The 64503-nt window shown below is 38.3% G+C and overlaps 14 protein-coding genes and 1 long non-coding RNA gene across 25 annotated transcripts; 6 read left to right on the forward strand and 9 right to left on the reverse strand.

The window, feature by feature from the left end:
* Positions 1-9240: 9240 nt before the first annotated feature.
* LOC124312001 (chorion peroxidase-like) lies at positions 9241-12708 on the reverse strand. The gene is made up of 12 exons (XM_046776386.1): positions 12561-12708; positions 12231-12489; positions 12026-12150; positions 11809-11960; positions 11533-11741; positions 11303-11476; positions 10815-11198; positions 10391-10736; positions 10148-10324; positions 9737-10086; positions 9571-9676; positions 9241-9511 (listed from the first exon to the last, which is right to left on the reverse strand). Exons 2-12 carry the CDS (start codon positions 12454-12456, stop codon positions 9445-9447), a joined length of 2316 nt encoding a protein of 771 aa, XP_046632342.1. The 5' UTR covers positions 12457-12489; positions 12561-12708; the 3' UTR covers positions 9241-9444.
* Positions 12709-13679: 971 nt separating this feature from the next.
* LOC124311999 lies at positions 13680-19186 on the reverse strand. The gene is made up of 10 exons (XM_046776385.1): positions 18973-19186; positions 17743-18901; positions 17543-17673; positions 17217-17468; positions 17028-17134; positions 16698-16965; positions 16333-16625; positions 15636-16265; positions 14543-15563; positions 13680-14473 (listed from the first exon to the last, which is right to left on the reverse strand). The coding sequence occupies exons 1-10, from the start codon at positions 19042-19044 to the stop codon at positions 13910-13912; spliced, it is 4497 nt and encodes a 1498-aa protein (XP_046632341.1). The 5' UTR covers positions 19045-19186; the 3' UTR covers positions 13680-13909.
* Positions 19187-19650: 464 nt separating this feature from the next.
* Positions 19651-21152, forward strand: LOC124352628 (ketimine reductase mu-crystallin-like). Of its 2 annotated transcripts, none has more exons than XM_046802178.1 (7): positions 19651-19745; positions 19815-19978; positions 20039-20189; positions 20259-20420; positions 20494-20689; positions 20757-20963; positions 21033-21152. In XM_046802178.1, the coding sequence occupies exons 1-7, from the start codon at positions 19668-19670 to the stop codon at positions 21110-21112; spliced, it is 1038 nt and encodes a 345-aa protein (XP_046658134.1). In that variant the 5' UTR covers positions 19651-19667; the 3' UTR covers positions 21113-21152. The 2 variants fall into 2 exon arrangements, with proteins under 2 accessions (XP_046658134.1, XP_046658135.1); XM_046802179.1 differs by having other exon boundaries at positions 19660-19745; positions 19805-19978.
* Positions 21153-21154: 2 nt separating this feature from the next.
* Positions 21155-23417, reverse strand: LOC124352633 (glycogen [starch] synthase-like). 7 transcript variants are annotated; one of them, XM_046802190.1, is made up of 3 exons: positions 23321-23417; positions 22928-23258; positions 21155-22336 (listed from the first exon to the last, which is right to left on the reverse strand). In XM_046802190.1, the coding sequence occupies exon 3, from the start codon at positions 22231-22233 to the stop codon at positions 21241-21243; it is 993 nt and encodes a 330-aa protein (XP_046658146.1). In that variant the 5' UTR covers positions 22234-22336; positions 22928-23258; positions 23321-23417; the 3' UTR covers positions 21155-21240. The 7 variants fall into 7 exon arrangements, with proteins under 7 accessions (XP_046658146.1, XP_046658145.1, XP_046658144.1 ...); XM_046802189.1 differs by having other exon boundaries at positions 21155-22742; XM_046802188.1 differs by having other exon boundaries at positions 21155-22742; positions 22814-23258.
* Positions 23418-23424: 7 nt separating this feature from the next.
* LOC124352639 lies at positions 23425-24405 on the forward strand. Of its 2 annotated transcripts, none has more exons than XM_046802200.1 (5): positions 23425-23557; positions 23627-23781; positions 23860-24002; positions 24070-24209; positions 24280-24405. In XM_046802200.1, the coding sequence occupies exons 1-5, from the start codon at positions 23450-23452 to the stop codon at positions 24280-24282; spliced, it is 549 nt and encodes a 182-aa protein (XP_046658156.1). In that variant the 5' UTR covers positions 23425-23449; the 3' UTR covers positions 24283-24405. The 2 variants fall into 2 exon arrangements, with proteins under 2 accessions (XP_046658156.1, XP_046658155.1); XM_046802199.1 differs by having other exon boundaries at positions 24283-24405.
* Positions 24406-24551: 146 nt separating this feature from the next.
* LOC124352637 lies at positions 24552-25535 on the forward strand. The gene is made up of 5 exons (XM_046802197.1): positions 24552-24757; positions 24825-24982; positions 25041-25171; positions 25243-25382; positions 25449-25535. The coding sequence occupies exons 1-5, from the start codon at positions 24605-24607 to the stop codon at positions 25533-25535; spliced, it is 669 nt and encodes a 222-aa protein (XP_046658153.1). The 5' UTR covers positions 24552-24604.
* Positions 25536-26017: 482 nt separating this feature from the next.
* Positions 26018-26916, forward strand: LOC124352641. Its single transcript, XM_046802201.1, has 5 exons — positions 26018-26152; positions 26226-26356; positions 26429-26514; positions 26585-26701; positions 26777-26916. The coding sequence occupies exons 1-5, from the start codon at positions 26033-26035 to the stop codon at positions 26875-26877; spliced, it is 555 nt and encodes a 184-aa protein (XP_046658157.1). The 5' UTR covers positions 26018-26032; the 3' UTR covers positions 26878-26916.
* Positions 26238-26648, reverse strand: LOC124352642. The gene is made up of 3 exons (XR_006921523.1): positions 26565-26648; positions 26393-26496; positions 26238-26326 (listed from the first exon to the last, which is right to left on the reverse strand). It is a non-coding gene; the product is annotated as an uncharacterized LOC124352642 (long non-coding RNA).
* Positions 26917-26931: 15 nt separating the features above from the next.
* LOC124352636 (TATA-box-binding protein 2-like) lies at positions 26932-28681 on the reverse strand. The gene is made up of 6 exons (XM_046802196.1): positions 28273-28681; positions 27886-28058; positions 27579-27822; positions 27419-27522; positions 27269-27363; positions 26932-27204 (listed from the first exon to the last, which is right to left on the reverse strand). The coding sequence occupies exons 1-6, from the start codon at positions 28516-28518 to the stop codon at positions 27128-27130; spliced, it is 939 nt and encodes a 312-aa protein (XP_046658152.1). The 5' UTR covers positions 28519-28681; the 3' UTR covers positions 26932-27127.
* LOC124352631 (F-box-like/WD repeat-containing protein ebi) lies at positions 28601-32699 on the reverse strand. Its single transcript, XM_046802181.1, has 11 exons — positions 32509-32699; positions 32335-32411; positions 31033-32249; positions 30608-30960; positions 30355-30540; positions 30096-30281; positions 29954-30028; positions 29733-29887; positions 29499-29664; positions 29328-29426; positions 28601-29230 (listed from the first exon to the last, which is right to left on the reverse strand). Exons 1-11 carry the CDS (start codon positions 32563-32565, stop codon positions 29192-29194), a joined length of 2610 nt encoding a protein of 869 aa, XP_046658137.1. The 5' UTR covers positions 32566-32699; the 3' UTR covers positions 28601-29191.
* Positions 32700-32855: 156 nt separating this feature from the next.
* Positions 32856-34384, reverse strand: LOC124352635 (DNA repair protein RAD51 homolog 2-like). Its single transcript, XM_046802195.1, has 6 exons — positions 34181-34384; positions 33992-34105; positions 33711-33931; positions 33527-33640; positions 33394-33455; positions 32856-33319 (listed from the first exon to the last, which is right to left on the reverse strand). The coding sequence occupies exons 1-6, from the start codon at positions 34265-34267 to the stop codon at positions 32964-32966; spliced, it is 954 nt and encodes a 317-aa protein (XP_046658151.1). The 5' UTR covers positions 34268-34384; the 3' UTR covers positions 32856-32963.
* Positions 34385-34586: 202 nt separating this feature from the next.
* On the forward strand, positions 34587-35833 carry LOC124352634 (ribosomal RNA processing protein 36 homolog). 2 transcript variants are annotated; one of them, XM_046802194.1, is made up of 4 exons: positions 34589-35166; positions 35251-35379; positions 35451-35568; positions 35632-35833. In XM_046802194.1, the coding sequence occupies exons 1-4, from the start codon at positions 34651-34653 to the stop codon at positions 35766-35768; spliced, it is 900 nt and encodes a 299-aa protein (XP_046658150.1). In that variant the 5' UTR covers positions 34589-34650; the 3' UTR covers positions 35769-35833. The 2 variants fall into 2 exon arrangements, with proteins under 2 accessions (XP_046658149.1, XP_046658150.1); XM_046802193.1 differs by having other exon boundaries at positions 34587-35166; positions 35451-35833.
* LOC124352638 (39S ribosomal protein L11, mitochondrial-like) lies at positions 35769-36653 on the reverse strand. The gene is made up of 3 exons (XM_046802198.1): positions 36414-36653; positions 36156-36345; positions 35769-36084 (listed from the first exon to the last, which is right to left on the reverse strand). Exons 1-3 carry the CDS (start codon positions 36552-36554, stop codon positions 35819-35821), a joined length of 597 nt encoding a protein of 198 aa, XP_046658154.1. The 5' UTR covers positions 36555-36653; the 3' UTR covers positions 35769-35818.
* LOC124352632 (serine/threonine-protein phosphatase PP1-beta catalytic subunit) lies at positions 36637-38696 on the forward strand. 2 transcript variants are annotated; one of them, XM_046802183.1, is made up of 6 exons: positions 36637-36772; positions 37190-37321; positions 37416-37646; positions 37709-37885; positions 37957-38243; positions 38305-38696. In XM_046802183.1, exons 1-6 carry the CDS (start codon positions 36652-36654, stop codon positions 38404-38406), a joined length of 1050 nt encoding a protein of 349 aa, XP_046658139.1. In that variant the 5' UTR covers positions 36637-36651; the 3' UTR covers positions 38407-38696. The 2 variants fall into 2 exon arrangements, with proteins under 2 accessions (XP_046658139.1, XP_046658140.1); XM_046802184.1 differs by lacking the exon at positions 36637-36772 and adding an exon at positions 36836-37038.
* An 86-nt stretch (positions 38697-38782) lies between these two features.
* LOC124352630 (probable ATP-dependent RNA helicase DDX10) lies at positions 38783-41901 on the reverse strand. The gene is made up of 6 exons (XM_046802180.1): positions 41003-41901; positions 40732-40933; positions 39725-40669; positions 39245-39654; positions 39080-39184; positions 38783-39022 (listed from the first exon to the last, which is right to left on the reverse strand). The coding sequence occupies exons 1-6, from the start codon at positions 41767-41769 to the stop codon at positions 38842-38844; spliced, it is 2610 nt and encodes an 869-aa protein (XP_046658136.1). The 5' UTR covers positions 41770-41901; the 3' UTR covers positions 38783-38841.
* Positions 41902-64503: the final 22602 nt, after the last annotated feature.

Raw genomic sequence — 64503 nt, forward strand, 5'->3', positions numbered from 1 at the left:
TTTTTTTCCTAGTTACATTTAAAAAATAGATTGAGTAATAACCCGTAGGTCTAGAGGTGGTTCAAACTAATAACGATTTGACATCCATTTCTTTTATACTTGATACAACGTTAGGAAAAAATTCATACGCACGTTTGCATAATGCATACTCATCTGAAATATTTAATTTCTAGAGATAAAAGATATCCAGATCTTCCAGACTGTTGATTTAATTATTGTACATGAAAGCAAGTTCTTTAAACAAAGACTGACTTGGTAGAGTTTTGTCTTTTCCTATCTTCATGGCTTTTTTCCATGAGGTAAAGCTTCTTCTTGTGCGATGCCACCATGACAGAAGCATTTCTAAATCAATCTTAATTTTAAATTAAATTTACATTACTATAATTGCTTTCTTTACATGTTTTCTGTTGTTTTTTAACATAAAGTAGTCAGTTTTATTTCGTCATTAATAATTTTTCTTTTTCCCACATGAATCGGTGCCAATGTCATAACAGTTAGCTGCATGCAGTTTACACTCTGGTGTTATCCAGAAGTGTAGAAGCAAGATCTGGAGCGTATCTGCAAGAAGACTTCTTGAAAAGGTTTCTGTCCTCCCTGAGCCAGCCTTAGGACACTTGCGTTATCGTTTGACAGATGTACCGCAGTCAAACTCCCCATCCGGCAATGTCCTCAGCTCGGATCGCTCCAGCATCGTGCGTCAGCAAGAAGTTGACACTTCAACTATCCTGCCTCTACATTCCCTCCGTGGCTGAGTTCGTCTTAAGTCCTTGTCTTGGACAACTATGGGTGTATGCTTATCTTTCTGCATCATGTGTGCTGTGGCTACGTTCTGGTTGCCATCGTTGTACGGACTCTTACCAATTCTGTGTGATGTCAATTGACAACATGGTTATTCTGGACATAGGACATTATTAGTGGTTTTCTTGGCTCAGAAGTCGGTGAACTAACTACCCATCTACATAATGAACTGAGTGCTCTACGGGTCACGTCCCTGTCAGTTCAGAGATACTCCTGTGTGGAGCTATGTGCATAACCTTCTTTCCAACCCAAGTTAAACTTTCCGGATTGCAGGTTGAGAATCTCGACATCCTCTCTTCCATTCGTAATAAACCCACACTCTGCTTGTGCGTCCCTTTGTTACCTATTCCCTGGTCCTTTCCTTTACCAGTTTTGATTCCCCTCTTCCTTAACAATCTATCTCTTCTAAAAAATCCGGACTAAAAACTCACCAGATAGTTGACATATCGGCCATCTGAAACCGTTAGTTGATAAAACCCTCGTCTAGTGCAAACACACAAGTTATTTTCTTGCACATAATGCACATAACACCGTCTCTCTTCAAGCTGCCATCAACAACATTACTGCAAATCTTCCATTTTTTTATTACTTTAACCTAAGCTAGAAGTCTCATGACGACTATGTGTCTTTAAAGTAGTTGTATTGTCTTCTCTGATAATAAATAATAAGATTTTTTCCCATAAAGGTTTGAGCTTTTCTTTTCAATTTTTCCCGCTGTATTTTTCCAATCAACCCCGCATGCTCTGTTGGCCCGATGTTGTCGACGTCTTTTGGCATATTTTTATCTCTCATACTGCTTATGAACATAGCTCTTGGAAGCATATCAACAAATTCATCAAGTCTGGTGCGACCGTCCCAGCCTGTCCCACAGATTAGAATTTCCTAGAACAAAGTAAATCTTATCAGAAGAAGCAGATACATTAGTTGTTTGGGAATTTTGACCTCAATACATAAGGGAGGAGTCTGGGGTGCGACGTTCAGTTGTTAGGACATTTGAGCTGGGAAAAGCTGGGGTGTGGGTTCTGCTTTATTTATGCTTCATGGATGTTCTTCATAAATACAGACGAATGACATCAATTTTCTATTAAAGGCATGGTATTCCATGGGATCGAAGAAAAACTTGAATAACATGTACCTTAACTTAAACAGTTGAGACATGCTGTAATCATAATTATAAGGTCTTAGAGGGATAACGGTGACACTTCAGAACTTCCAGATTTCCGCAGTAAACGTCACGATCCTCTGCAACTGATGAAAGAACTACATTATATATTTAAGAAAGTCTTTTATTTTCTTTCCATTAAATTTACTCTCAGACTTCAGTAAAACACACCACAACGAAAGAATCATAATATGAATCAATAAAAATTGAAAAGACAGTCTTGCTAACCACCGCCATGGTGCGCACTAATCGAAAAGTGACACAAGGTTTTACTGCGAATACTTTGCAACGTTAAAAAAACAAATGATAACAAATAAAACTAGTAAAAAAATGAATCGAAAAACTCCTTAACCCTTCCCCTTGGAAACACATGTTAAGCACGCAACTGGCACCGTTAAATAAACAGTGACTCGTCCTCGCGTGTTTTTCCTCAGTGTCTCTTTACGTCAGATAAACGTCTTTTTCACATCACCAACTGGTATAACCGCAGTGGCTTGCGAGAAATAAAAAAAATTCAAATTAGTATTCGCGATGGATCAAATCCAAGGAGCTATATGTGACCAAAAATGTCCAAGATTGCTCCCACAACGCGGATAGAATTTGGTTATTTCTCGGAATCTGGTTTCCTGGTTCTATTCCTTGAGGAAAAATGCTGTTTGCTCAGGAAGATTCAACGAAGGTTGAGCCCCTGCTCACCGAAACGACCATGAGTAACGTATTAACATCATTGTCGTTCACATTTTTTTATTTCTTCGTGGTACTTGCTTTTGTCTGATTTATTATACATTGTCTTACCTTTTTACAGGAAAGACTAATTGACGGACCTGTTTGGTATGGTTGGCGGGCAAGTCTTGATGCTGTTGTCATCAAGTCTAAAATGAGGCTGATGTCATCTACAACAACTATTTGTTGTTATAGCAGACGACCATCACGAGAATACGCCATCACATCATTTGCTAAGTAATTCATTTTTAATTTCGTTTTTAATTTCATTATTATTTTATATTTCATAAAGCTTCAGCTAGTTCATAACTTATATTGCTGTAAAACAAGGATAAATGAATGGAGTCTTGAAAACCAACAATTGGTTATAATTCGTTTTTGACGATGGGAAAATTTGTCTCCACGTCATGGACGCAGTGCTAGAGAATTGTGCTATGTCTAAGTACAGATTTTAAAACAAAATTTGTTTGGTCTTATGGTTATCTCTGTGATAAATTTCTAAGCCATCGGTATGTCGACGATATTTCTTAAAATTTTTGTTAAAATGGTTTTAAAAAACCAAGGAGCTGAACGCGGCAGGAGTTTTTCTCGGTTTTTAGAGTACAGTTTGCACAAAGACATCCAAAGAAGCAAAGGATGCACAAATGTGTACCTTTTCCTCTCCAATATAGGAGTGCTTTGTGTTTGTGCCTTACATTTATTCATTTATTTTTTTATCTTGTAAAATGCATTTAAATAAACAACGACGTTTTGTAATAAAATTTCTATTTCAGTAGAAAAATCAAATCGTTGTGATGGTCACCGCACAAAAACGCGTATTGTACGCCGCACAATAATTGCAAATGGAATAGAGTCAGTACGAGGCATGTGGCAACACCAGGGAAATTTCAGGATAACAACGTAGCGTAACAGACTGCACGCAAAAAATTTATGAAGTATGGCGCAAAGCAATATTCCGATTTTGGGGTGGCGAAACGGGAGGAAATTCTTTGTTCGAAAATACTGCCATTTTTCCCCCATATCCTTAAGTCATGCCGTGGGTAGGGACAGGCCATGCGACATATTTTTACTGTGTGATCCAATATTGATAATCCATGAAAAAATTGAGGGTGTCTGGTGTGGACTTAGGTCACTAATAAGAGATAATATGATATTCCTAAGCTATAACTTCCACCAAATTAAAATTAAAACATAGAGAGATATTTTGCTAAACCCACTTTCACGGATGATTGTATATTATTTAAGTCACAATTTAATTTCATTTACCAGGTCGCAAGCATACATTTATAATAGAAAACTAATGAAATATTTTTAAAATTTTATAACCGAACAATTATTGAATGTGTGTTCCAAAAACCGATTACAGTTTTAAATGCTACGATTATTACCAGGATAACTTGGATGTCACATGGGCAGTTGGAAAAAGATTGGGCATCAAAAGTGCTATTGAGATGATACTGAACAAACAATCTAGCATATTTTATTACACTTCAGTAGGAGGCCTAGCAAATATTAGTGAACGGATGTAAAAAAAAAATTAAACAAATTACAATGACAGTAGATGACGGGACGACATTCAATATAATTCATATGATAATACATGTTTTTTTAATATCTAACAAGGAACAACCAGAGCCTTTTATGGCTCCGGCAGAGCTATGGACTCCTGGTCTCTTCTCGGCTGTGTTGGCTTCTCTATCCCGGGTTTAGGGTAAAAGTAGTTTCCGTCTGTGGCTTTATGAAAAGCGAAAACATATGTTATCAGGTTACTCTGAAGCTATGTGGGAAAGACTCTCAAATTAAAACGTATTCCTTATAGATATTTTTCACGCAGGTTTTTTTGTAATCTCTAAAGAGGTGTGTAGGATGTAATAGTTTTAATTTATATATTTATTCATTAACTATTTTCTTCTTGCTTATTTTTTAGCTTGATGTTTTGGTGAAGGAGTTACGTCGTCAAAACTTTGTTCCAGATCCACTTCTTGCGTGGAGGAGGAATAATGATGTCCACATGAAATGTAAATAGCAATGATGGCGAAAATGAAGCAATGATATCAATTGCAATTGCCCATCAGCTATCTTACAGAAGGAGGAAAAATTGAATGGTTGAGCGAACAATGCTGGAAGAATAGGGAATGGGAAAAACTTTCGAGAAAATTACCTGCAGAAATGTGGCTTAAAGACTTGAAAGACTTTTGGGTGAAGTATGGTGTGGATAATGGTTTTGAGTAGGAGAGTTGTTGATTAATGTCGACGAATTTAAGATCAACGTACGTCAATGATGATGAATTAGATAGTAAACTTTAAAAGTAATTAAATTTACTGTCTTTTTAAAAATATGTTTCAGTTTGTAACTATTGTCTTGTTTTGTGATAAATGTTAACTACTTTTACCCTTTGATTCATTCAAAGTACTTGGTTTAATAGTAACAAGTTAAAAAAGAAATTCAAAATACAACACCAAGTACGGCTGGTGTTCAACAACAAAATATAAAGTACGGCTGGTGTTCGACAAAAAAATTCAAAATTCTTGGTGCAATAGTACTTTGAATTTTTTTTTGGCACCCTTTCTTGGTGCCGTGAATTTTTTAAATTTTAATTTGCACTTTCTTTTTTTCAGATGGTTGTCACAGCCGAGCAAATGGCGGCGGCCCTAACGGTGACCGTCAACACTCCCGAGAAAATAGAGGTTCGGAATATCCTCCACTACCTTCCTCGGGTTTCAAATTTCACGGTGCAGTGTTTGCACCATCAAGAGAGCTGCAAGTTTTGCTCCAAAGAATCTTTCCAGAGCTGGTGGTGGGACGGGAAAAGGAGTTAAACCACATCGTTGCCCACCACCCGTGGGTATTTCAATTGATAAGGTTTAAAAAAAAATAATATTAATTAAATTTAAAAATTGATTCTTTTTTTTAGGAAAGGATCATTGAAGTGCCCGGTTGGAATGGGCGGGAGGAGGAGTTAATGGCCATTGCAGACGCCGTAGACCGATGCCCACACAACCGTCGTCACCAACCTATATCCGACGGGATAAAGAGGCTCAAAACGAGGTTCACGCAGCCAAGAAGAGGAAGCGAGACGCGGTGAAGGAAGCCAAAATACAGCTAGTAAAAAAACTAAGGTCCAGCCGCTTTAGCGCGAAGAGTTCGAGCGTAAACGCCGACGGATTGAAGCTTCGCAGCAGGTTTTAACTCAGGGCAACATGGTAGACCTGAGTACGGGTCCGTTTGTCACACGAAGCGCGAACACGATACTAGTTTGTTGCTTCAAACACCAATTGAATCCCAAATAACTAACCCAGTCCTTAAACAGAATAAGAAGATCAAGAAGGAGAACAAGCCTTACTTAAAGGTTGATCTTGAAATGGTTAAGCATCACTTGTTTTTGTTTGTCAACTGTACAGTAAAAAATCCAACTTTCAAATTTCGTTTCAAGGATAATATGACACATGTTGGATTCTTTGATTTTTTGAAATGTAGACCGAGTGAAAGTTTTTTCAATGAGGTATGAAATAAGCATGATTTAATAAGTCATTTCTATTACTTATTTATCATTTATAACCTGGAAATGTCGTTGGAGTTCTTTACATTGTTTAATTTTCATTGGCGATACCATAATCAGGAGTTCAGGATAGTAGCCTAGTAGAGAATTTCTATAAGGAATTTCTCACGTTATCTTAAAGCCCCCCCCCCAAAGAACCCTTTCATTAATCTCATTTTCTAAAGTTATTCATCTTTAAAATTGACCCTGAGACGCAAGCCTTTTTTGTAAAAGGTTTTGACTCCTTTGAATATTTGTGTCACCTATTTTCGTTAGCACTCATCTCCAGGACACAAAGAAGTGAAAGACTGAGAACGTTCCCAACTACGACTGAGAAGATGCTCCAGGGCGATGCTCGTAACTGCCACCAGGTTCGCACTCTTTTCTCCTCTTTTCTCTACAAATCTGCGCATGCGCAGACTTGGTCGCGTGGTATTAATCGACCAATGGGAGAGTTTCTTTTGGTATGAATGGTCCCTTACTTCAGAAAACGTGACCAAGCCTTTGGGTATCTGCTCATGCGCAGATCGAACCCTCGTAACCAAGAGAAAAGGGGAGATCCCCCCCCCCACTTTAAAACGGACCCCACGCCATTTTTGGGGGGCGGTCCTTTAAATGTGATGAATATTGCTCTTTTTCCCCCGCCCACCAAATATGGGGTGGGGTCCGTTTTAAAGTGGGGGAGCTAATCTCATCTTTGAAGTGAGATTACGAGGGGGGATTTCAAAAATAAAAAATAAAATACCACGAGAATCAGCGTGAAAAACGGATTCTAATTATATTTTTTTTTTAAGGGAATCCCTTATTCATACAAGGACCCCATTATAAATTGAAAAAAACGGGCATCATGTCAAGCAGTGCCACTAGCGGTTGGTGACATAAATTTAGAGGGCTAACCGTGGGAAATTTGAAACTTGGAAATGGCTCACCTTCCCGATATGACTCGGCGATGGTCATCATGAAGAAAGCGGGGCTGCTGCGGGGCATTACAAAGATAAAAGATTGATTTCTTTTCCGTTCCATTTTGTTTTATTTTTATTTTTAAAGAGAGTTTGTAATTGATTATCAATTTCAAAAAATTAATCGATTTTCAGAAAAAAATTTCCGAAAAAGTAATCGTTTAATATCTCATAGAAATCCGTAGTGGCGGGGCTGCAATCTTTATGTGTACGTCCAAAGAGCGCTCTTGTTATTGCATGAATTTTGAATTTGAAAAAAAAAACAAAAAAAACATTACAATAGGGCCCTATTAAATAAATTTTCTTTTTCAATTCAACAAACATATTTTGCAATAGCCTGCAAATTCGACATACTTACATTTACAATTTTGTATATTTTACAGTAGGCACCAAAAGTGTCCGGACACCCGAGAGAACCTTATGAGAAACCGCTGTTTTCGCAAGGCGAAAAAGTGGTTAAATTTTCATTCGATTTGAATATGAACATTTTTTCGTAGGTTCTCTCGGAACCGGGAACAACCCTAATTTTTTTTTTTATTTTAAAATAATGGAAAGGGTAGGTTTTTTGTCCGAGGAAAAAGTGTCCGGACAGTAGAGAGGCCCATGTATAAATCGGCTATCTTTAGGTTCAAATTGTGCCTCACTGGGAAATGCTAGAGAAACGCAAACGGTCTTAAAAAAAAGATCTGCGTTTCTTCTATGGTACCCGTGAGTCACGATTTTTTTAAGCGAAATCAGTAAAAACTGCAAAAGAATGAAAAGAGTACTGAAAAGGGAATATTAGGAATGAATAAGAAGCGGTAAATAATTTATTAATTAGTTGTCTCATACATGTCTTGAAGAAGATATCTTCCATACATGACATTAAACTATTGCAAAGATATCTATAGGATAGCTATCTAATAGATGTATTCCTGTCTGAACGATATCTTAAAGATATCTTGTTCTACTAGGGAGGACAGTCGAATTCGTCGGCTAGGGAGGAGGAGGGGGGAAACGTTGACTTCTGGATCACGGTCTAACAGGAGAGGTAGACAAACGCCCTATCCCTCTGATCAGCCGGAATAATCAAGGGACTTAGAAGCTTCCTTAAAACTCCGCTTGGATCGTAGGCGTAGCTTGGTCACAACTCTTCAATGCTGCCATTGCCACCAATTGCCGCTGGCGGCTTAGGGTGGAATTCCCCGAATACATAGAAGGAGGGGGTAGAGGGAGACTGTGCAACACACAACAGCTGGTGACCAACCTACGCCCGCGATCCAAGCGGCATTTTAAGGAACCTTCTAAGTCCCTTGATTAGTCTGCTGCCATGGCGTTAGTCTACCTCTCCTGTTAGACCGTGGCTGGACTTTACTTAGAGTAACCGATCTCCTTATCTCTGGACCAGGATGTGTAACAGCTTTTTTTACGTGAAACCCGAAATCGTTTCTACTGAAAACTGATTTCACGGTGAAATAGAGCATGAATAGCTCTATTTAATTGCAGACGACTGGACTAAATGATATGGTGCAAAATACAATAGCAATCATCAGACTCAAGTGTGTAACAGAATTTTGACACCTAGTGGTAGTGTTTCGTATATGGCAAAGCTGCTTTACGGCTCGCTTTTTTCAAATTTCAATGCAAACAAATAAACAATTAACAATAACATCTTACTTTGATTAAGCATTGGGAAGTAGGCCTAACAATTTTAGTCAAAAATGAGAACTGGACTTAAAAATTATAAGACTAAACTAGCAACTGATTGGTGATCTCGTTTAAACTTTGAAAAAACCTTAAAAAAGCTGTGTTAAGGACTTACGACCGAATCCAACAGCGTGGCTATACCATCTCTTTTTAGACCATGATTAGACTGATCAGAGATTGATCACGTCCGTCTGGTGTTTACTATAATTGTTTGTCACTCTGATTTGTTCGTCGTCAAGCGTGCTCAGATGATGAAATTGCTTGAAAATTCTTTATTTTAGTTAATTAATAACAGAATCGACACTTAAGAAAAACCAAAGAAATCATGCAAGCATCTACTGCCAGATGTTGCCGAACGTAAATAATGTAATCATTTATGATTGAATAATGTATTTTATAAATTTGTTAGTAATTAAGTGTACCGTTCATATCATAGATACAGCCACTAGTGTCATTAATGTGATTAAATAAATGTTATTCACTGTTCAAGAAATCATTCATATATCTTAAAAGGGGCTGTACAATGTTAGGGTTGGTTATTTATACAAAAGTCGAAGCGCTGATTAGCCAATGCCAATTACTGTTTCCATGCAGCAAGATTCATGCGAGGAATCATCGGAGATTTACAGTTGACGCGAAGATTCCTACGGAATGAAGAAATAGTAAACCATAACAGTCAAGACTTTCAAATAAATCTTCTTACGTGGGAGATGGTTGGCGTAATACCAATGGCTGAATGTTAATGATTTGATCCGCATTGTCGCAAATTACTGCAGCTAAACTCATTCGACGGATCTCCTGTAGTTGCGCTGCAAAATTGAAATTTAGATTCTCAACAGAATCGTAAAACTATGTGAGCAGTTTCATACCTGGTGAGAATGAGCTAGGATGTCCCCCGTGCTCGAAAAAAAAGCGATCACCTTCCTTTAAACGAGCAAACTGATCAGCAATGATACAGGAGAAAACTGGACCGAGCATTGAACCAGGCAAATGACTTTCAACAAGACCACCAATGAAAAGGTCAATGTCGTCGACTGAGCGGTAAACTGAAGCCAAACGATCCACCACTGAACGATCCATGATTGTCAAGAGCTCCTGAAAGTTAGTCACACGGGGTAAACCACAGACTTGACGATACGTATTATAACCTGGGAGACCGTGATCACGACCACGCCAAATGTTTAATGAAACAAGGTCAAATCCGAAATCACGTTTAGCGCTATAAATAAAAGAAACACGTTAGGATATGAGACAAATTACTCAACGTTAGCCATTTATACCTTTGGAAGAGGTGATTCGTTACGTCCTCAGAGACCCACTCGTCCATATTTTGGGGCCACTGATCAACCAGACCACGTAATACAGCGTCCATAAGACCAGCTTGACGCAGCAAGTGTGGATTATCGAACCAGTGTCTCATCAATTCCACCCGAACCGTACCATCTTCCGCCACTAAACTATATCAATATGAAGATTAAGCTTAGATGATTATAATTACGGTAATAGTTTTTTAGATTACATACTTCATTGCACCTTGGATGAGCGAGTGTCCCATTCGGAAAGCAGCCGCGCCAAATTCGTTAGTAATAGATGGATTAACATTTTCGTCGTAACTAGGTGAGTAGCCAGATGTCTGTGGTGTTAATCCGTAGGTATCCATTGTCAGTCGACCGAGTAAAGTGGGCAAGAATTCGTTATAGGTGATGTGCTGCATTAAGGCACCAACAATTCGTCGAGCTTCGAGATACAGGATTTCGTCGTTCCATTGAGGGTTGAGAGCAGCCAACGCTGAAGCCAAAAAATTATGTTGACGAAGGAATAGGATGTGCAAAGCAGTCAGTCCCATAATCTGATTCACACGTGTATCACCTGTACAGCGTAAATCAAGAAACAAATTAGATTTAAAAATCAAACCTTCATTGGAAATTTTTAAAAATTTGAGAATACCTGATACAAAACAAGCAAAGCCATTGGTACGAATGCAGCCTCTAGCTTGAGGATTTTGAGGAAGATAAGGACGGCCCTCGATAACCGAAATTTTCAAGAGTCCTCCAACGAACTCACGTAAACTGGAAGCGATATCTGGTGATGGTCCATATATGTGCGACGCATCAATAAAGTGGGTAAGCTGATTCATTTGCTCCGCATAACCAACTCGGCAATCTAACCGAGGAGCAATCATGGATCGAACGAAGTTCAAACACCTCACACCTCTAGGACCATAGAAGGGATCATTGATTGGAATATCAATCGGGAAACAGTGAGGATGGCGCATTTCAGGAGGAATGGTTCCACCCTCCCTAGTGCAGCATTCAATGTTTGATCTATTGGCTAAAATAAGAAATAGCAATTAATTTAAATCCTACACATCTAAAAACGATTCAAGCCAAAATATGAATAGATCGACTTGGTCTCGAAAAAAGGTTAGAATTTACCTGTACGAAAGACTGGAACGTGAATCATATCGTGATCCAAAAACTGCCCCCATTGCATAAGCATGTGCGTCATGTCTACCTTTGGGTGATTTTCGTCTGTGACTAGAACGCTCCTGACAACTCGCACACTGGGAAGCTCTTGACCAAATTTTCTAATTTTGGGTTCCCAAATACCTGAAAAATAAATTGCTATGTAATTTGTACAGACATAAGACAATTAACCAATGTACCGTCATCGTATTCCGGTGGGGCCAGTCGTTCTAACGGCGATAAAGCACTTCCCCAGGAAGGTTGTCGTAGGTTATTACATGTTCCGTCAAAAGATCGATATTTAATCGGTACACAAGCAGGGAGTATGGGGCACGTGTCTCCGAGTAAACTCAACCGTGTGTCGATCGCCTGGAGTCCAAGTCCGGCCTGTTCCGGTGAAAGTCTCAAACTGCGACGAAAAAGTAAAAATTAATAGTAAAAAAATTCATACGCTTCCTTCGTCCAACCACAAGTACCTGTCCTGCAAACGTCGGGCGACATTGACCACCAAAAGAGCTCTTTCACCCTGGACGCCGGCCATTTCCAACGGAGCCATGTTGGAAGAGTGAGCCCAAGCCATTGAGTTAAAACTCATCGTCATTTGGTTACGACTGAGATTTTCCTCGATCTTAATTATAACAGAAGGGAATTAAAAATTTGAAACAATTAATTTGCCGATCTTGTTTTACTTACAACTTTCATGTGTATCAAATCTGTACGAGCTGCTCGGGCAGTATTTGCCAAAATTGCTGGTGGGACAGGTGTAAGAGGTGGAAGCAAGCGAATTATTGGAACCTCCGGGTATTTGATGGCAGTGGCTATTTCAAATAATCACAAAAATTTAATTTTTCGAAAAACTTTTATCAACGATACAATAAGAATTGGCAATTTAACTTACATTTAACGTGAACAACATCAGGGCAGCAGAGACCGACGACTCCTCGAGGATCCGAGCAAGGTTTCGGTGGAAGTGCATTTAATTCGGCATACCAAACAGAACACTGTGAAGTCGGTTTGCATGCAAACTGGTTGCCACATACACCATTCGGTAAGATGCTAATGGCATTAGGACTAGGAGGAAGAGCCCAAACCACAGTGGGTAACAACAGTAAAATCCACCACATTTTGAAATAAAATGCCTTTTTAAGAATAAAATTCTAAACAAATTAAAAAGTTATTTATTCAAAACAATATTGAAAAAATAAGTAGAATATTCGATTAAACTTACACTCTTCTCTTTAAAATTAAGTTGAAATCTAAAACAGGAGCTAGTGCAGAGGACTGCACCGGGTGAAAGATCCAAGACAACTGACTCTGTCGTTGCCAGAGATTTGCGTTTTATAAAAGAAAGTCCCGCTCGATGCTAATGAATCAGCTAAAATGAAAGTGGTGATGAAGGAGTTGCACGTGGATTGGAATGTCCTAATGAGCTTTCGATTGCCACCTTAGGAAGGGGTAAGCTTTTTTTTTTGTCTCCCTGCCTCCTTTGTCTCGATTTGATATCGATGACAACATCAGGGAAGTAAATGGGCGCAAGCCTGGAGCCGATGTGTACCAAACCCTAGGATTTAATGAAGTTTTCTTTTACTTTATTTTAATGTTACGGAGTAATATTGATAGCAGAAAGAGATAAGTACCGTATGACCTTTTGCAGTTCAGACACTAGACAGATCGCATGATGTCACGTACTCCAATATTTTATCCTTAAGCGTTATTTTTATTGTCCTTTCACTTTTCACCTGGGGATATTTAAAAAACGCCATATTTATTTCCTGAAAATCGATTAGCCTGATATTTAACTGTATCAAGGATATTCAGTCTTTGCTAAATGACATCAGAATTGATAATATATTATTTTTGTAAAGCAAATCTTGTCGTCATCAAGAGAAATCCTTTGGTCTGATTACAGTATTTACCTCTTGTTCACATGTCATTTGCTTCTAGTTTATTTATAGTAGGCACTTGCCTGACACGCGAATCTGTGCATACGAGCAATGTCAAAGGCAGAAACTAATTTAGCATAGTCGAAAGTAACTGTTGGTCGCTGGCATACGATTCTCCAGGAAAAGCCATTTAGGATTTGCCAATCAAATATCCTTTCACGTCAAACAAACAAGTGGTCACCACTTTCTCCCGTTTCTGGTCCCCATCACGCAACACGCGAAACTACCCATGACACATAAACACGCAGGCTCTACCGCTTTGTGGAAGTCGGGTCATGTATCAAACGTAATTAATTTAAGGTAAAATATTCCGTTAGGCAGGGGAAAAAGGACAAATGACCCAGATTTTCGCACGACACGCACAGGTAAGTGGGTGCAATGAATGTCACAACGCAAAGCGTGCATGAAGTGGAGAAAGACAAACTGTATGCTCGCAGAAAACGTATGGGTCTCTGCTCTAGTAGTACATGTAACAAAACAAATGTACATTATGCGTTCAACAATGCCTTCATTCAACTTGGACGGAAGACGAAAGTTTCCGAGTTTCGCCATTTCTAGCGGGTTGACCGACTCTAAAAAAAAAAGTGGTATTAGACGTGACATGCAAATGAGAGAAAAAGGGAAAGGCCCAATTTCATTTCCTCGTAGAACGCGTCGTCCGTTTAGGTCGGGTTTCTTTCGTTTCCGTGTTTTCGGGGTTAATCTTGGTGGCCGCAAGCTTGGAGCTTAAATCAGCCACTTCCAAATCTTTTTTAGATGATGATGAAGCCAATCTGGACTTGAAAAATTTCTTTTCCACTGGGGCGGAAGCAGCCGGCTGCTGTGGGTCTAGGTCAGCCTCCGCTTTGGCTTTACTCGAGGATGCGGTTTTTCCGGGAGGTTTAGTTTTATCGGCAGCAGATCGTTTTTCTTTTTCTGGTCGGATGTCCAAATCTTCGCTTTTCGAATCAGAAGACTTCAAATTCTTACGCTTAGAATACGTCTTTACAACAGGCGGAACGGTAAACTCCGCGGTGGGAGATGGCATTTCTTGTGTCTTCTTCTTGACAACTGCTTTTGTTTTCTTCGGCGCTTTAACCGTCGGAGGAGTTGGCGGAAGTAGGTCACTATCGCTGTCGCTCGAATATATAATAGCTTTTTGGGGTTTGCCTAATCGGCGACGAGAGAAGCCTCCATCGCTATCCTCGTCGTCATCGATCTATGAGAATATGAAAAGGTTGATGTGTCATTAATTGAGCAGTCAATGTAAAAGAGGTTATTAACTTACAGTGATCGTATCGTCGATTTTAACGGCCATCAGATTTCGCCGCACACGTCGCGGAGCCGGAATTTCCAACGGCTTTCTGAGACCAAAGGCTGGAGTCTTGGGAGCTAGACCCCCCTCTAAAATGATGATATCGTCGTCCTCCTCTTCAACCATAATCTTACATTTCTGTTCTGGAGTAGTGAAACAAGTAGGCTGCTGAAGGGAGATTGTGGCGATTGCCGATGTCAATTTCATAACTCGATGTTCCAGCGGCCCCAAATAGAAGTCGTACATGACGGCTTTTACTGGATCCAATAACTCTGAAAGTGGAATGGTGGTAGATTCGGTGACTAGCCGGTGCATCGCATTTTCCAAGAATAGTTCCATGCCAGTTACGACGGGCGGCTGAAACCAATGCATTTTGTACTGCGCCCATGTTTCATTGATTTTCAAACAGTCAGGTACTTCGAATAGTCTCTTCGACGATTTTTTCGCGGCAACCGGTTTTGTTGAACTCCTCAGACGAGAGCATATCGACTGGACTAGCTGACGCCCCTTGAGGAAGTCTTCGGTTGCTAGGTCTTGAAAGCCAAGCAAACTCCATAGTTTCGATTGGACCGACAGAGCAGCGATGCGAATTGACATTGTCAGTTCACCGGAACAAATTAAGCAAATGCAGTCGGAGATATGTTGTGGGAAGATGCCGTCGGATACTTCTCTTGCCTTTGTGTTTGGTGACGCACCTTGATGGTTTAAAGGTAACTGCAGTGCGCGTTGTGTTGCGTCCTGCTGCACTTGGATTGGAATCTCAGGAACATTTCGGGAAGCAATTCCTTTCCGCCGATCAGTTTTGAGTTGTACGGGTGACGCGGGAGTTTCAAAAGATTTCTTCCCAGCCGAAGGCGCAATGTTCTCTGAATCCGGAATAACTGGTGGTGCTACACCCATCAGGTGGCAGATAAGAACCAACTTGGATTGACAGTCGATGGTGTTATCGAGCATCAAATCTAAGTTACAAAGTACCAAGAGCGCTTCAGCTGTCCTGTTCGTGAAATAATAAAAATTTTAAATTGTATTGTGAATTTTCATATCTAGAATAAAAAATTCGCGTTACCTGAGAACTGACACATGTTTCTGTGCTGCATTTAGAGCTTCTTTTAGAAAGAAACGAGCCTCTCTTGGAGCAGCAATGTACAAATAAATACGAGAAATGTTGATGGCGGCAACAAGAAAATTCCCCAGAATATTCCACTCTTGTCCGTAATAATCCCAACCATACTGCTGAGCATAGCCTACATACCCTCTAAGTGTTGCGTAAGCCGATTGCCCAGCTTTTACACCGGCTTGGACGGGCCCGATGTCATCCGATGGTGGGATGTGGCTCAGTTCTTCAGGCAAGACGGCCAGCAGACTTCGAAGTAAATTGGCTTGTGAAATTAACAGTAGTATGCTTTTCGTTGGTGATTCGGTGTTTATCGATGAAGATTGCAAGACTTGCTCATCGAGAATTTGCCAGGCTTCTGCAAAATTATGTTGTAAATATTGGAACCACGCCCAGCTCAAGTGGAAGAAAAGTTGATCCTGAGTAACCAACTCTTTTTTCTCTACCAATTCTTTGCAGCGTAATAGAACACAGTTTTCAACTTTCCATCCCAGTCTGAGCAATTGTGATGCAGAAAGCACCAATTCCTCATTTGAATTTACCGATTCCGCCAATTTAAGCGAAAGAGACCATGCACGGGCACTAAAAAAATAAAAAGAATAAATAAATACCTTAGCAAATAAAACTTCAACTATAACAACTCGATTACCTGAAGAAACTGTTGCCGATAAGGCTAAAGTAGTAGCCCAGAGATTTAAGGCAAGTAAAAATGATGTTGCTGTATTGATCCGGCGACCAACCAAACTGTACTAGTTCTTCCCACTGCTGAAGGCATTTAACCATCCATTCTTGATTTTTTAGCTCCAGCTCCAATTTCAGATAAGAATAGGAAACTGCGTCTACTGATGTTCCATCACTTTGCAAGTTTGTGCCATCTTCTCCTGATTGAACCTCTACGTTCGAACTACTTTGAATCAGGGGTCCAAGTGATTCCATTTCTTCCTGCAGTTCAGCAATGAATAAAAATACTGTTTAAAAAAAGTGTTAGAAAATTATTACTACTAGAATTCATACTTCCGTCTTCTTCTTCAAAATTTCTTGTTGGCTAACGAAAAGTTCCAGATAAGCCAATGCGATGTATACTTGTCCCTGAGATTTGCAATCGGCCATCGTAGTCTGCCCTGATAATTTTTCTATGGCTTTCTTGGCCGCTTTATGCCTTTGAACGAAATCGTCTCCTTTGCGAGAGAGAAAAAAACTAGAAACTCCTTTTTGGAAAGGGGATTTTGCCAATGTTGATGCTTGTTGTGCTACGACGCTGAAAGCAGCTTTGGGCATTGGCCTAAATATTCAACGGTATAAATTAGTTGCTACGGATTTTGCTATGGAGCGTTTCAGACTAACCCTATTCGTTGATCGAGCATCCGATACTCTTCGAAAAGTAGTCTCCAAGCAGAGTCGTTATCGAATGTCACATTTATCTGCTTAAAAACATCTAAGACAGTCATTTTCTGTTCAATGTTTATAAATAAAAATTAAAAACGTTAAAAAAATGTACTAGACATGAACCTAAAATATTAGATTTTGAAATACCAGAAAACGTTCACAGGACGGAGTAGAACTTTGATTTTGATATATATATAGATTTGATTTAAATCGACTCCATGCCGCAAGCAAGTGTTGTTCAATGACTTTGCTCTTGCAACGAAATCTGATTTTTGCTTCACAATAGTCATAAAACTTTGAAAAACAAAGGGCAAAATCTTCTATTATGCCATCCCAATCACGAGCAGCTTTGCGGTTATCGTAGAGTACCATAAATCGCGAGGAAAAAGAAGTTGGTAACTTAAAAAAAATAAATAAATAAATAACAAATAATTCAGAAAAATGTCGGTTGATTAGCGAGAAAAAAAACTTACCTCTCCGCTGGAAACTTGTAGTTCTGACACATTAATAATGTGATACTCGAGCGCTTTGCGATAGTATTTGACAGCGTTTACGTGATCCGAATTGTGATTTGAAATTACTGCCAAGTTGTTTGCGAAATATTCTTTTCGTATGCAAAAAGTTAAGATATTGTAGAAGTAGTTTAATAAATTGAGAAACTGACATTATTTACCAGCATTAGAAAAGCAGTTGCTTGAACTTTTGCTCTGCTCCAGAATTCCTTGTTTGTAGAGCTTGTCTATTTCATGAATTACTCTTTGGCAAACAAATATCTTGGAAAAGTCGAGCTTAACCAAGTGTAAAGCAACAGAGAAAGCTCGTGTTAAACACGTGATTCTCAAGTTTATCGGTTCCATTTGCAAGTTGGCTTTGACGACCGCTCCTAGTCGATCACTTTCTTGACAGAAATATAGTAAAACGTTGAGCGTAGAGATGATTTGATTTGTTCGATTCCACTTCGTCTCCGCCGACTGGCTACGAACTACACAGGATGAGGAGCTCAAAGAAAGCATAGTGATTCGGATGAATACAATCTCAAAATCTTTGGTGAAGAAATTATTCCATTTTGGAAGGGAAAAATCAACTTCGTCGCTGGCGTCATCACTGTCTCCAAACAAGTTCAACACCAAATCAATTATGCTGAAAATTTGACAATGTTCTTGAATTTCCATGGCAAATAACTTGAGTTTGGAAGTTCGATCTTGATGCTGATTTGATGAATTTGATGAGAGCACCAAATAAGTCCACACTTGAAGTAATGATGAAACACAATATGATTCTTTTAGTTTGAGGTTATTGCAGTAAGAAAGTAACTCATCAAAAATAGATTCAGCCAGCTTGAATGAAGTGTTAGATGGTTCCTGCACATCAGTTATGAGTTTCTCAATTAATCGATTCCAGTGGGTACTTCCACCATGAACCAATATTAAAAGAGCCACACTCCTGTATGAGAAGCATAGTTCACTATTCACTTTGTTGGCAATTTTCCATATTTGAAGATAAACATTTGCTGCAATTGACTGAACATCATTCAGACTTTTGTCAGTCTTGCGTAAACAAACAAGAATTGTTTTTGACAACACACTGATCTCACTTTTATAAGAAGAAGTGAGTGAAAGTGTGACCAAATGATATAGGGATACTAATCCTTGAGTAAATTCTGAATCGTCAGCTGTTAGATCTTGAGATTGATCAAGAGTAGCACAACAATCTTGCATGAATTCCTTGACACTGTCTTCATCTTCTATGTTACTTGAATTAATTTTCAACTGAGTAACCAAGTATCTCATAAGCTTGAATGTTGTTCTGCCGTCTATAACTGTTTGATGCGCCTATGGAAAGAAAAACAATGTTAGAAACAAACATACTGGTATGCAAACAACATCATGTCAATATCCAATACCTTGAGTAAAGTGGCAGCTTTTTCAAAGTGCCTAGACTTCAAACATGTTGTTATTTCGTAGGAGGGGTTCATTTTACAATAATAATACAAATCAACACGTTAAACTAATGAATTTTAAGGACTAATTATTGAGAAAAATTCAGTTGTTCACTTCAAACTGCGCCATGTTGATAAAACTTTGAATATAAAAAAACGTTGCCAAGTCGGAGATTTACGCGTCACAACTTTCCGTTCGCAAACAAAATTTTCCTTTTTTACAAAACCACAGATAAAAACCTTTGTTATATATTCCACGTAAATTTGGAATTGTCATTTCTAATTATATTTAAAATTATTTGACTTTGAAATTTATTTATTATTTTGATTTAAAAAATTTAGTTGACGATATCGATAAAATTTTTGTAGGCAAATTTTTTTGATTTATTTGTTTGATTACATGGACAAATTATACAATCGTTCATCGATAAATTAGGACATGCTCGTCATTTAACGATGTTGTCATTGCAACAATTCGCTGAAATATTTACATATGGTTTAATCACAGTTATTGTGTTTCAACCAATAACAGGTTTCGGTTTGTCACGATGAATTGCAGATAAATTTAATTGTTCAGCATGCGATATGCCGCTTGGAGCGCTTTTCGAAAGGTGCTAACGTTGATCAAAGAAATAGGATAGATTAAAAACAGCGTTATCATGTTATGTAGTCACAGAGGTGTCTACGATGAAAACCACACGAAAACATTGTTTTCACCACAGCAGACGCAACAAGTCGTACGTCTCATCCATTCAATTTTTATTAAGCAGGCGCCATTTTATTTCACTTATTTTAGTTAATTGAAGATGAACAACATCCCATACTACGGCCCCGAGGACGTAAAGGCCTCGTTGAAATATGAAGAACTGGTTTCAGCGCTGGAACTGGCATTGGCTGATTTTTCAAAGGGGCCAGAAGGAGGGGTTAGTCAGCCGCTCAGAGCCACTGCTGAAGTCACAAAATACAATGGGTTTGAAAAATAAATTGTCCTGTTCTTTTCTGATTAAAATTTTATTTGGTAATGTAATAGTTTTTTAGCTGCGATGCCAGCATATGTCGCATCACGAAACGCCTTGGCATGCAAATTAGTTACGTTTTATCCAAATAATGCAGCCAAAGAAATGGACACTCATATGGCTCATGTATTACTATTTGACGAAACGTCTGGAGAAATCAAAGCAGTAATATTCCTCTATTTAATAATAAAGGGGATCGCAATAATACCGTATTACATTTGTCATAAATACTAGATCATGGATGGGGAGGTGATCACTGCCATGAGAACGGCAGCGGTTTCCGCGATTGCCACCAAATACTTGGCGGAAAAGTATGATATATTGGCTGTTCTGGGATCGGGAGTCCAAGCTACAGCTCACATTGAAGCCTTTTGTAAAATGTTTCCAATTAAGAAGGTATATTGTACTGATTTCTCACTTTTCGCATTTTTTTCTAAGGAAACCGCACTATAATTCTTTTATTTCACAGATTAATATTTGGAATCATCGAACAGAAGGCGCAGAAAAGCTAGCCAAATACGTAAAAGAATCGATGGGAATCGAAGTGCAAGTTTTCACAGACGTTCAGTCGTGCGTAGAAATGGTCGATGTTATTATCGCGGCCACATTCGCAACAGAACCAATTCTTAAAGAATACCCCATGAGACCATGGGTTCACATAAATTGTAAGGACATTGAGCTTCTAAACTATTTGAATTATTCAGAGTAACTACGTGAACGTTTCACCTTCAGCTGTTGGAGCTCCGCGTCCGCAATGGCAAGAATTGAGCGCAGAACTTATGAACAACTCGGTTGTGTACGTCGATTCGTTTTTATCGGCAAACAAGGAATCGGGCGATGTTATTAAATCTGGAGCTCAAATTTATGCAGAAATCGGGGAAGTAATTCTGGGGAATAAAAAGGCGGAAATCACTACACGAACCGTATTTAAATCTTTAGGTAATTTAAATGAAGCTGTAAATTATGTGCACAACTTACGCCTTTTACTATAAAATTCGCTTGCAACAGGACTAGCCCTCGAAGATGCTGTTTCTGCCCGCCTTGTTTTTGACGTGATGGAACTAAACAAGAAAATTCTCAAACAATAGTTGTGTCTTGTTTAAATAAAAAGAACTATTAAGAACACAAGATTATCTTTGCATTTGTTTTATTCGACATTAATCAGATAACAGAACGTAATTATTCAGGAAATGGTTGGCGATCGGCATATATCATGTTAGTCTTGAGTGATGACACAGTCTGGGTGTTTCCCTAGAACGACCTCGGCCTGTTCCGCAACGGTTTCGGATATAGGAGTGAAAATATTGGAAGCGAGGGCGGCAGCGAGTTCCATAGAAAAGCGGTGGAATATTCCTCGTCGACGAGCTTCTTCATGAGCCCTTTCCTGAGAATGAAAGTCTCCCTCCAGACAACTAGTTTTCAGAGTAAAGATGGTTGTGATGCGACTGCTCCACTGACGCAGAAGAACGAGCCCAACTGCACATTTCCAGTCGTGAAATTGAGTGCAAATCTCGTTTCCTGATGGTTCCCGTTCAATATCACTCGGGACGATGGAAGGCTCGGTTGGTTCATCTTGATGAGAAGGCTGTTTAGTATCACTCAAAGAAGGGTTGAGTCCCGTTGTTGGATTGGACCCATTAGAAGATTCTGGCCGACACCTCAATTCGAATTCCGTGAGGAATTCGGCTACCATGTATCCGAATATCACAGCGTCTCTGGCTTCTTCATCATCAGCTGGGATGTCAATCATGTGGTCTTTCTTAAACATTTCCAAATAACGATCTCCAAACATGTCACGAGCTGATTCAACATGGAAAACGATAGCTGGTGGACGGTCACGAATCAGCCATTTGCCAGTTATCACCTTGAATCCTTTATCACGAACGGCTTCCACCGCCACGGCTAGCGGAGAATCTCTTGGGAATTCGGCATGTAGAATTTCATCAGCAGCTTTATCGGGCCTGTAACGTCCAATTAGGATATTCTTTTCGCCGTTTATGGTAAACAAATCAGCGACGTTGGCGACCACATCCCACAAAATTTCAAAAGTCCAGGGCTCTTTGACGTTATCTTCGTCCGGGGTAGTGGATTCTTCTCTATTTACTCCAACTTGGCCTTTTTCCGCATCGTTGTCTGGTGTGCGATTAACTTCGTACAAACGAAACCAACAAAGGATTTTCGAAACGTAATCTTTCAATTTGCGAAACATTTTTTAGTAGTTCCAAAAGATTGATTATCATCTAGATGTGATGTCGGGTCTTAAGTAACCTGAATCCGTGAAGGGTACACTTGCAAGCGCTGCAATACCGTTCCTAGGATAATTTTCGTGTAAAAAAAATTGTTACATCAGAAAATGAAAATATTTAACTAATACTAATACATATTTCGCACATTATTCAATTTCCTTTCATATCTTTTTTCGGCATTATCAATATTTAAAACATAATTGATACCTGTCCTATGTTGTTTGTTGACTAAAGAAAACGCTGTCCTACATCGTTGTGATAATTTACCGTAGTGGGTGAAAAAACTGAAATGTTATGATATTTAACGCCATGCCAACGTAAGGTCAATTAACCTTCATCAACGTTTTACTCAGTATTTACAGATTAGTCTGTAAGGCCAAGCCACGTCTTCTGTTCCAGGAATAAGAGGATCGAATGGTTTTACCGTATTGAGTATGTTCGAGTGTTGACGGTAGGGCTATACCCTATTGACCTAGATCGATCAGCAAAGCTGTGCTTTGATTATTGAAAAGTTCAAACGGTGCAGATTGGTCTGGTTTTTACATGAGGGGCGGAAGTGATTACTATTCTACGTTTGTCGTTCCATTTCAAGTTTGATGCAACAGCTACATTCTTTTGCAGACTAAAGACGAGGAAAGAAAAGAGCTGCTGTATTACCTTTTCCTCTTGCTTCACTCGGGATTGTTAGGCTTTCCCTTTCCTCGATAACATTTCCTTTTTCCGCCGGTCAATTTCTCCAGGAGGACCAACTGCGCCGTGCCTATTGGATTTCAACGTAGTACCTTCAACCAACAACTAGAGAATGGATTGCAGATTAGGTGGCCTTCCCTGTTCCTCCGACGAAAACCAAGGACCGTCCAAACATGTGGGGATGTTGTCATACAATATTGCCTATCTCGATGGTTAGACACAAATGCGACTTTATGCTGATCTTGATAAACGCTTACGGATTTTCTCGATACTGATCACGCCGTTTTCCTCTTCCAAACTGCGCCAACAGAACGAATAAATTAGCGTCACATAAAAGGTATAAAAGCATGCCCAACTTACCACCGGGCCGCAGTGATACCAACAGTTTCAGTTCTCGATTCCAAAAGCGTCTATGCAGCCGTGTTCGATTTTCTGTTTTACCTTGTCCACATATTTTACTTAAATCAAAGAAAACATTTGCAATTTAAAATGATGGCCGAGAACGGCACAGTGTGGAAGAGCGATTACCCTAAAAGACACATTTACTTCTTGGGTACCCTAGGATTACTTTTGGGGCTTGGAATAATCGTCCTTGAGGTAAAAGACGTAGAAACGTTTACATCCATTATACAGCCTACTTTATACATTACGATTTATAACCTGCAGGCCACGATGGTTGTTTACCGAGATGATATTCGCCTCAACGACATCCGCAACAACCCTCTGCTGCCGATTGCCATCACGGGTCTTACATTTGGAGTTTACTTCGTTGTCTTAGCCATCGTTACTGCCTGTGCTGCCAAATCAAAATCACGATGCATGTAAATTATTAGCTTATTTCTCCCTGTTAAAGTTTGTTAATTAACTAACAATTTGATAATGATTGCTACCAATTGCAGAACCGTAACATTCCTCGTCATGAGCATCATCGCGCTAGCTTTGGACTTGTGCTTACTTTCTTTCCACGGTCTTCATCTAATCACTCGCTGCAATCCAAATGAGTTTGAAGGTCTCGGAGGGAATTTTGGCATCCGGAATTGCCGTAAGTTCCGGGATCAGTAGTTTAGCCTTTTTAATGAATAATAAACAAATTTGGAATGATTTTATAGGTAATGAATTCGATCACGTATTGTTGATCAATCGACATGGTACCTCGTTACTGTTGATCATCATCGGCACAACACTCCATGCCGTTATCAATTTTTGCTCCATTATTGTCTCCTTTTATGTTGTCTGCCGATTCGAGCAGGTATGAATGACTCCTACTGCAGAAAAGTTATTAACAATACAGAAATTTTTAATTTTGTTTGGATTTGAAGTAGAAATACCTTATCAACGGCCGAAATGGATCGCACCGCAACAAATAAACCATACTAATCTTATACTTCATCGTCACAGTAATGACATCATCCGAATTTCAGAGATAAATACATCCTTTTTTATAATAACCCGTGTTCCTTCATTGAACCCATTCCTTGACCCGGATGCTGATTTCTTCACCATGCCACTCCATTGTTTATGGTTATTTCCGCTTGCTACGAAGCAGGATGAAAGGGATCCGGATCTAGTAAAACTTGAAATTACAATTTCGACTTGAATGGGACATCAGTTCAGTAGAGGCAATAGCATAAATCGAGTGCCAACATGACGATCGCGTGGCTGACTACCGAAGTTTATATTAAAACTAAGCTTAGACTTATTTCAATTTACAATGGAGTGAAAGAGCGCTCAAAAAGATGGGCATACCTTCTAATTGTTACGTGGTGTACACTTTTGATAGCAACAACTGGAATTCAGGTATATCTGTGCAATAATTATAAAGATTTAGCTAATCTAAAACTACCTTAATTAAACGTAATACAAGATATCGATGGTTACGGCATATCAAGAGCAAGAAGGATCTCATGACGTACCGTATAATCCTTGGTTTCCTGCCACCATGAACGGACTAACAATGTGTCTTTATGCTGCAGTGCTGTCAGCACTTGTTCTTTGGTCAATTCAAGCCTATTCAAGAAAGTTGTAGGTGTGACCTGAAGCAGATATTAATCAATGTATTAAATTTTATTTTATTTATTAGTGCCGTCACGTGTTTTTCAGTTACACTAATAGGGTACTTATTACTGGACATGGCAGTCTTCTTCTACTATCCCCTTCGACTTGTGACTCGATGTAGCCTGTCGGATTTCAATGGAATTATGCGCAAATGCCGTAAAAGAATTTCAACAAAATGAGATTTGAATGTACAGCCTAATATTCTAATACCATGTGGGGGATTTTAGGTGCTGAATTTAGTGACGTCTTGATGGTGGTGCGACGTGGAAGCACACCAATGATGTTCTCTATAGTGGGCGTCCTTCATGGTTTGGTCATTTCTTTTTCACTTGCTGTCATGATTGCTGTCCTCATTAGAAAAAAACAGGTATTTTATTAATCATTCACTAGATTACGTTAAACACTTTAGTACTTATTAAATCATTGGCTAAAGGTAAAATATGAAGTTAACGGACGTGGTAATGGACACGGAATTTCACAAGAAAGCTACACAGATTTCGACGATATAGAATTAAAATAAAATAGTTCCCATTAGTGCAGTTACAGTCGCAATCTTTCAACTACTAAAGAGAACCATAGAAAATCATCTGCATTAATATTTATCTCCGGAATCCATTTGAAAGCTCATAGATTTTAATTTCCCTTATAACGTATGCGGCATCACGCCAGTCGTAGTGGAATCATTCTGTCTGGAAAGCATAATACACGTGCCGATCTTGAGAAGAAAGTAAGCGTTTTCTCACAACAGCAGCAGAACCTAATCATTTATGTACAAGGTATAGTTTACAGCATCACGGGGTAAGGCCAACTCACGACCGGCTTGCACAGGATACTCAAATGTGAACATAACCTAACCATCACTGTGGTGTAAAAATTTCCATCATACAAAATTATAACTTACGGATGCTGTGGTCACCGGTGTGTGGCTTTCCGCTTCCTTATAGCAGAAATAAAAGTTGAGAAGGACAGATCAAAAACAGTGTTTGTACCCATTCAGTGGTTCTCAAAACTCGTTTCATGGAGTACAAATGCTACGTACCGTCTAGTCCGTCACAGGCAACAAGATTTTTTCGACTTAGATTCCGTATCACAGCGGTGATTGGATTGCTGATCGGAATCATCACAGTGTTCTGGCAGGTAACTTGAGGGATTCCGCAATATTTTTCAAATGTGAAGGTCGACGTGAATAGCCTACTGAATTCTTTTACAGATACAGTCTCATGTAGACAGGGATCAGCCTGACGTTGATATGACTTTTGAACTTGAAATTTGTTTTGGGATTTACGGTTTTTTTCTAGCGAGTACGAGCTACTACCTCGGTGAAATTCAAGCAAGTTCATGGTATTTTTATTTTACAAAGATTGAAAACTTTATTACCTGTAATCTTTGGTTCAATAATTCTTCCACTTTTAGGGCGCGATTTCACATCGTCATCTCGTCTACTGGAATTGTATTAGATCTTGTTCTTCTGGTTTACCATGCTACTTCATCAATTCTAAGTTAGTGGAAAAATACATAAAATGTATTATTATTACTACTTAATAACTACATTTATACTGCATTTATCAGGAGGCAGCTATATCAACCCTGGAAACAATTTCTTTATGATTTCAATAGCGACGTTACAAGCGGTCAACAACTCTGTTGCTATATTTCTCTGTCGGAAGCTCATTGTTCATGAACACAGTATTCTAAAATTAATTATTAGTTAACTTAGTGCTCAAAAACAGACCTTTCACCTAAATTTTAATTTTTCTTAAGGAACACAAGAGCTTCGTTTTAAACGAGAAATTTCACCCGAGCCTAACGATGACGTGGAACACAGTATTTTATTGCTCAAAAAACCTGAAAATGTTGAGTGATGAAAAGAGAAACAATTTAAACTGAAAGTTACCAAGTGCTTTTTAAAAATAAGATTAAATTGTGAAAAATGTCTGTATTATTTTTACTGGATGAAATATCAATACAAAGAAATGTGAATGAAAAGCGCATTTTGAGTTACCCGATGGTTGCCCAATAGCACAGAACCAGCAATGAGTTAAACAAAGGAGGAAAATTGGAATTTAACCAACGTACGTAAGTAATTTTGTCATCGCCATGTTGACAGATGTGCTATTGCTTCTTGAAACTTTTTAATATGGGGTATATGTTATCGAATGCATCGTAGATCTCTTGGCGAACTTTCGCGCCTAGAAGAAGTGAAATTGAAGTAAACAACTATTAAAAAACCCCTCATTGAAAATTTTAACATACCGGTTAGCACAACTTTTCCTGAAACGAAAATAAGCAAAACAATACGAGGTTTGACCATTCGGTAAATGAGACCAGGGAAGAGTTCGGGTTCGTAGCTGTAAATATAATAATAAGTAAAATTATACACAACATTTTATTGTATATGATTACCTGCTAAACTGGCTGTGTGTCAAAACGAGGCCTTCTAGACGGATAGGAAATTTCACGTCACAACTACCAACCATGTTTTGAATTTTGAAATCAAGAAATTTTGCCTGGAATATAAAATGGTTATTTGAAGTGAATTTTTTCCTCGCACAAATTGTCTTACGGGAAAGTTAAGCTTCTGTACGATTCGAGCATATTTTCTGGCTGCTAATCTTGAATCTTCTTCAGATTTAGCTCCTGTACACACCATTTTCCCTGAACTAAAGATAAGGGCTGTTGTTCTGGGCTCTCGGATTCTCATAATCACGGCTGCGAAACGTTTAGGGTTGTACTCTGCATTACGGGCGTGGAGAGCAATCTTTTTTAGATCTAATTTGCATCCCAGATTCACTGTTGATACTATATTCCTGAAATATAAAAAGAAAATACCTGATTATCATAGCAACTAAAATAAATATTTTGTCTCTTACTGTAGTTGAGGAACAATTCCTGGATCAGCAGAAGCTGGTGTGTGTGGTGTCATGGGAGCAGGTGTAGATGGGCCAAACATTCCAGCAGGAGCTGGTGTGCCTTGTGAATGCAAGTGTGAATCCCCGATGGCTGCACTAGACCCTCGGTTTGGAGCAGGTGACATAAGAGCTTGCTGCAAACCAAAAATAGTTTTAATGAATCCCATTACATATACAAATTTTTTCAAAGCAAATAAGATACTGTCGTAACTCAATCCTCAGATAAAATTAGAACATGATTGACATTACAATTTTCCAGCAATATTGTTAGCAACACGTAAAAGACTGGTACATCATCTCATCATAGACTTTAGTCAATGGTTGTGCCTCAGTTTAACAATATATTACCGGAGTCTGAGGTTGTAACATGTGCTGAGGTGTAAATCCCGGTAAACTGTATAGGTTCTGTGAGCTAGATGCAGTGTTGATCTGTTGGTGGGGAAGAGCAAGTCCAAACCCATTTTGTTGTTGTTGTTGACGTTGTGTCGGAATAGGGCTGTTATGAGGTAAAATTTGCTGGTCTTCCTCTGGCTGATGAAGTGGAGTGCCAATTGATGGAATACTGAAGCCAGGACTGGATAGCATTTGATCCATTTTCTATGCTACCTTGAACTCCACCAAAGATCAGTAAGGAAATTAAGCAAAAACACGAAACAGTTAAAGTTATCACTCTTTCGGCAACAGGCAAGAGTCACAGCAGCAAAATCTATATTGAAGCAGCACAGCAGCTCTCTCTGTACGGCTCTCCAACCGTCTCTGCCCTTAGAACTGCGAATGGCCGACACTTTTCTGTTTCTGATCAAAGGCGTACAACGCGATTCTAGCGGTAGAACTTTGTACTTGACACAGTCAGACAGCCAGTAAAGAGCGCCAAAAAGCAAAAAGTTCAAAAAAACGTAAAATAAAACAAAGGAAAATATGCTAGTAGGCCCACTTCAAAAATATCATGTCGATTCGTTATAAAAACTCAAATTTTGCGTGAAGCACTCTAAAAATACTTATATTAGATGAAGTCGTTCGATTTACTCATTGCATAGTTAGGTGTACCAACTGTAATGTGTGTACGGTAAGGAGAACGACTAAAAACAAGAAATACAGCCATAAGGGGTGGGGGCTTTCACGATAGTAATGTTTGCACCTCACAGAAAAGTAATAAAAACGTTTTAAAATGTATTCATAGTAATTAACAATCAAAATCAAACTTTTAGGAAACTATAAGTACGAACAACATCACTTGAAAGATATCCATTTACACATACTGTGGTTACTAATCCTTTTTAAGTCTTTTTATTTCAAAATACTCAGCCTGCAAATGGAATGAAAAATATAGATTTTTCTTTTTTTTAAATAAGTGGAATGTAATACGTTCGTCAGTGACTTTAATAAGAAATAATAGTGCTTACCCCAAAGTCTCCGACAGCAACTGCCAATTGCTTGCCAGTAGCGTCCCACTCTATTGTGTAGATTGCACCGTTGAGTTTCATGGAACCAAACAGCTTCCCCTTTTTAAATTTCATTCCATCACTTGATAAGCAGCTTGAATGAGTACATACTGGATTAAGTTATATGCTTACCTTTGAAAACCAGCAATCTACATGACCATCACCTCTGCCAGCAGCTAAAAGTTTTCCATTAGGTGAGAAGGCGAGGCACTTGACGCTACTTTTATTCTTACTGCTCAAAACCATTTTTGTTTTTAAAGTTGCATGCCACACGATAACCGTTCCATCATCAGAACCACTGTGAAAACGTCGCTGTAAGAATTTCAAGCAACCACCACTTATAAGTAACCAAAAATTTGAAGTCACCTTGCCAGGTATTTGCTACACAAGCTATCCATCCTAATTGAAGAAACACCTGGTCCAGAGGAAACAGCAGGACGCCATGAAATGGCGTTCACCGATCGATAATGACCATTCAATTCCTTTGGTTCAGAGCTAATTTTTAATGCATCTTTCCAAACCTGAAAATAGAGAACTAACTTTGTAAGAACCAACATTAAAAATATGCTGTGTATGTGTGAGTTTACTTGAAGCGATGAATCCACAGAACAAGTTGCTAATACATCTGAACCAGGATTCCAGCGGACTGATCTTACCCAACGCTAAATTGAATCGCATTTAAAAATTTAAAATAATAATTTTGCGCAAATATACATAACATAGTCTTACGGGATAATCGGAAACAGTTCGCAGTGGATGATCATGCCCTACTCGATGAATGAAGATGAATCCATTATAAGCGCAAGACACGAAAATATTTGTATTTATTTTCCAGTCAACATCGCAAATTGGATCTGAATGGCAGGTGAAAGTCTGACGCAGACTTAATCTGTCCATATCCCAGACAAACATTTTCTAGAAAGAATAAAGATGTGATAGTCATTATCAAGTTATACACATATCTGCTGGTTTTCTATGGGTTACGTACGCCGTCCATCCCTCCAGAAACGAGGTACTTTCCTGACGGACTAAATTTCAAAACCAAAACCTCATTTGCATGAGTTTCTACCATGGTTTCAGCTTCAGGCGGGATTGCAGGATTTAATTTGCCTTCGGTAGACCAAAATCGAATGACTCCTTTTTTCGATCCTGTAACTAGAATGGTCCCATTGGGCTAACAAATGAAAAGAAAAGAGATCAATATTTGACTAAAGGTAAGAATAATAAATAACAATTCTTACATTCCAAGCAATTTTAAAAACAGGATCATTCGAGTGGTCGAGTGAAACGCGTCGGTTTTGTTTGCGAAAGGTATCTGATAAGCTAGCGAATTTCGCTAACCGAACTGATTCATTCACATTTTCATTTTCAACTTTGTTTTCATTCTGTGCGGGTAATATCCAAATAAGGGCATCTGCCCCATCACTGGTGGTGGCCAGCCAGTTAGTTTGAGGGTGCCATGTACATGTGTTTTTTAAAGCGCTGCGAATGCGATCAGCAGCAAAACGACGATTTTCTAGCACTGCATCCTCCAAGCTGACTGAATGAGCAATAGGAGGACTGCTCAACGATAAATTTGGACCTATCGGTACTTCTGCGATATTAATAGAAATAAAGTTTAGTTTCATTGCATTGTTTTCAAAGAATACCATGAAGTTTTAGTAACCATAAAATTCTGGAGACTCAGGATCGAAACCAAGATTGGAACGAACCCGTTTATTTATTCTTGACTCCGTTCCATTAGTGCCAGATATAGATTCTGCAGAGAAATTTAATGAAGAAGGTGTTGGAGACGATGCATCGTCGGTTAATGAGACAGTGCTATTTGCCGGTGATACGGAAGATTGTGGAGAATCAATAGATAAATCATAGCTTATATAGGAAGGAAGCTCGGATGCGAAGCTCGTTTTCCCTTTAAGACTTTTTAAAGGCCTCAATGAAAGTGGTTTCGGAGGATTTGGCGGATTCTGAAGTGATACGGTTGCTGTCGATGGGAGAATACTATTACGTGCCAGTGTTATGTTACTGCTTTCGTCATCTGATGATGAAAGCCGCCTAATTGAAAGTGAGGACAATGTTGGATTCTTATTACAGCAATCAAACGGTTTTCTAGGTGATGTAGGCGTCTTTGCGTGCTGCAGCAGTGGTGCACCAAGCAAAGTACGAGGTGCCGGGAACGGTGATCGACGCAGCATTGCTTTCGTTGGATATATCCGGCGGACTTCATTTGTTTCCTCTTTAATAGAAAGAGAAGTTTCCAATGCATAAGCAATCACACGACGAACGTCTTCTGCTGTAGAATGTCCTTCAAGACGATCTTGATCCAAACCATGAAGAATATTAACGGGTCCGTCGATCGAGGATTCCACGCGAACAGACGACAGATTACCGTATGGTCCTTCGATAATCACTTTCAGATAAGATTGCTGCAAATCGGAATAAAGCTGATAAATCTGGGCAGCGGTCGTGCAAGAATCTACAAGTTTCTTGGTGCAGTCTGCAATTTGACTGCTAAAATCCTCACGATCAGTTCGGGATGAACGTCCAGCGGAGAGGAAATTGTCCCGAAAAGATACTATTTCGTTTTTTGCCACTTCTAGTTGACTTATTTGCTGGTTGTTATGAGCTATTTTCTCTCGTACGCTTATTGTAAGGCGCTGCAGGGAGTCCTCGACAGTATTTAAAACTTCTCCGTATTTCTTTCGCTGGTCTAAGGCAGAGTCTAAATTTGTAATAGTCTTGTAGAATAGAATGACGTGATTTCCGATTGCGCAGTGAATAATATCAGACACATCGAAAACTAGATGTCTGTCCTTCCAACAAGAGTCGCTGGATATCTTTTGACACAAAAAGCAATACAAGATTTCTTTTCTTCGTTGCTCTCTAGAGATTAATTGAAATTTTTTTGCGATTAGTTATATTACTATGTAAAAATTGCCTAATTTGAAACATTCCCTAGTATACATACACAATAGATCCGTTCAAAAACGAAGAGTCAACCGATGGGTCGGAAAAGTCAGAGCTGCTTGATATTGTCTCTAGATGCTGTTGTGTGACGCAATACATATCAATTTGAAATTTAAAAATATACTATTATTTCACTTGAAGAATTACGTAGGAAATCGTTAGTAACAAAATTTACCACTGTGTTGGTTCCACTGACATTCGGAAAATTGGCACTAGAACTAGTCGGTTCCATTTTGGATGATTTTCTCTAAAAATGTCTTACTAGAGTCAAACGAAGAATGAGGAAACTTTGACATGCAGTCCTCGTTTATCTAAAAGTAATAGCACAAAGTTGTCAACGATGAAAATGATTAAACAAGCACGACAGGACTATTATTTGTCCTCATTGGACTTCATGCAGCGCCCCGGATAAGATAAGATTTTGATGATTGAAGACTGTGTCACGTACGCTTTCACATTACTATATTTGAAAAGGGGGAATTTTGAATTTTTGAAATAGCAAAAGAATTTATTACCTTTACACAAAATATTTTTATCAACAAACGTGCCAAAGGCGCCTACGAATATTTTACGCAAACATTTTGTAGTTAAGTAGTAGTAGTAAAGTAGTAAAGAAAGATAAAAGGCGGATTAAGAACAACCTCCACTTTGAATTTCGATGCCGCCTTTGCTGATGCAATAATTGACGATAATCTCAGGGATTTCAGGGGATTTTGAAACGATTAAACGTCGTGCATTTTGGCTAATAAACAAATGAAGCCGACTGTTGATCCAATGACTCCAAGATGGACCCAACGCGGGAATTGAAGTTGATCCACCATTTAAATCTTTAGACGTTTCCATTTTAGCAGTCACGTGATTAGTTACAACCACAGCCAAATTAAAGGTGTGTGCTATTCGTTTTAAACTCGAACTCAACGAGCACATTTGAGTACCCCTTTCGACGCTTTTCTCTGCTCCAAAATCTCGTCGGACAATCGAACCCACTAAATGTGACATAAAGCGAAACAAAATTTACAACACGCCTGAATAATAAACAAACATAGTGAAAAATACTTACTAGAATCAATTATTAAAAGACCGATGCGCTCTTTGATAATAAACACTTCTATACTGATTAACCTGTGAATGTTTTGATAGTAGTTTGTTTGTGATAAAGCATTTATCAAATAATTTAATGCAAAAACTATTACTTGTCTATGATGTCTTTAAGACTGTGGGGATGCCACAGATGGATTCTATTCAAAGAGCTTTCCAATTCCTCTTGTGTTGTTGTCCCATATTTATGCACAGCTATATCCAAAAGCCTAATAAGTAACAAAAAATATTATATAAACTAAACAAACAACTGATACTTTTGTAATTTTCTGCACACACCTAGAAGAATTAAACGCACCTTCAGTATCTATGTATAGAACACCATTACTTGCACCACCATGTAAGGTATTTGAAAAAGCAAGCTGAAGGCAAAGTTGAGTTTTTCCTAGACCAGGAGCTCCTGAAAATTCTGTTATGTGACCATGTGTTATGCCCCCTTTAAGGAAAACATCTAGTTCACCATTAAAAATTGCATGTGATGGCTGCAGTAACTGGCTAACCTGTTTAAAATAATATTTCAATTGAAAGTTGTGGTTAACAGATTTCTAAAATATTCCTACCGGAATGCCTCTAGGTGACACAAAGTTGTTGACTTCTGTTGAAATGGCTGACAATTTTTGGTAAGTTAATCCAGTTTTCCGTTGCAACTCAATGAAATTCAATGTCAAAAAGTCCTTTAAAATACAACAACAAATGCATGATTGCAATTCCAACCAAACTCTTGCCCAGAAAATATCATGTCATCATACTTGAACCGTGACAATGTTATGATTAGCAAGTTTGTCTGTGATGGCTGTCGGTAGACCGATGACTCTCAGTTTTAAGTTATTAGCCATATTCTATAAAGATACAAGAAATAAATATTATGTAAATATTTCAGTACGTTTCTTTTGAAGACTTCTGAAATTTAACACGATTCGGCGGCTCAATTTTGTAAACAGAAACATGTGAATCAGAAGTCTCATCTCCTACACACTGCTGCCAGATCTGTTCTTTGATAATTTAAATGTTGAAATTCTAAGTGATTTGTTAGGTAATGTAATGAAACAGAAAGAAATTAAAATTCAATTTTAAAATAAAATTATTTTTACCTATTATTTTATTTAAAATCTTAATCTTTTCAAGTGTCTTAATTTATGTCAAAGCATGCAATCTGGCAATTACACCAACAGACGACAATCAATTAACGAAACCACATGTGTTTGTGAAAAATTGGAAAATGTCAAAAAAATGGAAGGTTGAAAATCTTGTAGAAGAAGCCTCAGATACAGAGGAAAGTGACGTTGAGCAAGATGAGGAAAGGCCCCTCAAAAGTTCTGATGACGATGAAGATGAACTCTCGGGCTTGGATATTCCCGAAGCCAAACTTCCAGTCCTACGTTCGATCGTGAGTAAAGGTAAAACTGTTGATCATGATCAACAACGATCTTTTCAGGGTAGCGAAAGAGGTGAGGAAGCTGAAAAACTTGCAATAAGAGAAGAACTTTCCGCCTTGACATTTGAAGAGCTTCAAAAACTGAAGGAAAAGATTGGTTCTAAGAAATTTAATCAGACTCTTATTGGAGTTAAAAAGAAACCTCAGGTAAGAACTGATTTTAAAAGAGCCAATCCAAACAGACCAAGAGAAATATCATCAAAATCAAGAAGAATAGAGCCTAAAGTTGCCATCCAAGTTCCAAAAGTTTTTCGGAGTGATCCTCGCTTTGACAATCTCTGTGGTGAATTTCATGAAAAGGTTTGTAGACATCCCACAATATCTTGTGAATTTGTAATTTCTCTTACTTCATCCCACCTGTTAACTATCATCTAATCTTACCAGAAATTTTACAAAAACTATGACTTTGTCAATAAAATGAAGGAAGATGAAGTAAAAAAACTGAAAGAAGAACTGCGGGAAGAAACCAATCCGAGACGCACTGAAAAGATCAAATATCTCATACAGCGAATGGTAATTTACTAAATGTTATGGGTTTACTTTGAAATTTACTGTAAAAGTTTTTTTGTATCTATCAATCGTAGGAAAACCAAATTAGATCAGAGAAGATGCGGAAGCTCGAAGAGGAAAAACAGCAGGAAGAGAAACAAATTACTATTGATGCATTGAAGGAAGGAAAATCCCCTTATTTTGCAACCAAAGGTAACTGGAAACATTTAATCAATTTGAAACCTCTCTTTAATTACCTTAATTTTAAATTTTCAGCGGCGCGTAAGGAGCGAAATCTGAAAGAGAAATTTGATAGCTTAAAGGAAGAAGGAAGACTTAATCAATACATGGCGAAAAAACGGAAGCACAATGCTCAAAGAGACCGTAGGCATATGCCGTCTGAAGACTATTGATTCAAGGAAAAAGTTGACAAATTTATTGACTACAATTGAGAATACACATGCTATGCCGTTCGTAACATACGAGCTTCTTTCTTAGCTTGTAAGTCTTTTAACTCCTCCTCTACAATTATCTTTCTTTCCTTCAAAAATTCTCCATATTCTTCGGCATCCAATTTTGGAACTACTTCAATTCCACAACTTTTGGCAATTGCAACAACCTGTTTACAAATTGTTTCTAGAGGCAGGAAGCTTAGTGTTGCATCCTGTTGTTTGATTTTCGCAATTTCATAGACATGCTTGAGGGAAACTTTTCCTGCTACTTCTTGAGCTGGATATAATAATAATTTCTTCAAATTAGCAAAAAATTGTAAAGCAGGACATACATTTGTAAACTTTTACCATGTTTCATGGCTCCCCGCTGAATGCCTGCTGCTTGTTTCAGAAAATATGTAGCTGGAGGTTGATTAATGGTAAGGTCAAATGTCCTATCAGGATTCACAACTACTCTGCAGGGCAAAGGAATCCCCTCTTTGTAATCCTTGGTTCTTTCATTGAATTCTTTACAAAATGCTGCAATATTTATGTTTTTCTGTACAAGAAGCAGTGTGCTAGTTAGAAAAAGTCATCGCTAGAATTTAGCAGTAGCAAACTACAAACCTGTCCTAATTGAGGGCCAAGTGGAGGACCTGCAACTGCTTTTCCCGAAGGTATATACGTTTCCATTCTATTGCCATGATCAATTTTCGCTATAGTCTTCTTCGACATCGCTTTCACCACCTTCTTTGCAACTTTTGACATTATAATAAAGAAAACGGGCAAAGTTTGAAACTGCAAATCTCGGTATAAGGCCGCTGATATTGTTGGGTTCGTTTTATTTCCCTAGCAGACGAAAGCCATGTCTCAAGTTCAGGTGTTTACATCCAGATGGTGCTGCACAACTATTTTAATCCCGTCTGACTTTTCGATGATGGCGGACGACCTTAATGTTGACAGTATTATTTCTCGATTGTTAGAAGGTAAGTCTTTATGAATTAAAAATTTTGATTAAAACTAATAGAGCAGTCTGAAAGCTAGGAACTAAGTGGTCTCATTGATACATCTTTTATGCGTTCAATAGCTTCTTAGACTACTTTGTTGGTGTAGAACTGCAAAGGGCTTCAATTTTCAATTTCGAAAATAATGATTACGTTGGCAATTTTGTGACGCTAAACAAATTCTTGAAACCAATATTTCCCCATCTTCTTATTTATATTTAAATGAAACTAAATGGTCTCATTCAATGGTAATAATTTAAGGTTCTATACAACTTGATTAGAGTATTTATATCACATACCCACAGCCTTGTTCCTTGCCCTAAAAATGAAATTGTCATGTGATTACCTGTAAATCAAATTGTCAATCACTAACCATTTTTTTTATGTGTTTTGTAACAGTGAGAGGATGCCGGCCTGGGAAGTCTGTGCAGATGACAGAGGCTGAAGTTAGGGGCTTGTGTTTAAAATCCAGAGAGATTTTCCTTCAACAGCCAATACTCCTTGAGCTAGAAGCACCCCTGAAAATTTGTGGTATGCACTAATTTTAACAAATTTCATTCTTATTTTTTTTTACTTGGGACTTCCAAAGAGGTAGTAAATTATATTTTCTGTTTGGTATTTTCAGGTGATATTCATGGCCAGTATACAGATTTGCTAAGATTGTTTGAGTATGGAGGTTTCCCCCCTGAAGCAAATTATTTATTTCTTGGCGATTACGTGGATCGCGGAAAACAGTCCTTGGAAACCATTTGCCTTCTACTTGCTTATAAAATCAAGTACCCTGAAAATTTCTTCTTATTAAGAGGAAATCACGAATGTGCATCCATCAACAGAATTTATGGCTTTTATGATGAATGTAAGTAACTATCGTTTTCTAAATGGCCATTATTTAGAGTGATGTATTCTGCTTTATCTTAGGCAAACGGCGGTACAACATTAAACTGTGGAAGACTTTCACCGATTGTTTTAATTGTCTTCCTATCGCCGCCATAATTGACGAGAAAATATTTTGTTGTCACGGCGGCTTAAGTCCCGACCTACAAAACATGGACCAAATCAAACGTATTATGAGGCCGACTGATGTACCTGACACTGGTAAACTTCGACTTGGCTTTACACCTGAAATATATATGACATCATATGTGGCTGATTTGTTTTACATTTAGGCCTTCTTTGTGACCTGCTGTGGTCCGACCCTGATAAAGACGTGCAAGGATGGTCTGAAAATGACCGCGGCGTTTCCTTCACTTTCGGAGCTGATGTTGTCAGCAAATTTTTGAATCGCCATGACCTTGACTTGATTTGCAGAGCTCATCAGGTCGTAGAAGATGGTTACGAATTTTTTGCCAAACGTCAACTGGTTACTCTCTTTTCTGCGCCAAATTACTGTGGGGAGTTTGACAACGCGGGCGGCATGATGAGCGTTGATGAAACACTTATGTGCTCTTTTCAGGTATTTCTATTGAATGTTTAATATTTGTAACTCAAATTTAAAATTTTTCCAAATTCGTTAGATTTTGAAACCCTCGGAGAAGAAAGCAAAATACCAGTACTCTGGTATCAACGCCACGAAGCCGAACGCAGCTGCCAACAAACCAGTGCCCAAGAAGAAGTAATAGTTAGTAAGAGTTATTGTAAGCTTAATCCTATTGAATTATTTGATCGACTTAACCTTTCAACCGGAATGTGGTGGGAGCCATCAATGCCCAATATCCCCTTTTTAACAAATTCTTACAACTACTATTTCTGTTGCCCTCGTCACACAATTTGGAGGACAACGTTACTCCTTCGCATGCTTCGTCAGCGTCTTCATTTTTTTCCTCGTTACTTACCACATCTCTTTCTCCCTTCATTTAGTGTATATCCTCTGTAAATCAAACAAATAAACCAACATGATATCAGCAAACTTGAGCATGCTTTCCTTGTATGACGCAATGAAACAGTTTACAATTACGTCGGAAAAGATTCAGTCGACAAGCCGCGTTAATGTCAAAGTTCTCAATCCATTAAGCTGACTGTGTATTTCATATGGACAACGAGGCAGTCTTCCTTTAATTTTTAGAGCCAAGAATGTGAAGAGCCAACTCTTCGTCCATAGCCAAATCCAGGCCAGTGTCAAATTTACTGTTCTTAGCTGGTTTCTGTTTCTTAGGTGGCTTCTTCTTGATCCATTTTTGTTTCGTCTTTGTCGGTGTGGGAAGTTCTTCGCTTTCACTCGGTTGTCGCCGTTTCCTAATTATGAGAAAGAATTAATAGAATTCCAACTTGGTTTCAGCCACATGTTTGTACCTTGTAATCGGGGTAGGCTTGACAGGTGCTTCGTCATTGTCACTTTCACTATCATCTTCACTGTCGTCATCTTCTTCACTCTCGCTCGGCAATCGCGAGCGTTTCCTAAATAAAGACAGAATTAGTTTATTGGAACAAACGAAAATTAAATGGGAGATTTCTTACTTTGCAACAGCTGGCCCTCTGTAAACGTCACCTTCTTCTTCGCTATCATCTTCCTTGGCGCCGTAGATGCGATCGGGATCGGGTAAAGCGTCTATAATTTCTCCGACTGAACCATCGACACTCTCGTCACCTTCAGACTCTTCGTCCTCCTCCTCACCTTCGACATTCGCTACTTCTTCTTCCTTCTCTACCCGGTTGGCGAGTCTACGCTCTGCTTTGGCTTTGAGTCGATCTTCGCGATGTTTGGCTTTGATACGCTGACGGAAGATTTCTTTGTCGTATTTATCCTCTTCTTCCATCGCCTTTTTGGCTTCAACCAAATTGATGCCACCAGTAATCGATGTCGAAGCTTCAATTTCGAGAGCTCGGCCAAGCTCGGAAACTTTCTCGCGAGATGCGTCATAAATTCTCTGCAAAATAAACAACAATAAATTATACAACAACACGAAATGGGATCATTCTGTAAAAAATGGGTATTACATTTCCTTCGTCGTCAAAGTTGACAATTTTATTGGCCTTCAGCTTTTTAGCAAGGATTCGTTTGGCAACTTTCTCCTTGGTCAAGATCTTTTCCTTCTTCTTTTTCTCAACACCAATTTCAACCTCCTCCTCCTCGGCTTCTTCGAATCCGGGGAGAGCGTGATTTTGCCGCTTGATTTTGAAAATGCCGTCATCGCTATCGGAATCCTGTAATTCGTCTTCTGCGTGGAAATCGTAAGGTGCTTCCAGGTCGTTTCTTCTCCATTGCTGCTCAGTCGATTGAGCGGCAATAGGCTTCTCGGCTGGGGTGTCATAGTTTGGTTTCAACATTCGAGGAGCTTGTGGAGGCGCAGCCGATTCTGTTGCCTTGAGATGTTTTTGTAGGAAACGGACGCGTGGAGCAAGAGCGAGCCCCAAAGACCGAGCTAAAGCATTCAAATCGATACTAGTGACATCAAAAATCGACTTGTCTTTCATAAGGAAAACTGATTTGGCATAAGTAACAAAAGCCCGTTGGGCCATTTGTTTCAATTCAACATCACGAGCGAGCATGGCTTCGAGTTTCCGCTGAATGGAAACCAATTTCGAAGGATTGACTTCAATTTTCTGAATGGGGATCTTTTTCTGGGCCAACTGCTCAACCATGGCTTCTTCTGAGGGCAGCAGCATCAGCAACGATTCCCCTCCTTTCTGATAACGAGCAGTACGACCGGCTCGGTGGATGTAGCTACTTGGGTCGTCCGGACAATCCATTTGAATTACCCAATCAACATTAGGAAAATCGAGTCCTCGAGCGGCAATGTCTGTGGCGAACAGGACGGCAGTTTGCTTCTCGCAAAACTCTTCGTAGACTGACATGCGTTTCATCTGGTGCATGGTACCATACAAAGCCAATACAGAAAGACCAGGTCGCAGACGAGTAAAAGCTTGATGAATAAATCGAACCTAATTAAAAGGCAATGTTCAAGTTAGTTTGATAATCAACGGCAAATTTTTCAACAAATTACCTGTTTGCAAGAAGTCAAAAAGACAATCAGTTTCTTCTTCCTATGACTCCTAAGAAAAGACCATAAAATGTCGACTTTGTTTTGAATGGGAGTAATGATGTAGCTTTGACGCAAAGACTCGGGTGTGGAGTATTGAGCGTTTTCGTGAACAGAAACGTAAACGGGGTCCTTTAAACTGAGACGAGCGAGATCTTTGACTGATCTGTAATTTACATAAGATATAAAAAGGTGAGCGTAAGTTCTAAACGATGAATGTTATCATATTAAATACTTGGTTTGTGTGGCGGAAAACAGCAGAGTTTGCCTCTTTGGGGGTAAATTTTCAATGATACCGTTCATCGTTTGCTGGAATCCCAGATCCAAACAACGATCAGCCTCGTCAATAACCAATATCTGTAGGTTGGAGCAGTCAAAGAGAGGATTTTCATCCATGTGATGAAGGACTCTTCCAGGGGTGCAAATCATGATGTTACATTGGTCTAATCGTTTCCTTTCAAAATTAAGGTCTTTGCCTCCAATGATGAGACCAGCAGAAAAATCATGCTGGATTCCAACCTTCCTGAAAGTCTCAAATATCTGGTATGCCAATTCTCGAGTTGGGGTTATAATTAGGGCACCAAGACCATCTAGTCGAGTCCATTGCATGCAGTACAGTCTTTCAAGAACAGGTATCACAAAGGCAAGGGTTTTTCCACTACCGGTTTTGGCAGCTCCCAATACATCTAGACCTCTTAGGGCAAGAACAATACTCTCTTTTTGGACTTCGGTTGGCGTGGTGTACTCGTTCTGCTGCAGACCTTGCAAGGTTTTCTTGGAAAGCGGAATATCTTTAAATTTTAGTACAGCTGATGTTTCCACTGATGTATAGCGAATTTGCAAATTCTTGATTTCGTGTTGCTCAATGGCACTTGCTTTAACTCGACTTGGGTGTAATTTTCCTTTGGAGTTGTTTTTCTTCTTTGTCTTTTGTGACCCAGGTCCATTTTGTTTGTTGTCATCCGGGGTTTTTGCATTACCATTTGTACTACCACTCTCCATTTTCTTGTTGTAATTTGTTTTTCTTTTATTTGAAATATTTTTGAAAGAAACTAGGTAACTTGAACCATTCAATTCAATAACTACGTAACTTGCCGTCTTGCCCTGTGTCGAAATTTTTGGGCACCACGAGACAAGCAGACGACAAAAATCTGGTAAGTGCCATCTGGCGATAAATGAAGCATATAAGAAAGTTGGCGGAAAGTTTGAAAAGGTTTCGATTTCATCAAAATTGAATTTAAAAAAAAAAATAGTTTATTGCACTATTTTACAAGGCAATGAGAATAACTAAAAAATAATTAATTTCGTCACGCGTATATTTTTAATCTTTTTTTGTTCAATAAGAGGATGCATCACTTTATTAAAAAGCACCAGATCCCACAAAAAAAAAACACAATTTAATAAAATATAATTTTATTTTGACTATCTTTTTTATTAGCTTTGGTACGTATAAAATTCAGAGCTGAAGAACGAACGGAAGGTCTTCGGACTCATCTAATACACCTGTAACCGAAGAAAGTTCGGGCAATTCCGAGAGAGATACCAATTGAATGTATATTTGCGTCGTGTTGTGATTGTTTTCATGTCCTTCAACAAGAAAGTTGCGACTTGCACAGCGTGATAGTACTGAGGAATAAATGAGAGATAAGGAAAACACGAGGGAAAACACGGTAAATCGTCGCATTAATCTTGATCTTGTCTGAGATTATCTTGGAGAGAAGGACGCTGTCCAAATGAAATAGAATTCCCAAAAAGCGAGGCCGCAGATAGTCCCCTATACTTTCCACACTTTTGACTTGGCCAGGGCTCTTGACGACAGAACTCGACGTAGATGGGACGCGACGTGCTGGGAATGCAACTGGATGAGCAAATCGTTATGAATTGATTGGAAATTTGGTGCCAACACGTGCCCGCAGTTGTGTCAATTTTAGTCGATGAAGTCCAGCACGTTACATGTGATGTGTAGGCAGACAGCAACAATATCTTGAAGAGGGATGTGAAAACAGTCTGCCATGACAGTTTCCTTCCAAAACTGTACCAAAACCGTTGCGCACGTTAAGATGGCTCGTTGAAGAGATGGTAAATTTTTTCAGTCGAAATTTGCGCCACTTTGTGCATTTTCTTGGTGATTGATAAACGAAGGGCTTCGGTTCGAGCAGAATGATAAAGAACCGATATAGAAAAAGATCCACGCGGTGGAGTAGCGAAATATCATTTTCATCAAAGACAAACTCGAGGAAGAAGAGCGCCATATCTTCAGGAACGATGCTTACTTTTAATGATGTAGCAAGATTTTCGAGATTGTGAGTGCACCGTGAACTTAGTCCATCTTCTAGATTATTAACAACATTCATCTTGCTTGATAGAGCACAGACAAGGTCTGCTCCATTTTTTGTTAAAACCCTTATATCTTCTCTAGAACCAGAAGCCAAAATTGTGGTTAAGCATTGTGTTATTGATTTGCGGAACGACTTGCTGTGGCGGATGATCCATTTGATGACTTATGAGTTATGACTTTGATGAACATTTGCGTCGCTGCATTTGTGATAGCGAGTGAATTAGCGCGAGTTTCTTGCAATGGCTGCACTTCTACTAGAAATAGAGGTGCGCTTTCCCTCCAATTCTTTTTGATTTTTTTCCAAAGCTTACACTAACGCGATCGACGACGAAAAAATATTAAAAAATAGAGCAGGTCTTAAAGATTAACACATATTTATTTCAAATAAACACAAATGTCTTTCATGCAATAATAAAATAAAGAAAAACGTAGTCCCTTAAGGCCCCTGTGAACTGTGGCGGCGGGTTTTTTTGGGGGAGCAGAAGTAGGGAAGAATGGGGCTAAAAGGCCTGGAGGCAGGTCGCTCTTTTCTAATTATTTACAGTACAGTATCCTACAAAAAAATCCGAACACAGCTCTTTTTCTAAAGCCCAGTTCAATGTATATTTTTTGTTTTTAACTTTGAAGACTTCTCATTATATGTAGAATTAATTGTTTTACAAAGTTCATTTATAAGAATTAAGAAAAAAATGCCGAAATATTTTTTTTTATATAAAAAAAAAGACCAAGGTGTTCAGGTTACTACCTACCCGAAGTTTGGGAACGCGCAAGCGCGAGCGAGAAAATCTTATGGGAAATTGCGTTTTTTCTCGGCGTTCCCAAAAATCAAATTTTTGTCGGATCGCGACGAAATTTTTTTGGCCGTAGCCATTACTGATAGCATTAAAGAATTTTTTTTTAGATTTCTTCGATAAAGGGAAATTTAGGTTTAAAATGGATCCCTAAGTTTGGGAACACTGTATAGAGCTCCATGCAAAGTAGGGTACTTTGAAGGGGAATAAGTACAGAACGGGTTAAGGTAGGAGGACGCGGAAAACTCTGAAATGAAGAACTTTAAAAGCTGAACAACAGTCACCATTTTCAGATTTTTTGCGTCATATTGAACTTCGCATTTGGGGAATAATTTTTTTGGCCCGTTCTTCCCTTCTCTTTCTACCCACGCTGGGTTGTAGTCCCCTCATAAGCGCGCGATTTCTCTGTTTCACAGAGAAAAATGAGCACGGGGTGAAAATGGGGGAGGGGGAGAAAGGGACTAGAAAGGGCCGAAACAAAAAGCTGTTTTCAATTCCCAAATGCGAAGTTCAATATGACGCGAAAAATCTGAAAATACTACATTAGAAAAAAATAACCAAAAAATCCCCACTTAGTCTTTTTTTGAAGCCCGTTTATCCTTCTTTACTTTGTTAAAAATTCATACACTAAAAGTAAAAAGGATAAAAAGTAACAAAGATAATACAATCTTCGTTAGAAAACTGTCTTACCCAAATTCGTGTATCAACTGGTTTTGGTATTTCGTACCTTGGTATGTCTGAACCGGATACTGGAAGTATACCTTTTCCTGTGTACGGAAGTGAATAGTAACAAGAAAAAGTGAAATAAAATTACTCTTTATGTTATAATTTTCAAATGGAGGAAAGTATACAAAAAGCACCCCCTACTTTGGATTTATTTTTCCCTTTCCATTCTCTAATTCTAATCCTTTCTCTCTTTCAAAAACTTTCCCACCAGAATAAACACTTATGAGAGATAATATGATATTCCTAAGCTATAACTTCCACCAAATTAAAATTAAAACATAGAGAGATATTTTGCTTAACCCACTTTCACGGATGATTGTATATTATTTAAGTCACAATTTAATTTCATTTACCAGGTCGCAAGCATACATTTATAATAGGAAAACCAATCGAATATTTTTAAAATTTTACAACCAAACAATTATTGAATGTGTGTTCGAAATTCCGATTACAGTTTTCAATCCTACGATTATTACCAGGATAACTTGGATGTCACATGAACAGTTGGAAAAAGATTGGACGTCAAAAGTGCTAATGAGATGATACTGAACAAACAATCTAGCATATTTCATTACATTTCAGTAGAAGATCTAGCAAATATTAGTGAATGGATGTATAAAAAAAAATTAAAACAATTACAATGTCAGTAGATGACGGGACGATATTCAATATTTTATAATTCATATGATAATACATGTATTTTAAATATCTAATTGTAAAAACTCCAACCTTTACATGGGCGCAAATAATGGATTTAAAAGGGTAGAAGGGCGGTTATATATTAATCAGTAATGTCCACAAACCTCAGGAAACAAGAATTAACAGACAATACCATAATTAAACAGAAACAAATGTAAACAATCTTATATTTATTAGATCTTTTTTCACTTTCGTGATATTAGGGTTTAAATTAACAATAATTGCAAGCTGTTCACTCTCAATTAAGGAAGCCACAAAGATGTTCCTTGTAATCAATCCATTTTTTCAATCTTCAATTACGAGAATAACCAGTAGTTGTAGGCTATTTTGTGGTGTCAAAAAGAATAATCGGTTTTCTAATGAGTTCTTTATTGGAGATAATGTAAAATTCAATAATTATTTAAATGGCATGCAAATAACTGCAAGAGAAAGTTTTCCTACTACTTGGTTAATCAATTGGAAAACATTATATATCACAGTTGCGATCGTCCATTGGCAGTTTATCTAAAAAACAATTACACATAACACATTACGAGAGGAGGGGAAAAATGAAAAAAAAAAATGAAGGACGGACTCAGTTTCTTGCTGGAGAAGTCTTTCATGCACGTTAAGAAGATGACTTTGTTGTTGTTGGTGTTAGTGTTGCCACAGCCAGTGCCTGGTAAAACGACGACTCCCATTAGACTCATGTACGAAGACAAAGAGTGACTTGCCGTCGTTGACGATGTACTTGAGCTTGTTAACCAATGTCGAAAAAGCTGTTGTCACCATTCCTTTGAAGTTCCGAGATTATAAATGGTGAGAAGAACACAGCGGGGTGAATATGGCAGGGTCAGCAAAGCTTTATCCAAATTTGCTAAATTCACGCTTTCTTCGTCGTGACTCATCCATTTGAGGAGACGAAGCGACGGTGAGGGGAGGAGGGGGAGAAACAAACAGGTCTAACGTAAAAAAATGGATACGAGTAAGATGATTCATGCCATAAAAGGTTTATTTACCACAGTTTAACATTTTGTCAAGATGAGATTGGCAAACAAATGAGAAAAACCAATATTCGTTGACTTACCAGCCATGCCCGTTGCATTTACTATCGTTGATATAAAGACTTTTTGAACGTAAAAAATCTTAGCCTCTCAGGTCAGAATGAACTTGTTCCTCCAATATTGTAACCTTTTTAAATTTAAATCGTGAAAATCACCAGTTCAAGGATTAAACCTTAATCCAAGTGTATTTCGACATAGAAACCACTAGTTTTTAATATAGCATACTGTAATTCCTATTGCAAAGTTAAGTTAAATAAAAGTAATATAATAGGGGAACTAAAAAAAACAACAAAAAGATTGAACTTGGTTTCATTTCACCTGGATTTTATCCTTGAGCGCACAAGTGCATTCAACTTTATTTTTGAATTTTTTTTTGTCCACAGATTAAATAAAAAATCAATCTCTTCGAAAATGGTGTAGCCAGAATTTACAATCATGTGAAATGCGCCGGGGAATCCCGCAACAGAAGAGAATTGGTGGCTCGGCCGTCTTGAAGATGTGAGGGAAATATAATCTCATGTTTTTATTGAAAAAGGAAACAAATTGAAACACGAAATCAAAATAACAGAGAAAGAAATAAAGTAAACTTACGACTCTGCCCTGTCGCAAAACTCGAAAAATCCGAGACTTCCGTCTTAAACAAATTTATTAAGCGGGTAGCAAATTTAGATGACACAATTAGGAGAAAATAAAGCAATTCTTGTGCATACAGAAGAAAATAAATCCTCTGATGAAATCGAATTCTCACACAACCCAGATTTTTGGCGCACCATAGTAATTAGTGAAGGATAGTGATCTAGGATGAAGTTAAAGCTTGGAAAGTTGAGATCTTTAACATGTAAGACGGTGTAGTATTCATTTGTGCTATCGTAATTTAGGTGGTGCTGACACCTGCCAAATTGTCGTTTGGGTTATCTCTGGATGGTGGTAAAGGTGCTGTAAAATGCCGCCAGATGTTTGTGTTTCTTAGGGAAAAAAAATGAAAAAATTATAAATGAATTAAAGAAATTAATAGTAACCAATGGTTCTGCTTGTTGGATGTCCCATCCTGTTGCTGACATATGTCGGTTATTTATTTGTTTCAACAGTTTCTCAAATAGAGGCAGAATTGAATTCAAGAAAAGTTTCCGTGGTGGTCAGGTTGAAGAAGGGCTATGTTAACATAGAACAACTAAAACATTGCCAATCAGACCACGAACTCTACGTTTAATTTCGATTTCGAACAATTTCTACACTTTCACAGTACCGAGCATTATGTCAACTTCTGTGTATCTGTTGAATACCAAAATTTAATTCTGACTTGCCAGTCCCGAATAATGGCGCCATCACGTACCATGCTATCCAGGAACTCCCCTTTGTGGTAAGGAAAAAGTATCATTGACTTTCCTCTGCGCTTGAAAATCTAATTCAGAAGAAATGCCGAAAAACAAATGCACCAAAGTGAAAGCCTTCGATGTTTTTGTTCGTTGTTTAATGCGATAATATTTATCTCTGTAGAAACTCAGGCCGTTGTACGTACAGGCCATGCATTGTAATCGACGTGGTTTCCCATCACTCTACTGAAAATAGTTGTAAATTTCGTTAGCTGCGCCAATGCCACATCACCTATCAGTACCAATGTATGAGCGAGTAACAAAACAAGCTGAAGACTCGTTGAGCTGGTCTCTGATGCAATAAGTCACCTGATTCAATGAAACCCCACGCACCAGCTTCTGCTGATCCAAAATTAATATCACAGGGAAGAAAGGAGCAGCTGAAAGCAAGCATCGATCATTGGCATCGAAGAAAAATCGACACAGAAGAAAAAGAATTTATTGTTATATTGATGTTACCTGATGGGGACTCTGGTTTGCTTCAAGGCTTTAAGCATACTAAAACCAAAATAACTGTTTATTCTTTTCAAATATTCATGTCATTAAAGTAAACGTCTGGTAGAAGTCGCATGTATAAAATTAATTAAGAAGAGTTTTGAAATATTTCAAATAAATTTGCTGATTTTCACTAACAAAATTTTATGAACTTGTTATTTACTTTGCAATATTTTTGAACACCATGTTGATCCATTCGACATTAGGGAAAAAATTAAAATTAAAAAAATTCATAACTGATGAACTGGTCCTGGTAAAAATTTCATTGTTTGATTGGGTGTTCTTCACACCCACAACAACAACTGGTACAAATTTGGTGTCGATGCAAGAGGCCGATTTGATCCACTGACCATTTAAATTAATTTTTAAACGAAGATTACTGCATGACGGCCAAACGTTTTTGCATTTTAAATACATCATTAGAAGACACTGACCCTTGAGCCCCCACTCTCCCAACCTGGGCGGGCTCTAGTGGTCATCATAGAAGACCAAGATCTAACACCTTCTCCTTCCCCAATCAAATGGTTCGTTTCCCCATTACGAAAAATGCCTAACAAGTGATAGCAGGCATCTTTTTCGTGAAACTTACGAACATCCGGGCCCCAATCATCCTCATCTATACCAAGGGATCGGTCATCAATATTCCTTCCTCCTCCAGTTATTTCGTCTTCATCCCGTAACTAAATGAATCTCAGTCCTGGCGCCTCTACCAAGGATCCAGTATTTTCTCGGCTGAAATACACGTTGTTCAAATACCCTGTCCGCCATCTATGGATCTGATTCCACAGTTCCGGTAATCCACATCTTCTCTGACTCTAGCTTCGCAATCAAAGCTATCTCGTCCTTCGATAAACCTACGAACCACTGCATCGCTGAAATAAGGAATCTGCTGAGCTGCCTCAAGTACAGCGGATCCAGCAGCAATATTAGCTGGATTTCCATCAACTCTGGGATCGCCGGAAATGAAGAAGTTGGCAAATTGGCAACGGCAAAGACCATAACTCCTTCAGGAAATTTTATCAATAATGAACTCTTTCCTAGCCACGGGGACCTCTGCAACAAGCCCAACGAAAAAATCAAGACTAAACTTGACATCATTTCCTGGCACGAAACCAAAGATCCCAAAACTTCATCCCCTTCGATCAGGCCACATCACTCACCTAAACGCTTTCTCTAATAGAATGGACATCGAAGCTGATCCTCTTTGCTGTCAGAAAGTATCCAACATGTCTTGATGGAATGGCCTGCCCACAACTCTCAGCATAAGAAAATCAGCAATTTCTCTGTAAGCGAAAGGTTTTACTTAACATCCGAACCCTCTTGGGTCTTTACCCTAACGTCGAAATGAAACCTAAAATTAAGATCAACAAACCTCCTGTCCGCATTTTTGTCTAAATCCAACCTCATTGATACAGCCTAAAAGATAACCACTACGCCGAAAACGCAACGCATGGGAAGGAATTATAATAACACGTGGGGACCAACCACTCCACACCACTCTTAATACTGACAGACCAGGGACCAGACTTTTTTTCGGTTGTGTGAATTCAAACAGAACAGACGGGGTAGAATCTATATACCACTCACTTCCTGGTGTAAAAAACCTGGAAACGTACTTCGTAACTTATCATTTGCGCAATGTTTTCAGTAACTAACATACCCCAGGTATAGTACTTGTGTTTTTTTACTTTCTTTTGAATCCTGCCTGAAAAATTGAACTTGTCGATAAGAATACACTTGTAACAACCGTGACTACGCTTTTTCATGGCAAGGCTGCATAAAGCCACATTATGATGACCGTTCGTGGAGGAAACTGTTACCCTGCGCTTACGTATCGGGCACTGTCACGACAAAATGACAAAGTGACTATCCAGTCAGTAAAAACTTTGAAATATAGTAGAAATTCGAAAAACAATTATTTCCAGCTCCCACCCGTTTTTTGTATTTTTTCGATTTAAAAATTATCATTGCAGTTTTCAAACTATTCGTTGAATTTCGAGATTTTTCTGAAAAAAACATTGAATAACTTAAAGCCCAATTTAGCGTAATACATACATTTATTTTGTTTAGGAATTGTTGTCCCAACGCCTGACCAAAGCCGTGCAGATGGTACGAAGGGCACAGGAGAATCTCAAGGTATCCCATTGGGGGCCGTAATTTGAACACGATGCACGTTTTAATCTTGAGAAAAACGACCTTTTTTACTCTCTCTCGTAGAAGATTTTGATACTTCCCATTTTTAGATTTTGGCTCCTTCGTGACCCTTAGAAAATTACGGAGAAATTGTCTTTGTTTTTTCGAGGCAAATTTATTCTGAAATCTAATTATTACCTCTTCTTTCTATCGTGTAAAAAATTATTCGTGACATATCGTTATAGTGCTGGCAACGCACCACTACGGTCTGGGTTCGATCCCCCTATTGGGGAAAATATTTAAAAAAAACATTCCATTCGAAATAGTTTAATTAGTGAGGTCTTTCCGGAAATTCCAATTTGCGTTCAAACATGAAATCTTATTAAACACAATCCGAAAAGGAAAAAAATATATAAAAAGGGGAAAGTTAAGAAAAAGGAAAAGAAAATTCGAGAGAGTCTTGAAATAATTTATTATTATTGACTGATTTTTTCCCCGTTCCAAGTACGTCCATAGTCCATCCAAGATAGGGAAGGGTATCGGATCTCGGCAAAGGGGATACTACCCATACATAAAAGATGTCCAAGGAATGTAAACTTGAGAATCTGTTATGTTCCAAGTACATCTCACACGTCTCCAAGTAACGTGTTTGGGACGTCTCTGGTACGGACGGCACTGTGTTAACTGGGTTATTAAATTCATATGTAGAGTCTAAGGTGGGCGTTAATTGAATCCAATTGACAATCCTGGCACGGACGATATATAAATATAACAAGTATAAAAGGGCAAAAGTTATAGTGTTCGTCACACAATTAACTGCAACGTAAAATATCCCTAATTGATAGACGATGGCTAATTTTACACCAGGGATTTATTTATATTAGAAATCAATTAATTATTTCATGATTGTGGAATATTGCTATTTTATTTCCAAATTCAATTTAAATTTAGTTGTCAATTTTGATAATTAAATTTCAGAGGGCGTCAATAAAACTCGGGAAATAAACTTTTTGTCACCATTTTCCCGAGATTTAGAATTGTTGAATGGGGTACGGAAGACATGAATGGAGTAAGGGAACGTCTCGCCATTTTTTGTGCCACTCTAAGGCGACTGCCGCCATTTTCCTTGATTTGAGGACAGATTTCCATATTCTTTTTCCTCCTATGTTTTACTAAATGTCCAAGCACGGTCACTACACTGACTTGCCTGGCTTCCGTGGTAAAGTGGGACACACGAGCGAGAACAAAATAGTTTGTAAAAGGAGATCTGTCTTGGATTTTTTTAGCTTCATATTCGGAAATTTCAGTACAAATGCAACAGAGAGGAACGGCATGAGTTTTCTCGGAATTGACGCAGAGGACCTTGAGCAGTCCAGCTGGGTTACTGAATAGCCTTCAGGGAACCCATAAACAGGGAAGAAAGGAGCAGCTAAAAGCAATCAGCAAGGAATTTTGAGAGAGAAGTTGGAAAATAAGAAGCCGAACCAGAGGTTGAAGCGGAAACAGAAGATGGAGGAAAAGATCTGGCGATTTCATTTTGTTTGTCATGGTTCAGCCTTCGAGCATAACCGTTTCACTGCAACATTTCGTAAATTACTTTTTTCCTACAAGACACATCACCTACACAATCACTGCAACCGTGTAGATGTTGTGATACTCATTATGTACACGTCTGTCTAATGCTGCTATTACTTTTTGTTTTACTAGAAACTTTTATAACAGGGCTTTTTGAACGCTGTATACCTAGAGACTGTTAATTTTTATTTTTTTCATTATTTAACCACAAAGTGTACAGTCTCACGGAAGTTTAAAATAGTGGTATTGGTAGCTAAGATTGTTTTCCAATAATGGGAAATTTGCCAACTTATATGGCGATCGACCTTCGCCAGCAAGATATCTTCACGCAGCGATTCTTGGTGGGAAAACCTTCAATGTGTCACGATGGCACATGGATGTCACAATTTTTCCCAAATTCCAAATACCACTTTGGCCAGTGTTGTGTTGAACCACAAATATAGACCGGGAATTGGTTTTTCTGCAATTTTGGGAAAACCATTTGAAACTTTTGTGGTCCACATTGTGACGTTAAATATGCCAGCATTTTAACCAATTTGAAAGGAAAAGACAATAATTATTGTCGTTTAAACTGAATTTTCTATTACTTCCAATCACCGTCGCCTCCTTTCTTCGTCAATCACAACGTGGGCTTTACCGAAAAGGCCCCGTTCTTGGTGATCGTTCTCGCTGAAAGTTTCAGGGTCTTGGTTTGTTTCTTCTTGGCAGTCGGATCCGCGTCGCTTTGTTCCTCGTTTTGTTCCTCGTGATATTCTTCCGCTTCGTCAGCCCAAGGGTCTGCCATGACGTCCTCCACAGGCTCGACATCATTATACCTTCGCATTTCGAATTCACACAAATTTTACTGATATCCTGGGCCAATCTGACCTCGAATTTCTTCTTCTCCTTTTCATTATCTTCTACCGACTCTTTAACAGTTGTCTGGGTTCCTCCTCTCCTTTAGCCACAATCGGATTAACTGGGATGACGAAGAATTTCAATTTGTTTTGCTGCCAATCGTTCAAGACCATTCAGGCCACGACGTTGCTATACGGTTCTCCAAATTTGAGCAGCCTTCAGCCAACTTTTCGGAAAATGTAGTTTTCTCTTCTTACAACAGGCTTTTGATCAAAAGTTATGGAATAAACATAATTCTCATATGCTCAACCATAGCTAATGAAGCAAAAAAAGATAATTTAGCTGTTACGTCTTCCACTAACAGAAGACTCAGAAGAAATAGAGTCAAATTAATTAATAAGTTTAACCATTTCTTCACGAAAAAATCTGGCTGATCACAGTTCACTGATCACAGATCAAATATGGAATATGGAAATTTTTTGAAAACTCTGTAGACTTAAAGCTGAATTTTACCTGAATATAATTTTCAGGTGTTAGTGGTAGAGAGGACAAAGAATAGAGAGGAAGAGGAGACAATAGTTCGAGCGGCCTTCAGGTCACACACCAATCGTTATTGTAAGTTTTTTTAAAGCATGGCCTACTCTAATCTGGGTTTATAAGCTGGCCTTTTTTCTGTGTAATTTTGATAACATCTTTGTCCCCTCAGACGACGACGATTTTGAGGTCAACATACATTGGGTTGACCGTGAACGTTGGGGAACTGCAGGTTGGATTCGGTATTTTGGATTGGCAAACAACTCTGGACAAACCATGGGTTCTAACCAAGTCCAAACTACAAAGGTCAAGTGCAGCCATCAGAGGCAAGAGAAAAGAAAAGAAACTGGAGATGAAGAATAGAAAGAAGAAGACGAGTGACGAGAAGAGAGAGGAAGAGGACATGAGTGAGGAAGAGAGTGAGGATAACGACGAGTTCGAGGTCGATATTCATTAAGTCGACCTGGTCGACCTTCAACGTTGGTGAAGATTTGCGAAAAAGCAACGAACATAGCGAACAAAATTGTTTTCTTCACCAAAAGCTGGTGGAAAAGAGAAAACAGGAAAAGAAGAATAGAAAGAAGGCGAGAGAGGAAGACGACAGGAGTGAGGAAGACGACAGGAGTGAGGAAGACGACAGGAGCGAGGAAGACGACGAGTTCGAGGTCGATATTCAATGGGTTCCGGGATCTTCACACCAGCTTTATATGTTACAGCATCAGGCTCTGGTAATTTTTTTCAAACCAAGATAAAATCATTAACTTTTGCCCGGCCTATTGCCATTTTATCCAATAAGATTCATCTAATGTTTTTTTTGTGCAGATAACTCTGAAGACACCAGCTGAATTAAGGACACGTAGTACAAAAGAAACCAAAGGGAATGAAGAAACAGTTGAAAGAAAGAAGGGAAAATTGGATAACAAGAAGAAAAAACAGAGGCGCAAGAGAAAAGAAAAGAAACTGGAGATGAAGAATAGAAAGAAGAAGACGAGTGACGAGAAGAGAGAGGAAGAGGACATGAGTGAGGAAGAGAGTGAGGATAACGACGAGTTCGAGGTCGATATTCATTAAGTCGACCTGGTCGACCTTCAACGTTGGTGAAGATTTGCGAAAAAGCAACGAACATAGCGAACAAAATTGTTTTCTTCACCAAAAGCTGGTGGAAAAGAGAAAACAGGGGAAGAAGAATAGAGAGAAGGCGAGAGAGGAAGACAGCAGAAGCGAGGAAGACGACGACGAGTTCGAGGTCGATATACATTGGGTCAACCTTGAATGTTGGTGAACATTTTGCGTAACAAAGTTTTTTTTTGTTTGTGATGAATAAATTGTTGGATAGATCGTAAAATCGAAGTCTGCAAACGACCCTGTCCTCCTTCAACCCACCATCCGACCCCACTCAGGACGGGGGTAAGACGTTTTTTTCCTTAAAGCTCGATGGCTTTTTTGGTAAATTTTTCCATCTTCATGATCATCATCATATGACGTCCGAGGAGCTAGCTAGTCCTGGGGATACTGATACCAATACAGCGATGCATCTAAAAATTCTAAATATCGATACAGATACATGTGAAATACGATATATTGGTTTATCCAAACAACGCCATCTATCCATAGCAATTCAAACAATATTTTTGATTTTCTAATTAGTAATTATTTGTGAACTAGGTCTAACTAATATAACGCAGTCATTAAATCTGTCAGTGCTTGTCTTGTTTTTTTTATTAATAGGGATTTTTATTTTCCAAGTAGTTACGGGAAAAAAAAACAGTACAATATGGAAAGTCTTTCAGCAAGTGAGTGTCGACCCCGGTGGCGGGAAATTTTGTCATGCCGCTGCAATTATTCTTAACGCTGTATATCATTGCAGCGGCATGTCAATATTCTTTTTTTGGTATTCTTCGTCTTTAAAAATTGGAGTGGGGGGGGAAACAGTCAACCAAGAATACCAAAGAAATAATGTTGACATGCCACTGCAATGATATTCAGTGTCAAGAATAATTGCAGTGGTTTTAGAAATATTTCCCACCACCGGGGTCCGTCGGATATTTATGGAGAAGGGTGTACCTCATGAAAGAATATTCTTTGACTGAAACCATCTGGTGATCAGTAATAGACGTTTCATCAGTGGCCTCTCACAAGCTACTGAACAAGATGTGTTCTTAACTTCAAAATCAGTCACCTAGTCTATTCGCTGACTCTAGCCCCGATGAGAATATGTCTGACTCGAAGAAAGTTCGGTACAAAGACTACACCAGCCTCCCTGATCACTTCGAGCTCTCCAAGACGCCTTCGAGACTCTCTTACAAAGGAGGCCCTCAGCAAGGAACTAAAAGCTGCCATTGAATTTACCAAGATCAAACATGATCACCCGACTGGAATCCGACCGGATGGACGTAAAACTTGCTTTCGCGTAGGCAATGACCCTTCGGTTTGTTAATCAACGTTCTTCCTCAGCCCCTTCTCTGCATGCTGATCTTGTTTTCTTGGTCAAACTCCTGTACTCGGAAGCTGCCAGAGGCAAACAAGCTCCTGCTCTCGTAGCCCTCCTACCTACCAATCACCATAACTCCCTACTGCTTTCTCTAGCCGGAATAGAGAAGCTGGACCGAGCCAAGGCTATTTTAGAATCCAAAGCTGGGTTAGGCAGTATGTTTTTAATTCAATCTTTCGTCCTTCTAAATTATACCCTGCTGTCGCACTTTTTGTGAATCTTAGTTATACCTCCCAAGCTTGAAAGAAGAGCTGATGACTTGAAATTGTGGGCTTAAAGGAAAAAAAAGGTTTATTTGTTCAATAACACTTCTCGTCTTCTTAAGGTGTCTTTAGATCGCAAAGTCCGTCGATGTTTTGAATGTCATGGGTACGGTCGTGTTAAAGCTTCCTGTCGCAGTACTAACCTCAGCAGCGGTAAATGTGCAAACCCCAATCCCACTCTCACGACTATAAAAACCAACTATGAAGAAATGCGTAAACTTTAATGGCGACCACCAATGTGTTGATTGTTTCTGTTTCTCGCAAATGAAAATCCGTGTCAAAATACAGCGCGAAGATAGAACGCCGCCAAAATTCCATGTAGTAAATGATCGTTCAGATTCCTTCAAATGAATCCTCGTCACTCAAGAGTGGCTTTGGCTCCCCTTGCTGAGGTCAGTGTTTTTCAAGGTGTTTCTTTGAGTGTCAACACCTTCGATGTCATTTTCATTCAATAACATTTTGCAAAAAGCAACTTGTCCCAAGCTATCTCAAATATCCCACCTGGTAAAATTTCCTATCACTGTCTCTCTCAAGAGCACACCTTTGGCACGACAGTGCTGGTCAAACTCTCTCTTGCCAAGTCCTGTCGGAAGGTTAATCGAAGCTATTCTAAGCTGCTGTTTATTTTCTTACTGAAAATTGGTAATTTCCGAGTCATCTTCGTGTACTTTCGCCCTTCAACCCCACCCCCTTGGGTCGTCCAGAGGTATCATGCTTTCTTTCACCATTCTTAGCCTTTTATGGTACGGTTAAATTACTTCTGCCGTTTCACAAAAAGCCCGTCTCCGGCGAACCGATTTACGCCCACTTTGTACTTCCCGAACGGATAGAAGTTCTACGCTCGGCCCTACAGCATTGACATCGGGATCTTCAAGCACAGACTCCATTTCATCTTGGTATCCGATGCCGACTGTATCGTGAAGGGTATTCTTGCCCATTAGGGTCTTCACATAGCGGTCATAATTATCGAATGCAACACCTATTTATTCAGAATTCAATTTTGCTTTATTAGTACTCATTAGTAATTGTTTCTGTTGGGATTCCCATTTTTATTTACCAGTCTGAAGGTCTTGCTGTCTTTTTAATCCATACAGAATTAGCGTCGAAGAATCACAACATCAGGGATTATTTGGTTATATTCATGAAAGTTGTTTTTTAACTTGATGTACTGCAAGATAGATTATTTTTGAAAAAGGGCAGATAATAACAGGTATCACAATATTTGGAGTATGAAATTTCACTTGACACGTTGTCTTTTTATATCAGCACTCATAAAAACACTGCGTAGTCAGTGTTCTTATGCGTAAGCACGTAAGCTGCGTAAGTAGAAACATTGCTGCTTATCAACATAGATCGCGTTGCTAGATCGACGATTCGGGAGTAACGGTTTCGTCTGGAATTGCCGATTTTGCAATATGAAGTTGATTCTTTCTGATCGGCAAGTCATGTTAGAGCAATCAATTCTTTTTTGCCATCCGATTCAGTTAGCATATCATCAACCCCATTTGGGATTCAGCTCCGAGTAATTTTTGCAGCCTCAACAGTTTTAGGTTTACTTGATTGATGTCTTCAGCTTGGATATTTTTTCCCATTAAAGAATTTGGAATCTGTACCTGTGATAGTAGCCTACTTTCATATTTACTTTAAGTTCAAATGAAATAATCAATAAACATATTAAAATACTTCAAACAATTAATTGAATTACTTAAGTCATACCAATCTTTTTTGAGGTACTTATTCAATCTTTATGTGAAAATATTCAAGTTTTAGATCCAATTTACAAGTTGCAATGTTTCAGGTAAAACAAGAAAATGGATGCATTTAGATGTATAAATATTTAGCTATTAACTTATGTTTTTTTTTGAATTTGCTGTCTCCACCTTGTTCCTTATATCACAACACCCTAGAACAAGCAGCATTGAGTTTACGGACAACAGAAAATTGAAATAATCAACTTGAGAAACAGGGGGATGAAGTAATCAATCATGTTAACTTCTAGAACCCTTTTTTGTTAGTAATTAGTCTGTTGCTTCTGTTTTACGACAGACACGCTTTTCAGACCAACTCATAAATAGGTTACAGCACTATGTATATATGTTATAAAATAATGAGTAACAATACACGCATTCGGTTAAGATTTGTTTCCATTCCATTCATCGACAAAATTGCTGACGAATTGCGGAAATGGGTTGGGCAGTGCACTGTTGTCGGCTATGGCGATCGACGACATAAGTGATATTGCTCTTTTATAAAATACCCTATCTAACATGGTACAGGCGTCTGTCCAATATAACCCCGGTCTGAAAAAAAAACACCAAAAAATTGAAATCTTTAACACAAAACGTAAACTTTTACTATTTTAAAGTCATCATTCAAAAAAATCAGTGTGTGTGGAACAAATTTCCGCGGGAAATCCTGGAGGTGGGTCCGCATCTCCCTACTCGAATAAAACTTCTTCATCGCTTGTTTACTGAAAATAGCCACAAACAGCAAACAGTTTTCTATTACTTGTTAAGGCAATAACTAATTAGCAGCAGTTTTTGGACAATAAAACTTATATCTGATTGCTTAAGGAGTGGTGAGACCTTTAAGTGGATACTAGGAATGCCCATGATCCATGAATGCACCCTGATGAGACAATACACATAATCTCTGGGAATAGTAGAATACTAAGATGTATGTAAGAATAAACCATAATTGATCAGTCAACATTTCAACTCTTGCTTATCAAATTGTGGTTGAATTTGGTAGGCCTATGTATAAAGTAAACAAAGAAACTGTAACACAAAAGCTTGCAAACATAACTTTGGACATTTGTTCTTCATGGGTTTCATGAGAAAAACAACAACATTATCGTCATTATTAGCAAATTTTATAGATTTTACAATTTAAAAAAATGAGCCTGAATATTATGAACAAAGCTTGTGTGATTAGAACATACCGAAACCAGATGGCGAAACCCTCCCGTACCGGTTGTTGGATGGCTGGTAGTCCACTCTGCACTATGATGTCCGCCTTCCAATTGCGTATGTATAAGCTACTGAATACACTTGAGTAATTGAAAAGATGGTTACTACCTGCGAGAATGGCTAAATCTACTGGAAAAAAAACCACTCGATGGATTCTTCATTACCACGAAATAAAGAAAAACAGACAAACGAAACTTTTTTTTAAACAAGGCAAGCTACAAGCAGGTAACTGGATCCGGCGCAATACTATGACTTAAAAGGACTATGCGACTTAAAAGTAATCCGCAATCGGATCGGACTGCAGAAAGACACAACATGGCATAGTCAAGACAAACAATCAACAGAATTGCCAATTAATAAAGCAACCTCTAAAAAGATGACAGATGTTATCCTGACTACACTTCAACATACTAAACTATACAATCATGAAAATATTTTTCAGAATTCTTTTTGGGTTAGTACAGTTATAGAATCAGATTATGATTAGAAACATGCAGCTAGAAAGTATAAAATAGATCACCTTGATTTCTTTGACTTGGTAAACAGGAAGTTTGCATCATACAGAGATGACTCTGTCCTGAATTTGGTCAGTGCACTATATGTAGTGGCATTCTGGATACATCTTGGATGGTACAACCTGTTGTGACAAAAAATTAAAGGGCTTAATATTGGCATCATGTTTCTACGACACAAGATACTTGGTAGACAAGTTTTTTTATGGACATTGTCTACGTGCAATTGAGTTGCAATGGATCCATCATCTTCCTAATTTACACTTACCTGATAGCCTACTTGGACTTGGACAAGTCCTGAAAATGAATATGCATTTTAAGAAGTAAAATATTCAATCATTTCACAAAAAAACATTGCTCTACAATCTTGAAATGTAGTGGATTAACAGCAACATATTTTGCCATCCACTACATCAGACTAAAACATCAAATCTCTTGAGACCTGACATATTCTCACAACTCTCGTGAGGGTTATAACAATGACTTCTTGGTCATGATGACTTTTACATTTCCATTCATGAATGACTAAAATACGAAGACCTTCCAATATCATGTACAAACGATCAATAAGCACATTACAAAAAGGCGTTGTATACACATACACATACACATTACAGGATCTCATTGTATACACATTTGATTTTACTATACGTTTCAGCAATCTGAATCCTCAATTTACATTCTTACATTCTTACAGTTTCTTTTACAATTAACATAACGTTTTTATATACCGCTGAGGCTGATTCTTCTCTTATAGTTCTTCCAGGATACGTGCATCATCGTTCTTTTAACTACGTCTTTGATTAGTGGCAGAAAGATAAGAAAAAAGGGCTTTTTGTTTCTTATGTGTCCGTAACTGTCTGTAACTTCATATCTCCTGATTTTTTTTCTTCTAAAATATGTAGAATGATTTGGAGAAGCTACAGCGCTTCCAAAAATTTTCACGGAAAATTTGTTAAAACTTAATTTTAATTTTTGAATCGTTTTTCATCTATTGAAAAATGCATTAAGATTAATAAAATTGCAATTTAAGTTCATGAAATTTGTTTATCTATATTTAATCTATACTTAAACTTATTTTCATTAAAATCTGTGTCATAATGGTTAAAAAATACTGAAAATGCTTGATTTCCACTATTTCCGAGTTCCGTATTTAACACGGCTCTAACGGAAACCACCTTAATTTTCCCTCATATATGTGCCAACCTATTATCCCCTTCCCTATAGTTTTTGGAATTGATAAAGTCAAGATAGACATGTAATAATCTAAAAAAAATTATCGAAAAGGGACTTTTCGTTCCATTAGAAATATTGGTTTGAATATTTGCACATTTCTAGATTTTCATAATTTTGGGGATGCCGCATTTATGTAGTCTTTTTGATTTTCAGATGGTTTTACGATTTCTATGTACGTACCATCCATAGCTCCAATTACGCCAGGAAATCCAGCAATTTGTTGAAAGCTATGTTCAATTACTGGAACCTCTTCAACAGTTGGCCATTTTATGAAATCCTGTAGTTTTCGTTCAATAATCTTTGTAATTTTGTTGTCGAATCACCATATAGTGGATATGGATCGATCGAATAGCACCAATATTTCGCGGTGCGTACATAGATTCCAAATACCATTATATATAACATTTCGTTCGTTGGTTTTCAAAAAAGCTACATAATTTTGTAAAACAAAAACAAATTATGATGATTTACGCCTTTTGTTTTCTTGTTTCCTTTTCTAAAACATTGTTAGATGAGCTCAGTTAGGCTTAGGCAGCAGCTTTTGAAAAATTAAGACCATGGAAAACCTCCGTAATTTTGATTTCATCGGCAATGCTATCTTGTGTGGATACATTACCTCATAGTGTGATTCCTTTTATGTTTACTGTGGAAAAACGGTTGATGGTATGTGGTTTTTCAGCAGTTCATTGTTGTTATAATTGTCCTCTTTTAGTCCCTTATTCGAAACCAAATTTTATTTTATAATTTATTTCGTTGCTGTTTACATTGGCAAAGTGTCAATTGGACATCTTGATGTGCCATGCCAAGAGCCCACAGAGAAGGATAACATTGAGAATATGAATAAACTTATTAAATCACAGATGATTCAAAATGATTAAACATCTGCACTACAAGTAAATCACCCATAAGATGGTAATCGTGAGCTAGGTGCAGAAGTTCCGGAAGACGATTCCTCGGTTGGATTAGAACGAGGATAAATATTCCTTATCAGGCGACCAAAGTAGATTCTGACACGGAAAACGATCTTTGGTCCGGAAAAAGATCAATAAAAAAGAAAGATTTTGGCCACCATGCAACCGGCTTACTGTTGGAGATCATAAAGGAACGATTGGAGATTGTTGCGGATAAAAAATCAAGACGTACGTTGTTCTCTACAATATAGCACTGGAAATGAGAGCTGTGGGAGTGAAAATCAATCGCAAGTCAGATAAAGCCTTGGTCAAGGTTTACAGCAGATGGAACAAAGGCAAAGAAATATATAAAATCTTCAAGGACTCAACAGGTGGAACTAGGAAAGGTTCATCCGCAAACCGCCATTTTATGAGGAAGTGCAAGAATTGGTTGGTAAGACTACAATACTCCAATTATAATTTCTGTATGTCAATTTGATTATAAATCAGGTAGCATGCAGAGCGATTATCAATACAAAGGCTTTAAGTAGCTTTAATTTTGACAATCATTATATGCCCTACGGGCTTTTCATGAGTGAAAAAGGGTTGGTATAACGGGCCCGAGATGGCACTGATCCCCATTATTAGCCCGTTGGGCATAACATGACGGGATGACGAGAAATGGCTTTTCAACATCAGTAACGGGGTTGATTTGCCGACCTTTAGAAGAACTATAAGATTCGGTGTTGGACGCATGCGATTTTTTCGAATCTCTATAATAAGCTTATCTTTTGATCCGTGACCGTGAGATAGGGAGTAGGGAGGCTTTAAAAAGAAAGAAAAATCGTATTCTGCAATCTTATTGGCAACTTCCGCATTTACTTTATTTTTCTAAACAAGAATTGTTGTGCTTCGACGTTCTTCTGTTGAAAGCGACGGAAACAAGCAAAGGTTGTTAGTCTGTTTTGCATATTTCTTGCTACTTCTTTCCAATCGTATTTGCTCACCAGATCCTGGATTAACAATTTCTGTCTTTGCTTACAAAGTCGTGATAACTTATTTGTTTGATGCCTTCTACGTATATATACATTCAAAAAATCAAGTTTAGAGAGCAGCTTGCTATATTCTAGGAATTTAGACGGTATTTGCGATCTTCAAGGTGTTTCTGGCTGAATGCCATAACAATAGCTTTGCAATCTTGGTCTATCTTATCTATCCCTAGAGTTATATTATTTACGGTATATTTTTCGGTGTTGGACGCATGCAGTTTTTTCGAATCTCTATAAGATTATCTTTTGATCCGTGACCGTGAGATAGGGAGGCTTCAAAAAGACAGAATAATCGTATTCTGCAATCTTATTGGCAACTTCCGCATTTACTTTCTTTTTCTAAACAAGAATTGTTGTGCTTCGACGTTCTTCTGTTGAAAGCGACGGAAACAAGCAAAGGTTGTTAGTCTGTTTTGCATATTTCTTGCTACTTCTTTCCAATCGTATTTGCTCACCAGATCCTGGATTAACAATTTCTGTCTTTGCTTACAAAGTCGTGATAACTTATTTGTTTGATGCCTTCATCGTATATATATATATTCAAAAAATTAAGTTTAGAGAGCAGCTTGCTATCTTCTAGAAATTAAGACGGTATTTGCGATCTTCAAGGTGTTTCTGGCTGAATGCCATAACAATAGCTTTGTAATCTTGGTCTATCTTATCTATCCCTAGAGTTATATTATTTACATAAATTACTAAAAACTAATTACATGAATTCTTGAAAAGTGGATAAAAACTTACTAGCTTTCTCTTTTTCAGAAACCGACTGCAATTCTTCAATCGTTACTGTTTCTTTTTTCAAAATCGCAATTAATTTTGCATTCTCCTGAAGGAGTGCTTTCTTTTTTTGTAGAATTTTAACATTTTCTGCTTCCACTAAAGCAATTTGGCTTCCGTTTCGGTAATCAATCGATCACGATTCGTACTAAAATGCAAAATTGGTGGGTGCGAAACGTCAACAGAACGTCAACAGACGACTCCATTAACATACCGAACCAAACCGCAAAAAAACTAAGAAATAAACAAGTTAACTAAATAATAATTGCTTTTTCCTTTAATTCTTTATGTATCCTTCTGGCTGAATTTGGCTTGAATTTCTTTTTTAGCGATTTTGAAAACGTACTGATCTGCATAATTGCGAGACAGGACGCAGAAGACGAGAAGCTATAAAAAGCAATAGAAAAAAATGAGAAAACTACGCACGAATTACAAAAAATTAAAGGACACTGTTCAGCAATGAAAAAACAATTGATTTCAAACGATAGACTTATAGAAATCTTAAAAGCGAAATGTTTTCCATGAATTAAAATTTAAATACTCTGCTACTATACAATTTAGAATGAACTAGCAAACCTTTTGATACAGTGCATTTATCTGTCAAACCATCTTGTGAATTATGTGAAATATCTGAGAAAATTATTCAATTGTATGATTCAGTAGGTGATGTTACTGAATGTATATCTTGTGGGTTTCCAACACAAGATGTATTTTGTACACAATGCAAAGATCAAATACATAGTTAAGCGTCACTAACTGACACTTTACTTAAAGATCCTTGATCCTTTGCTCCATACCATTTCACAATATCTGGTGTCCAAATAGGTGCAGCTGTAGTTCCACTTTTTCACTGCCTAATTAATCAGCCTCAATGGATTGTCCAGCACCAATTACCCATTGTACTCTACTTTGTGAAAAATTCTTGAGACCAAAACCACCGAAAGGACACACTGATGAATCTATGCAATCGACGAGGCACCTGGTGCACTATGTTTTGGAACATCT

Source organism: Daphnia pulicaria, chromosome 8, assembly GCF_021234035.1.
Source record: "Daphnia pulicaria isolate SC F1-1A chromosome 8, SC_F0-13Bv2, whole genome shotgun sequence".
Lineage (NCBI taxonomy): Eukaryota > Metazoa > Arthropoda > Branchiopoda > Diplostraca > Daphniidae > Daphnia > Daphnia pulicaria.

Excerpts from the sequence above, each read along its gene's own strand:
- LOC124312001 (XM_046776386.1), bottom strand. The coding sequence starts at position 12,456 with ATGTGGTGGATTTTACTGTTGTTACCCACTGTGGTTTGGGCTCTTCCT. Across the intron at positions 12,151-12,230 it reads TGATGTTGTTCACGTTAAAT|CCACTGCCATCAAATACCCG; the intron begins GTAAGTTAAATT and ends TATTTGAAATAG. Across the intron at positions 9,512-9,570 it reads TTACGCCAACCATCTCCCAC|GAATCTTCGCGTCAACTGTA; the intron begins GTAAGAAGATTT and ends TTCATTCCGTAG.
- LOC124311999 (XM_046776385.1), bottom strand. The coding sequence starts at position 19,044 with ATGAACCCCTCCTACGAAATAACAACATGTTTGAAGTCTAGGCACTTT. Across the intron at positions 16,966-17,027 it reads ATGCTCGATCAACGAATAGG|GCCAATGCCCAAAGCTGCTT; the intron begins GTTAGTCTGAAA and ends TTGAATATTTAG. Across the intron at positions 16,626-16,697 it reads TTTTGAAGAAGAAGACGGAA|GAAGAAATGGAATCACTTGG; the intron begins GTATGAATTCTA and ends GCTGAACTGCAG.
- LOC124352628 (XM_046802178.1), top strand. The coding sequence starts at position 19,668 with ATGTTATGTAGTCACAGAGGTGTCTACGATGAAAACCACACGAAAACA. Across the intron at positions 20,190-20,258 it reads CGTCTGGAGAAATCAAAGCA|ATCATGGATGGGGAGGTGAT; the intron begins GTAATATTCCTC and ends CATAAATACTAG. Across the intron at positions 20,964-21,032 it reads AACCGTATTTAAATCTTTAG|GACTAGCCCTCGAAGATGCT; the intron begins GTAATTTAAATG and ends CGCTTGCAACAG.
- LOC124352633 (XM_046802190.1), bottom strand. The coding sequence starts at position 22,233 with ATGTTTCGCAAATTGAAAGATTACGTTTCGAAAATCCTTTGTTGGTTT.
- LOC124352639 (XM_046802199.1), top strand. The coding sequence starts at position 23,450 with ATGATGGCCGAGAACGGCACAGTGTGGAAGAGCGATTACCCTAAAAGA. Across the intron at positions 23,558-23,626 it reads TTGGAATAATCGTCCTTGAG|GCCACGATGGTTGTTTACCG; the intron begins GTAAAAGACGTA and ends TATAACCTGCAG. Across the intron at positions 24,210-24,282 it reads TTGTCTGCCGATTCGAGCAG|AAATACCTTATCAACGGCCG; the intron begins GTATGAATGACT and ends GATTTGAAGTAG.
- LOC124352637 (XM_046802197.1), top strand. The coding sequence starts at position 24,605 with ATGACGATCGCGTGGCTGACTACCGAAGTTTATATTAAAACTAAGCTT. Across the intron at positions 24,758-24,824 it reads TAGCAACAACTGGAATTCAG|ATATCGATGGTTACGGCATA; the intron begins GTATATCTGTGC and ends ACGTAATACAAG. Across the intron at positions 25,383-25,448 it reads TCCTCATTAGAAAAAAACAG|GTAAAATATGAAGTTAACGG; the intron begins GTATTTTATTAA and ends CATTGGCTAAAG.
- LOC124352641 (XM_046802201.1), top strand. The coding sequence starts at position 26,033 with ATGGAGTACAAATGCTACGTACCGTCTAGTCCGTCACAGGCAACAAGA. Across the intron at positions 26,153-26,225 it reads TCATCACAGTGTTCTGGCAG|ATACAGTCTCATGTAGACAG; the intron begins GTAACTTGAGGG and ends ATTCTTTTACAG. Across the intron at positions 26,357-26,428 it reads GAAATTCAAGCAAGTTCATG|GGCGCGATTTCACATCGTCA; the intron begins GTATTTTTATTT and ends TTCCACTTTTAG.
- LOC124352636 (XM_046802196.1), bottom strand. The coding sequence starts at position 28,518 with ATGGATCAAATGCTATCCAGTCCTGGCTTCAGTATTCCATCAATTGGC. Across the intron at positions 28,059-28,272 it reads TGTTACAACCTCAGACTCCG|CAAGCTCTTATGTCACCTGC; the intron begins GTAATATATTGT and ends TTTGGTTTGCAG. Across the intron at positions 27,205-27,268 it reads AGGAAAAGTTGTGCTAACCG|GCGCGAAAGTTCGCCAAGAG; the intron begins GTATGTTAAAAT and ends CACTTCTTCTAG.
- LOC124352631 (XM_046802181.1), bottom strand. The coding sequence starts at position 32,565 with ATGGAACCGACTAGTTCTAGTGCCAATTTTCCGAATGTCAGTGGAACC. Across the intron at positions 32,412-32,508 it reads TCAGTGGAACCAACACAGTG|CATCTAGAGACAATATCAAG; the intron begins GTAAATTTTGTT and ends GTCACACAACAG. Across the intron at positions 30,541-30,607 it reads TTTTTAAAATTGCTTGGAAT|CCCAATGGGACCATTCTAGT; the intron begins GTAAGAATTGTT and ends TTCATTTGTTAG.
- LOC124352635 (XM_046802195.1), bottom strand. The coding sequence starts at position 34,267 with ATGGCTAATAACTTAAAACTGAGAGTCATCGGTCTACCGACAGCCATC. Across the intron at positions 33,641-33,710 it reads GGTGCGTTTAATTCTTCTAG|GCTTTTGGATATAGCTGTGC; the intron begins GTGTGTGCAGAA and ends GTTACTTATTAG. Across the intron at positions 33,456-33,526 it reads CTTAAAGACATCATAGACAA|GTTAATCAGTATAGAAGTGT; the intron begins GTAATAGTTTTT and ends AAACATTCACAG.
- LOC124352634 (XM_046802193.1), top strand. The coding sequence starts at position 34,651 with ATGTCAAAAAAATGGAAGGTTGAAAATCTTGTAGAAGAAGCCTCAGAT. Across the intron at positions 35,167-35,250 it reads GTGGTGAATTTCATGAAAAG|AAATTTTACAAAAACTATGA; the intron begins GTTTGTAGACAT and ends TAATCTTACCAG. Across the intron at positions 35,380-35,450 it reads AATATCTCATACAGCGAATG|GAAAACCAAATTAGATCAGA; the intron begins GTAATTTACTAA and ends TATCAATCGTAG.
- LOC124352638 (XM_046802198.1), bottom strand. The coding sequence starts at position 36,554 with ATGTCAAAAGTTGCAAAGAAGGTGGTGAAAGCGATGTCGAAGAAGACT. Across the intron at positions 36,346-36,413 it reads TTGGCCCTCAATTAGGACAG|AAAAACATAAATATTGCAGC; the intron begins GTTTGTAGTTTG and ends CTTCTTGTACAG. Across the intron at positions 36,085-36,155 it reads GCGGGGAGCCATGAAACATG|CTCAAGAAGTAGCAGGAAAA; the intron begins GTAAAAGTTTAC and ends TATTATATCCAG.
- LOC124352632 (XM_046802183.1), top strand. The coding sequence starts at position 36,652 with ATGTCTCAAGTTCAGGTGTTTACATCCAGATGGTGCTGCACAACTATT. Across the intron at positions 37,322-37,415 it reads AGCACCCCTGAAAATTTGTG|GTGATATTCATGGCCAGTAT; the intron begins GTATGCACTAAT and ends TGGTATTTTCAG. Across the intron at positions 37,647-37,708 it reads TTATGGCTTTTATGATGAAT|GCAAACGGCGGTACAACATT; the intron begins GTAAGTAACTAT and ends GCTTTATCTTAG.
- LOC124352630 (XM_046802180.1), bottom strand. The coding sequence starts at position 41,769 with ATGGAGAGTGGTAGTACAAATGGTAATGCAAAAACCCCGGATGACAAC. Across the intron at positions 40,934-41,002 it reads TTTTCCGCCACACAAACCAA|ATCAGTCAAAGATCTCGCTC; the intron begins GTATTTAATATG and ends TGTAAATTACAG. Across the intron at positions 39,185-39,244 it reads AGAGGGCCAGCTGTTGCAAA|GAAACGCTCGCGATTGCCGA; the intron begins GTAAGAAATCTC and ends GTCTTTATTTAG.